Raw genomic sequence first — 72,089 nt, forward strand, 5'->3', positions numbered from 1 at the left:
TCATAGTGACCCAGAGATTATAGGAGACGTGTCATATGGACGGCACAGTGAAAGCCACACACAGAGACATAAGAAATATTTAATGGTGCCACTTGAAAGTACTTACTGGTACACAGAAAACAAGCCTCATAAATCTCTAAATGACAAAATAAAAAAAAGTTTTAGCTTTTTGAAAGGAGGGGAGCCAAGATTGAAATGGAGCATAGGGAGCAAGGGGTTAATGCTTTCCCAGCCTATATAAGGCTTCAAACTTAAGCTGTGGAAAAAGTGACAAGAGATGTACCAGCATCTGATGCCACCTGTGCAGGTGATATAACACCACCCATTACTACTTTCTGTATCTCCTCAGGTACTAACGGAAATTTCTGTATTGATAAAGAATCTATAAACGTCTCAGATGTGAAGGTGCCAAATATCGGTAAGAATACAACCTCTTAGACTTTGGATTCTTCATCATATTTTGCTCGGTATAAACATCATCTTGTTACTTGTCTCGGCAGATGAAATTTGCGCCTCTTTAATTGATGAAGATCTTCAAGAGTTCTACACAGCATCAAACACGACTGATGGTCTGTCCTGCGTCTCTCACTGTGATCCATCATCCATCAAATACGTGGACTGTAACGGAGGTCGATGTGTGATCGGAAGCCAAACCGGACTACAGTGCTAGTAAGTGTCTAGTAGATGTGATAAAGATGGTGTAGGATAGTACCGACCTGTACACTAGGGAGAAGACTCCAAAAATTTCTTTATAATGAAGAATCTCATCCTTCTCCTACTTTTGGACATTAGGGCATGACCTAATGTCATGAGATCATCACAGGTTCGTTAGCCTCCCAATATTAGCAAACTGTACCTCGTGCAGACATCTGAGCACATGAAATCACAGTATGCCTGCATAGACTTCTACTCCTCTCCATGCCTGCATGCAGGCTGCTGGGATTTCATGCAATCACATATATGCATGGTGTACGTTTGTTAATGTTAGGAGGCTAGAGGACCTGCGATGATGTCACCCTGGTCACTTGACATTACGGCTGTATGTTTATAAAGGATGGGGAGGAGCTGCTGTATTGAGCGTGAGGAGGCCACGCCCACCTTGACTTGCTTTACCTATCCCTGGATACCAGGTAAAGTTCTAGTTGAAGTAGAGATCTTCCTGTGTGTATTTGCTTATGATAATATATTTTGTCTTCATACATAATAGCCCTAGTGCTGATTCCTAAAATGTCTAATTTTGTCCCGATATAGTTGTTCGCAGACAGATCTCTACATCTATACTGGATCTTACTGCAAAGGGAGAATCCTAAAATCGGGATTATTCGGAGGCATCGGAGCAGCCATTGGAGTCCTCTGTATCATCTTTGTTGCCTCCGTGTTATACTTCTTATACAAAGGAAAGAAGGAGAAAAATTGGTGAGTTCTGTGATCTCTTTCACACTTGCTGTACTGCCCAAACTAATAGATATTGGGGCAAATTTACTTACCCGGTCCTGTCGCGATCCCCGATTCAGACAGTCCAACGAAGATGAAGTCCGGTGCGATTCACGTAGCTCGTGCGCCCGAGTTCCTGCATCCGTCGCATCCCCGCCGAGGTCCGCCCGAGTTCACCTTCTTCTTCCCGGTGCTTATTAGTGCGTGTCTTGCGACACAATTTAAAATGTTAAATCCTGCGCGTAGTCCTAGTCCGTCAGGTTGTCCGATGGCCACGCCCCCCAATTTGTGTTGCGTGCAAGCTGGCGCCGATGCGCCAAAATCCTTTTGCGTGCGCCAAAATCCCCTGTTAAATGCGGCGCAACACGGAAATAGTCAGGAAACCAAACGAAAATGCGCTCCGCGGACCCTTAGTAAATGAGCCCCATTATGTTGGACTTGCTTACGTCTGTGCCTTGCTTATAGTAAAAATAACTTTATTGAATTGAGAGGACGCTACATTTACTCTTTACTTGTGTGTGTTTCAACAAGTCCAGAACAATCTGTTTAACTTGACAAAAGGTCATCTCACATCTGTAAAGAAAAGTCTTATATCTTCCATAAACAGCGCCACACCTCTCCGCTGGTTACATGTGGTATTGCATCTTAACCTCACTTCCATTTACGGAACGGAGCTGCAAAACCAATGTCCACAAATTGACCATTGTTTATCCAAGATTGTAGAGAATCTTTTAAATATCTAGGAAGACGGGTATCAGTAAGAGTAACTGATCAAAGGGAATGAAATGTTAACATCTCCTAGAACAAAAGTCCAATGTTGGAATAATATTACCTTAGCCCGAGCTGACAAGAAAGGCTAAGTAAAAACTATAAAGCTGCCTGTATAACTGCCTATCCGATAGATGAGTCCATTTTATAAATTCTAGAGTCTATCAATAATGAATTGATTTGGGGGTGGAGCAAAGTTAAGATTAAAATTATACATCTATATGGAAAAATCAGTCAAAGGAGATGGGGTCGGTGTTATGGTGCAGTCGCGATCCAGCAGCGCGTTCTCCGACGCTGATTCGGGTTCTGCCGGGGTTCACTAAGGTCGTGCGCCCGATGTCCACTAGGTGTCGCTGCTGCACTGAAGTCCGCCGGAGTTCACCTCCTCTGTCTCGGTACATGTGAGTTCTATTCTTGCGACACAAATTCTTTTTAAATTCCGTGGTTTTTCCGAATCTGTCCGGTTTCTGCGTGATAGCCGGCGCCGATGTGCCACAATCCGATCGCGTGCGCCAAAAAATATGTTTGAATTGTTAGAGGTCGATATTCTCATGGAAGATACGGTAAGTTTAAGAGTTGGCCACTTTGTAAATTATTGTACAAGAGTTGAGTTACTGTTAAAAATACCTTAAAGGTTTGGTTTGTAAACCAAGCACACTGACATGCTGGTGTGTGCCCCTTCTGGCAAGATCTTAAGAAGCTTGAAGAAAAGTGGATCCTGCCAGAGTGGGTGAACACCAGCTTGTCAGTGTGTTGGGTTTACAATGCTTCATCCTGGGGGTAGATGTCCTTTAATATAACTTACTCAAATTGTAATAGTAAAATGTATAAAATGTTTTTTTACTGTGCTGAACTTTTTCTGGTGTATTGCTTTTTAAATAATAATAAAGATATTTAAATAGAAAAAAACCCAACAAATTGACCATTGTGGTAAAAATCCTTGTTTTATTATCCGTGTTTTGCCGTGTTATGGCTAAATTCACATTGTATTTCATAGTATTTTGAAATATTATCGAAAAATTAAAGTAATATTCCACCCACAAACCTGATTGCATAAAACAGTCATCAGAATTGTAATACTAAGCCTGCGCCTGCTATAGACTATGATTACATAAGTATAAGCCGTGTAGTATGAAGACTGAGATAGGTGATAGACAAGAGAGACAATATGTAGGTAGACGATAGGCAGATCCATAATACGTAGATGGATGATAGATAGGTAGATAGATAGATAGATAGATAGATAGATAGATAGATAGATAAATAGATGGGGAGTTTGGGGATTTTCACTTGTCTGACTGCTGATATTTCACATCTTTAGGGATATGTCTAATAAAGATGATAATAACACATGGTTTAACGATAACGATAATGAGAATGAATGGAGGTCCGGTCGTGGATTTAACAACTTGGCCTCAAAGGAAGAAGTCATAGAGGAAGGTGAGTATTGTATATGATATATCATCAGCACATTATAATATATAAATATATGTACAATACAATATGCGACATAATCCTATAAGGACCTCACTGCATGAAATCTATGATGGGTATAACGGACTATAGCCAGTGGCGGGCCTCAGTGCAAAGTCTGTGCCAGGCCCCCGACTATAATGTATGGTATATAGTACAAGTCTTCTCATATTGGAAAGTGACACTTTATGGGCCCCCTTAGCCTCTTGGGCCCGGTTCCGACATCACTCTCTGTACCCCCTCAAGTTATGGCCCTTACTATAGCTCTTTATATAGATGATTAGTCTGGGGGAATCCTATTTACTTATTTTCCACTACCAGTCTTGCCAAATTTCCCATATAATGGGGCAAAGTTTGGGCAAATTGACATTATAATCGTCTTTTTCAGTCATCTCGAGGTGGATTTGGGCAGTACCACTGACTGGGCTTGCAGAAGTATATAGGCTTGTGTTTGTAACATCTGTGTCAGTCATATCTCATTGTCTCTCTCCAAACTTCTTCAGGGCCATCTGAGGACAGTCAGATGGGAGGGCAGTCGGATAGACCAAAATTCAGGCCTCGTCTGGAAACAGTGGATACATCACTTAAGGTACTGGTTTCAATATTAATCTTTCACCTGAGCCTATTTATTACTAATTGTAGCAAGGTGCATTCTGACTATATCAAGCCAAGATTTCATTGTATGACCATGACTATTGCAGAGTGGCTTTCTGACACTACCCCTGAAGCCCTCCATACCTGAGGCACAATGTGGTAGCTTAAAACCTGAACATTATAGAGGAGACATATCTTACTTTGGCTCAACCACAACCCCACCCAACAGCACCCGCCGAAACTGTCAGGTGTGCATGGTTCGGCTCTATATGGTCCTGCATCGACCCCTCCCCACCAAACCATCATAGGGTGCAGAACAGTTTCCGTGCCGGAAATTGTGACCAAATCTCTTCTTGTACACCTGTTTTCAGACATACAATCCATGATAAATACCCTCCTATGTTTCCACAGTTTTACTTAAAGGAAAACTACCATTTACTTTACCAAAAAGTAAACTAAACATACTTACCTAATCCTCTCTTCATCCCGATCCCGGCAGTGTTCTTCTTTAATCTTGACTTGCTTGGATCGCCAGGAAAAAAGACACATAATTTGAAGGCCGGTGGTCAGGGACAAGCTGTCCGGTTCTCCGGGCTGCTAATTATTCACGCAGGAGGCGTAATTAGCAGCCTTGAGCACCAACATCTTTTCCCGTGCTGGACTGCTAATTATAAGTCTTTTTTCCAGGTGATCCCAGCTAGTCATGTTTAAAGAAGAACATCTCAGGGATCTGGATAAGGAGAAGCATAGCGGAGTATGTTTAGTTTGTCTTTTTGAAAGTTAATAGCTATTGACAATTTATTGGCAATAAATATTGACTGTTGTTGAATCAAGCTGCTCCGAAGACAAACCCATCTCTTCTTGGATTTCTTGTTGTTGGATTTCTACTCTAACAAATGCCTTGTGATATTTTTATATAGATTAAAATTCAGAGGCCTGAATTCTCTGCCGTGTGATACATATAATTACAAGAAGGAACTGACCACAGAGGGAGAAAAGTTCAAGAAACCAAAATTACACCTAGACACAAGGCCCGGGAAAGATGGGCTTGAACATGCCTTGAAAATTGATAAAGGTCAGCACAAAATGCAACATGCTGCAGAGCAGTGTCCTCAAGAAAATGGCCGTGCACACAAGCAAAGCCACCAATCATGTATTGGCACAATCGGTGCGAGTGCCGATTGCAGATGTTACCAATCAGGGTGAGTGTTCATGTTTAGCTGAAATTGGTCAAACCTGAACCTTACCGGGTCTGCTCATTCCTACTCATGACTTGTATAGAAAGAATGTGGATTTTCAAGATTCAAAAGCCTCCCATGTATCCAACTGTATTTTTGGTTGCACTTCCTGACACGCCATGGACAAGCTCCTTGAAGAATGGCCAATCCAACCAGAACTATCAACATTCAAAAGACTGTATCCCTCTCGCCCACCCAAATACGGAGGATGCTCTCATTCCTCGTGGTGAACCCTTTTGAGGACCACAGGGGTCAGATGTATTCAGAAATAAAAAGTAAACGTTCATCATTTTACTGGTCCCTTGCCTAAACTTTAATTACATTCTCAATGTATATCATGTTCTGGACATAAATGTGAAATATTAAATTATAATGTTATTCCTAATAAAATCGATTTCCTTTCGTTACGTTGAGTAGAACGTTAGAGATTGATTTACAGAGATTTGGCCAAAGGTCGATTTGTATCAGCAGTCTAGATGACCGGATTAACTAGACTTTACAACCTTTCAATCAAAAAGTAACACGTGATCATTTGTAGATACATAAAATGATAACAAATGGCAAAAAGAGAATTTCCTATAATGTTTTTTTTTGGGGGATGAAATAAAAAAATTACATTGCATATGAATGACTGTGACGGATCTCGTGAATTCTAAAGAAGCTTCTCCCTTTACGGGAGACACAGTACGATAGAGATGTTCAAGGTACTGGTCGTGTTTGTTAGAGAACCATAAACTAACGAAATCCACGTCGTAACTGAATTTCATGTTTCTATGTGTCACCAGGTGGGATGGGCTAGAAAACTCCGTCCTGGGTAATGGTGGGAACCACATCAGAAGTGAAAAAAAGAACTTTCATTTTTTTTCCCTTCCTGTTTCCCTGATTTATTACTTTCTCGGGATATAAAATTATATTACGCTTAATGTTATGAGCTGTTATCAAGTAGGTACCAAAGATCAGTGTTATATCAAGCCATGCCAAGCAAAAGTCCCTCAGTACACATCCTCTGGCTTCGGGATTACCGCACATGTAGGACTTAACGTTAGAGGCTAAGAAATAATAACTACAGACATGGAGAGAGCGGTTCTCTTCTTACTGGTTGTGCTTCCTGTTATGACAGAAGGTAAGGAACCTTTAGCATCGAAAGTACATGATCACCTAAATAATTACTACAGATGTGGGTTTTTTCATTTTTAGAAGTGTAGGGAATGAGTGGAAACCTCTTAAGTAACTTCCAGAAAATAAAATTTGAGGACAAGTCAACTATATCTGGTCAGTGGGAGTCCATCTATTGGGATCCCTATGATCGGATGATTCCAGCTTAGAGGTCCAGAAATTACTGTCCTTGTGAACTGTCTGGAAACCACCCGAGGGCAGCCAAAATCAGCTGATCTTGTTGGTAGGGGGGAGTGTCTAAGTTTTGATGATGACCAACAAAAAAACCCCCAAAAATATAAACAAATTTGTTTTCAACATATTTCAATATCAACTTTATCCATCCACCATCGAGCTGGATCTGCCGGCATTGGTGGGAATAAAAATTGTCCCCTTCACCGACAACATTGATTACTTCCAAAGCACAATGGGAGGGATACACTGTTGATAAGATGATGTCTCGAAAATATAATAGAAACATTTTTTTGAATTTGTATTAGACTGTATTATGTATTAGACGTTTTCGAACATGCAAAACAAAGGTTAGGTAGAAGAAAATCTATTAAAATTAGACTCGACCTATGAGTCCATCACTAGGGGAAACGTGCCAAGTTTAGACTTTTCCTGCTCGGTCTCCATTCTTGCAAATGAGAAGGATAATGGAACCACGAAGCTTGACTTTCGGTTGGGTCTCCAAGGGTAAGACTGTTTGTGAAAGTCACAATGTCAATTTATTGAAACAAAAAAACACTTAACTTAGGATATCATCATGAAGGTGATCGTTATGAAAGTGAGAAAGTCACTGTGAAGCCGTAGACACAAGAGTCTAAATATTCAAAAGCTCAAAAATAATTAAGGAATACTAAACTAAATTACTAAATTAAAGAAAACTAAACTTTCAGGACAATATGGGACATAATCATATCTGCTGGTTACATATTGGATAGTAAAACACTGAGGAAAATTGGCAATGGAGAACATCTTAGAGACATAAATAGATAAGACCTTTGTATCCAATCTCAGGTAGCTGCTGCCAAGGTCAATAAACGCATGGGAAATATCAAAGGAGGTAAAAAATGCAAATGCGCTAAATTCGGCAGTAGTAAGAGTACGGCCTCCTTCAGATGGCCTAAATGGGGGCGCGTGAGCTGGTTGCATGATTTATGATTAAATCACGGCCCTCATGGACTTCAATAGCTTCATCTAGTGACCCCAGTTTGAAGATTGTCTTATGCAACTTTAGATTCTGCTCCACAGATTATCATAGACCTTCATCTACACATTACACATCTGTAGACTTCTCATCGATATCCTTAACACAACTGACGATTCATCTTAAGTCATAGCTAGAGAAAACCCTACTCTCAAGATCGAGATCATCTTCAGACCTTGTAACCATAGGACCTTTATCTGTGATTTGTCTTCTCTGTAGACATCTCCATTACATCCTATCATGGCATAAGCCGACATCTGGGAACGGAGTCTAAGTGGCGCCTGGTTTTCATGAGAGCCCGCCGCAGAGTGGGATGGACTTGTTGTAGCAGGGTACCACCATGTCATTCCACAGGCCTGACTTTACCAGCGGGGGTGGCCAATTTGTGGTACAAAGTCGTGAGGCACAATCGTGGTTGGGGACAGGCAGGAGGTTGACACAGGCAGCAAGGGGATCAAAGTCAGGGACAAAGCAGGAGGTCAGGACAGTCAGCACTGAGTCAAAGTCAGGAACAGAACGGGGGTCATAACAAGAAATCAGCAGACAGGCACTAGGCAACAAAACAAGCTTTCTCTGAGGCATGAAGCACAAAGCTCTGGCAGGGAATGCTGGGAGAGGCCGGCTTTTATTCCATTCCTGGAAATGGCCAGCACCAATCAGCGGTGCGCTTAGCCCTTTAAATCTTCGAGTGCCGTCATTTGCGCCAGGCTGCGAGTAGCGGAGCAGGAATGTGGAGAGGTAAGGCAGCAGATCGGGAGGAGCTGGTGGCCGGGGAGGAGCACGGGTGTGCCCACGACCCGGGGCATGTACCCCTGACTAACCACTATGTTTATGATTTGTAATGCAATCACGCCAAGCTCCTCCCCACAGCTTTTGAATTGTGTTTCAAAACACAATCCAAACGCTGTATGTGAACCCTGCCTTAGCCGACTCACGAGATATCGTTTCGCGATACAAAGCCCGGTACTTTCAATAATACATTATAGCTGAAGCCCTTGCACACACATTGCATTGGGGCACAGCAGCCTCGCGCTCCACCGCTTGGCTTCATACTTTAATATTACACAATATAATCAGCAAATTTACTGTTGAAGTCAGGACAAAGTTTAGTGTCAAGCGTGAAATTACATAATTAATTGCTTTATTAGGATCCATAACATCGTAAAATCGACTAGAAACCAGGACAGCATAGACAAAAATACATTGTAACCCCTTATGGTCTGGCCTACACATGAAGCTAATTTGTCCATTTAGCTTTCTTTAGTGTTTTCAAGAATAATTTCAGCAACCAATGCGGGCTTGTTTTTTTTTTATCCTGAATTGTATTTTTCAGTTTTGTGAAAAATACATTGGTTTACTCTTTGGGCCACAGCCAGTTTTCTCCTCCCTGACCGAGCCGTGTTTTTAGATTCTGACATGAGTCACTTTGCAGTATGTGGTGACAGCTTGGGAACTCTTTAACATATCCAGCTGATTTTGAGATAGTTTTGTTTTTTTGTGACACATTTTATTTTCTGTTGGTTGAAAAATGGTTAATATGTTTTGCATTTATTCACGCAAATTTAAAATATCAGAATGTTCTGCTTTTCAGACATCTGTCCTACCACCCGAATAACTCTACAACTAGAATTTACGGAACGTCTATTCTATGTTACCACAATTTTTTAAACATTTTTTGTGTTCTAAGGCTAAGACTTATATACCGTATATACATGAGTATAAGCTGGGAAAACATATCGGGTCAGATTTACTTACCCGGTCCATTCGCGATCCAGCAGCGCGTTCTCTGCACAGGATTCGGGTCCGGCCGGGATTTATGAATGCAGTTCCTCCGCCGCTGTTGCGTTAAAAAGCATCTGAACGCGCCGGAATGCACCACCTCGGACCAGGTGAAGGTAAGCGCTTCCCAAGCGACACTTTTTTGGTTTTTAAATGCGGCGGTTTTTCCGAATACGTCAGGTTTTCGTTTGGCCACGCCCCCCGATTTCCGTCGCACGCACACCGGCGCCGAAGTGCCACAATCCGATCACGGATGCGCCACAATCCCGGGGCAATACAGGTACAATCGGCGTAAATCGGAAATATTCGGGTAACACGTCGGGGAAACGCGAATCGGGCCTTTAGTAAATGACCCCGATTGACGTTAGTATAAGCCTGGGGAGAGAAATGCAGCTGATATAATGTCCAGTAGAGTGCCCCCATTCAGGGCCGGTTCTAGACAAAGCGGGGCCCCAAAATAAAACTCAAAATAAATTTCATAACCAGTGACAGTCAGCAAGAGGCTCCCTTTAGTATGGTAAACAAACTGTAATATTGGAGAATTTTATAGGAGATAGATAGATGGTAGGGAGATTGATGGGCAGCACAGTGGCTCAGTGGTTAGCACTACAGCCTTGCAGCGCTGGTCAACATCTGCAAAGAGTTTGTATGTTCTCTCTGTGTTTGCGTGGGTTTCCTCCGGGACCTCCGGTTTCATCCAATACTCCCAAAAAATTACTGGTAGGTTGATTAGATTGTGAGCCCCATGGGGACAGGGACTGATTTGGCAAACTCTGTGCAGCGCTGCGTAATCTGTGTGCGCTATATAAATAAAGGAATTAAGAATTATTATTATGATAGAAGATAAATATGAAAGATGATAGAGATTTCTAGATGCAGAATATAAAGTAGATGATATGTACAGGAGATGGATATGAGAGATAAATACAGTAAGGGAGAAATAGAAGATTAATAGAGAAAAAGCGAGATATATACATAGTCAGATTAGAGATAGATAGCTATCATTGTCTGTTCCTTACACAATGGTAACCCAAATAAATAACTATATATCCATAAACCAAGCTAATGAGATAATAAAAGTCACGTATAGATGTCGCCATTGTATTATCCGCACAATAACAGAACCCTCCGCGCTTCATAAGAATGAGAGTGAGAACATCATAACATAGGTGTAAATAATGGAGGATGGTGGGAAATAAAAACTTTATTCCAGAACATGTGGGTGTTTTTGGTGTTAAATATAACTTTATGGACACGTTCTAGTCGCAGTGTTAATATGCAGTAAATTTTCGCAAAACAAAAAAAATGATCACGAAATAAAAAGCAATAAGAGAGAAAGTGTGTTCTTAGATAGTTCTGCATAGAGAAGGGTTAAATACATGAATATTAGTTGATATTATCCCTTCTCAAAAATGTAGTAAGATATAAAGTGAATATTTCCATTATCTGTGAGGTGCAGCAGCTCCTGTGTGCAGCAAATTCCCTGTAGCCTGATGGCTAAGAATCTGGAGGGGGGGGGACACTTCAGGGGGCTGTATATCTGGCTCTGTGACACATAAAACCTCATTTCTCATTTGCCCACTTTGCCTACCCATAGCGCCGGCCCTGCCCCCATAGATAAAATGTCCAGCAGAGTGCCCCATAAATATAATGTCCAGCAGAGTGCCCCCATAGATATAATGTCCAGCAGAGTGATTCATAAATATAATGTCCAGCAGAGTGCCCCTATAAATATAATGTTTAGCAGAGTGCCCCAATTAATATAATGTCCAGCAGGCTGCCCCATAGATATAACATCCAGCAGAGTGCTCTCATTAATATAATGTCCAGCAGAGTGCTCTCATTAATATAATGTCAAGCAGAGTGCCCCCATATATATAATATCCAGCAGAGTGCCTGCATAAATATATTGTCCAGCATAGTGCCCCCATAGATATAATGTACAGCAGAGTGCCCCCCATACATATAATGTCCAGCAGAGTGCCCCCATAATTATAATGTCCAGCAGAGTGCCCCGAGCACTTGGGGCTTATTTAGAGCAGATTTGTCTGGGTCATTTGGTACCATGTTGCATTTGGTGCTCCCTGGGTAACTTGAACACTAGAAACCGCAAACAACTGACTCCATTTTAGAAACTAAACCTTTCACAGGGTTTATCAAGGGATGTACTGAGTATTTTGACCCCACAGATGTATCACAGAATGGGGCCACACAAACGTAAATGCACATTTTTCCGCTAAAACTCAATTAAGCCCCAATTTTAATTAAATTCCAACCCCACAAAAAATTTTTTTTTTTAAAACTATTTATCCTGATTTGCGTAATCTGTGTGCGCTATATAAAGGAATTATTCTTCTTATTATTATCCTAAACCTGGAAATGCCCTATATGTTGATAAAAATTATTTTAGGGCCACAAAGAAGGGTTTGGAATGGGAAAAAGTGCCGTTATCTATTTTAGAGGGCAAATTTGTCTACAAACAGTAGTTAAAATAATTATTTGATACATCGTCTAAATGTTTCCACCCACAAGGAAAAACAATTTCCATCATTTTTGAGAATTTTAAAATCCATTGCATTAAAATACGAATTTCATACAGATCATTTTGGGATACTTCCCTCTTTTTATAAAATTTTTGTAAAGGGATTTGATGAAAAATCATAATTTTGGTTGCACCAATACAACAATTTGGAATTTAATACCAAAACTGCAAAAAACGTACCTCCCGCTTTATTCTTTGGTATGGTATCATCACGGAGTTACCAAATTAATAAACATTTTATTAGGCTTTAAGTTGCAAAATGGCGAAAATTTGGCAATTTGGGCTTTTGGGAGCCATTTTCCGTTGAGCAGGTCCCTGCTGGTAAAGTTGAATAGATCAGAATTTTTGCGATACCCAATATGTTTGTGTTTTGTTTTTGCAGTTTTGTAGACCAGTCCGGCAGATGCTTAGAAATCAGGCAGAATGACAGGCGAAGTCTAACAGAGACATGGCGGCGGCTAGACAATCCAATATAGTGGCGTGCATGCGCCGCTACAATGTGTATGCCTCTGCCAGAGCCATTTAATTAGTGAACCCCCACGATCGGTGCCATCATGGGTGTTAGCAGTGGGTGTTTACTGTAATGTGCCTATGAGCCCTCTCCACCCCACCCTGGCAGTGTGCCCTCGTAGTATGGCGTGCGTCAGGAAGTGGTAAAAGGTTGATTTCCGCACCAGCATCGGCAGGAATAAGTGAAGTGTCATGTGATGTGTGTACCACACTTAACTACTATTCTATTTTGCTGTAGATTTGCAGCTCGGAAATGCTGTAATACGTCATAGTCAGGACCGGACCCTGGTATCGTAGCATTGAAGTTTCTATCGTCCAGTCGTAGATATTTCACTGTGCAGGTCTAGTAATGGTTTGAATTCATTTTAAAGGCTATGATGAATGTGTCGATACCATGTACGTGGGTTTTTTTTTGTACTTTTACTTCTTTATTTGATTAACATGTGAAAATTTGTTGTTTGGAGACTGGAGACTGCTTGTTGAAGATACTAGAGTATTCTAAATCTGAACAAGACAGAAAAAGGTTGCCTAGTTGGCTAACTCACTTTTCAAGTCAAGAAAAATACATCCATAAATCGATAAGATACTAGAGTACATTTCCAGTGGAGGAACTACCACCATAACAGCTTTTGCTGTATAGATTGGATCCCTGCCTCCACTGAACATACACAGTGGGATAGCCAGTCTGTATATTAGCACTAGGGAAGGAGTGTGGCTCGCCAATTGAGGGTTAGGACTTCTGTTCACTGGGTTCCGGCATCTATTGCTACAAATCAGACAAAATTCCGGGCGACTTCCTCTTTTCACCCGATCCTTCACTTCTGCACGTTTGGTAGGAGACAGTGAGCTCAGAGACCAGACGCTTCGTCCACTCCAGTTTCCGATATCGGCAGGTTGCTCAGATGCAGTACAAGGGCTTTGAGGCACCAGAAGACTCAGCCTCACATGGTGTCTCCTTTTCCTAAATCCTTCCCCCATTCAACCGAAGCCCTCAGCTCCCACCAATTTTCTCCAGTCCATATACACCAAGAGCTCCATCTTTCTCCAGAAGCCCTATAAGAAGGATCCTGACCACGGTGATGACACCTGGGATTGAAAGAAAGACCTCCACTCCTTCCGTCTACGCAGGACTTAGGAGGATGGCTCCTTAAGATTGGGGAGGTTTATAAACAAGCTCTTATAAAAATCAAGCACTGGGTAAACACCTTGAACATCGGCAACAGCAAATCACTACTTCTGCCTATGATTCCTCCTACTGGAGGACTAGCTGTCCAATGTGGTGCCCATACCACAACATACAGCTATTGGGGGGCATCACAAAAAAGCTTTCTATGGGCCCTGATCAATTCTAGTTACACCCCTGTGCAATACTGATATATAACAGTATTTTATAACTCAGCCCATGCTCATACCTCCACTAATAATTACTATGATTACTATGATTGAATTCCCATAATGTACTACTACTATGGTTTCATTTTGAGGAAAGGGGCTTAACCCTTTTTGAGGGCATAAAAAAATAAAAATAAAATTAGATTTTGATGACTGCAATGTTTTTTCATGACATAAGCCTCGAGATATGAATAGTTTGTTCTCCATATTCTCTGTGTAGAAAAAACTGTAGACATCGTTTATGTACTTCTACAAACCAGTGTTACTAAAATTATTAGAGAGGTTCAAGTCCCATCCAGGTCAACATCGGCAAAGAGTTGTTCTTTCCATGTTTGACTGGGTTTCCTCCCAAAACATACTGGTAGGTTGATTAGATTGTGGGCCTCATGGCTCTGGAGGTGCTATATAAATAAAGAATTATTATTATTAAAGCCAGAGATAAGAATGGGGGATGAGGAAACATCTTATAAACACAACAAAACTAAAATAGTCAGGTAACAAAATACTCAGAAAAGAGAAGTCATCGACATGAAAAATAATAATCTTAATAAATAGATTATCAGCCGGTCTGGTTTTTAAAAAAATTCTATTTGGAATTAGTGGCATCATTAATATTTTCTACAGTAATTACTACAGACAAGTGACGTAACCAGAACTTCTTTACCATTACAGGATTGAATGTAGCTTCACAACGACAACGTTCAGCGGAAAGTAGGAAAGAAGGAAATACAACCAGACAACTGACTACAGGATCCAAACTATCTACAGTCACATCTTCAATATATGATATATCAGAGAGGGGAATATCTCTAGTATCAGAAGGATCACACACAGTAACAACTCTAGTATCTGATACATTCCCGATAGATACGGGATCAATTACATCAACGACAGTAACTTCTACAGTATCTGATCCATCACATACGGTTAGTTCTCCAGAATCTGATAGTTTAGAGACAGTAACATCTCCAATATCTGACAACTCAACAACAGTATCTGATGGATTAGAGACAGTAACCTCTCCGGTATCTGTTACATTAACCTCAGTAACTTCCCCGGTAGCTGATTCATTCCAGACAGAAACATCTCCAGCATCTGTTACATTAACTACAGTAAATTCTCCAGTATCTAATACATTACAGACAATAATTTCTCTGAGATCTGATACAACATCCCTGACTGTAACACCTGCAATATCTGACACATCAAAGACAGTAACTTCTCCAGTATTACATACATCAACCACATTAAATTCTCCAATATCTGATAAATTAACAACAGTAACTTTTCCGGTATCTGATACATCACAGACAATAACTTCTCAGGTAGTAAAAACATCAGTGACAGTAAAATCTCCAGTATCTGATACCTCACAGACAGTAACATCTCCAGTATCTGATACATCACGGACAGTAACTACTACAGTATCGGATACATCAATGACAGTAAAATCTCCAGTATCTCATACTTCCCAAACAAAAACTTCTCTGGTATCTGATCCATCACATGCAGTAACATCACCAATATCTGGTACATCACATACAATAACTTTTACAGTATCTGAGACATCCCAAACAGAAACCTCTCTTGTGCCTGATACATCAACCTCAGTAACATCTTCCGTATCTGATACAGCAATGACGGTAACATCTCCAGTATCTGATACAACAATGACGGTAACATCTCCAGTATCTGATACAACAATGACGGTAACATCTCCAGTATCTGATACAACAATGATGGTAACATCTCCAGTATCTGATACATCCCAGACAGAAACTTCTTCAGTATTAGATTCATCACAGACATTAACTTCTCCAGTATCTGATACTTCAACCTCAGTAACTTCCCTGGTAGATGATATATTACCAACAGTAACATCTCCAGCATCTGATTCATCTCAGACAGTCACTTCTCCAATATCTGATAGTTTAGAGACAGTAACATCTCTAGTATCTGAGACATCTCAGACAGAAACTTTTCCAGTATCTGATACATCACAGATAGTCACTTCTCCTGTATCTGATAGTTTGGAGACAGTAACATCTCTAGTATCTGATACATCACAGATATTAACTTCCCCAGTATCTGATACATCACAGACAGTCACTTCTCCTGTATCTGATAGTTTGGAGACAGTAACATCTCTAGTATCTGATACATCACATAGATTAACTTTGCCCAAATCTGATACATCACCGTCAGTACCATCTCCAGTATCTTATTCATCTAAGACAGTCACCTCTCCAGTATCTGATAATGTAGAGACAGTAACATCTCTATTATCTGATACATCAGAGACAATAACTTTTCCTGTATCTGATACATCCCTGGCAGATACATCTTCATCATCTGATACATCAACCTCAGTAACTTTTCCAGTACCTGTTACATCCCAGGCGGTAACTTATCCAATATATGATACATCACAAACAGTAACTTCTACAGTATCTGATACATCAACTTCAGTAACTTCCATGGTATCAGATAGATTAGAGACAGTAACTTCTCCAATAGATAAGACATCGCAAACAAAAACTGCTCCAGTGCCTGATACATCAACCTCAGTCACTACTCCAATATCTGGTACCTCACATGCAGTAACATCTGCAGTATCTGATTCATCTCAGAGGGTCACTTCTTCAATATCTGATAGTTTAGAGACATCAACATCTACAGTATCTGATAGTTTAGAGACAGTAACTTCTCCACTATCTTATACATCTCAAACAGAAACTTCTTCAGTATTAGATTCATCCCAGACAGTAAATTCTCCAGTATCTGACACTTCAACCTCAGTAACTTCCACGGTAGCTGATACATCACCGATAGTAACATCTCTAGTATCTGATACATCACTGATGGTCACTTCTCCTGTATCTGATAGTGTAGAGACAGTAACATCTCTAGTATCAGATACATCACTGATGGTCACTTCTCCTGTATCTGATAGTTTAGAGACAGTAACATCTCTAGTATCTGATACATCCCAGACAGAAACTGTTCCAGTATCTCATACATCACAGACATTAACTTCCTCAGAGAAAATGACATTATCTGATACATCACAAACAGATATATCTCCATTATCTGATACATCAACCTCCGTATCTTTTACATCTCAGACAGTAACTACTCCAATATATGATTCCTCGCAAAGAGAAACTTCTCCAGTGCCTGATGCATCAACCTCAGTATCTGATACATCTCAGAGAGTAACTTCTCCAATATCTGGTACCTCACATGCCGTAACATCTTCAGTATCTGATACATCAAGGACATTTCCGGTATCTGATAAATTAGAGACAATAACTTCTCTAGAATCTGATATATCCCAGACAGTAACATCTCCAGTATCTGATACATCTCAGACAGTAACTTCTTCAGTATTAGATTCATCACAGACAGCAACTTCTCTACTATCTGATATATCAACCACAGCAACATCTCTAGTATCTGATACTTCAACTACAATAACTTCCCCGGGAGCTGATATATCAATGACAGTAACATCTCTAGTATCTGATACATCACAGACAGTAACTTCTCCAGTATCAGATAGATTAGAGACAATAACATTTTTAGTATCTGATACATCAACCACAGTAACTTCCCCGATAGCTGATACATCACAGACAGTAACTTTGCCTGAATCTCATACATCACCATCAGTAACATCTCTACTATCTGATTCATCTCAGACGGTCACTTCTCCAGTATCTGAAAGTTTAGAGACAGGAACATCTCCAGTAACTGATAAATCCCAAACAAAAACTTCTGATGCATCACATGTGATAACATCACCAATTTCTGATACATCAGAGACAATAACTTTTACAGTATCTGAGATATCCAAAACAGAAACCTCTCCAGTGCCTAATACATCCCAGACAGTAACATCTCCAGTATCTGAAACATCAGAGGCAGTCACTTCTCTAGTATCTGATTCATTTCAGACAGTCACTTCTCCAGCATCTGATAGTTTAGAGACAGTAACTTCTCCAGTATCTGATACATCCAAGACACAAACATCTCCAGTATCTGAGACATCACAGACAGAAACTACTTCAGTATTAGATTCATCACAGACATTAACTTCTCTAGTATCTGATTCATCTCAAACAGTCACTTCTCCATTATCTGATAGTTTAGAGACAGTAACTTCGCAAGTATCTGATATATCTCAGACAGTAAAAACTCCAGTACCTGATAGTTTAGAGACAGTAAGTTCTCCAGTATCGGATATATCACAGACAATAACAACTCCAGTATCTAATAGTTTAGAGACAGTAACTTCTCCAGTATCTGATACATCTCAGACAGTAACATCTCCAGTATCTGATACATCACAGACAGTCCCTTCTCCAGCATCTGATAGTTTAGAGACAGTAACGTCTCCAGTCTCTGATACATCCCAGACAGTAACATCTCCAGTATCTGATACATCCCAGACAGTAACATCTCCAGTTTCTGATACATCACAGGAAGTCACTTCTCCAGTATCTGATAAATCCCAGACAGAAACGACTTCAGTATTAGATTCATCACAGACATTAACTTCTTTAGTATCTGATATATTAACCACAGTAACATCTCTAGTATCTGATACAGCACAGACAGTCACTTCTCTAGTATCTGAAAGTTTAGAGCCAGTAACTTCGCCAGCATCTGATTCATCTGAGGCGGTCAATTCTCCGGTATCTGATACATCCCAAACAGTAACATCTCCAATATCTGAGACATCACAGACAGAAACGTCTCTAGTATCTGAAGCATCCCAAACAGAAACTACTTCGGTATTAGATTCATCACAGACATTAAGTTCTCTAGTATCTGATATGTCAACTACTCTAACATCTCTAGTGTCTGATGCATCACAGACAGTCACTTCTCCAGTATATATTTCATCTCAGACAGTCACTTATCCAGTATCTGATAGTTTAGAGACAGTAATTTCTCCAGTATCTGATACATCACAGACAGTAACATCTCCAGTATCTGATAGTTTAGAGACAGTAACTCCTCCTGTATCTGATACATCACAGACAGTCAATTCTCCAGTATCTGTAAGTTTAGAGCCAGTAACTTCTCCAGCATCTGATTCATCTCAGACAGTCACTTCTCCAGTATCTTATAGTTTAGAGACAGTAACTTCTCCAGTATCTCTTACATACCGGACAGTCACTTCTCCAGTATCTGATAGTTTAGAGATATTAACTTCTCCATTATCAGATACATCCCAGACAGTAACATCTCCAGTATCTGATACATCCCAGACAGTAACATCTCCAGTTTCTGATACATCACAGGAAGTCACTTCTCCAGTATCTGATAAATCCCAGACAGAAACGACTTCAGTATTAGATTCATCACAGACATTAACTTCTTTAGTATCTGATATATTAACCACAGTAACATCTCTAGTATCTGATACAGCACAGACAGTCACTTCTCTAGTATCTGAAAGTTTAGAGCCAGTAACTTCGCCAGCATCTGATTCATCTGAGGCGGTCAATTCTCCGGTATCTGATACATCCCAAACAGTAACATCTCCAATATCTGAGACATCACAGACAGAAACGTCTCTAGTATCTGAAGCATCCCAAACAGAAACTACTTCGGTATTAGATTCATCACAGACATTAAGTTCTCTAGTATCTGATATGTCAACTACTCTAACATCTCTAGTGTCTGATGCATCACAGACAGTCACTTCTCCAGTATATATTTCATCTCAGACAGTCACTTATCCAGTATCTGATAGTTTAGAGACAGTAATTTCTCCAGTATCTGATACATCACAGACAGTAACATCTCCAGTATCTGATAGTTTAGAGACAGTAACTCCTCCTGTATCTGATACATCACAGACAGTCAATTCTCCAGTATCTGTAAGTTTAGAGCCAGTAACTTCTCCAGCATCTGATTCATCTCAGACAGTCACTTCTCCAGTATCTTATAGTTTAGAGACAGTAACTTCTCCAGTATCTCTTACATACCGGACAGTCACTTCTCCAGTATCTGATAGTTTAGAGATATTAACTTCTCCATTATCAGATACATCCCAGACAGTAACATCTCCAGGATCTGATAGTTTAGAAACTGTAACTTCTCATGTATCTGCTACATCCCAGGCAGTAACATCTCTAGTATCTGATAGTTTAGAGACATTCACATTTCCAGTATCTGATTCATCTCAGACAGTCACTTCTGCAGTATTTGACAGTTTAGAGACAGTATCTTCTCCAGTATCTGATACATCCCAGACAGTAATATCTCCGGTATCTGATACATCACCGACAGTCACTTCTCCAGTACCTGATAGTTTAGAAACAATAACTTCTCCATTATCTGATTCAGTTCACACAGTAACTTCTCCCACATCTGATACATCACAGACAGTAACATCTCCAGTATCTGAGACATCACAGACAGTCACTTCTCCAGTATCTGATACATCACAGACAGTAACTTCTCCAGTATCCAATAGTTTAGAGACAGTAACTTCTCCAGTATCTGATACATCCCAGACAGAAACTACTTCAGTATTAGAATCATCACAGACATTAACTTCTTTAGTATCTGATACATCAACCACAGTAACATCTCTAGTATCTGATACATCACAGACAGTAACTTCTCCAGTATCTGAAAGTTTAGAGCCAGTAACTTCTCCAGCATCTGATTCATCTCAGACAGTCACTTCTCCAGTATCTGAGACATCACAGACAGAAATTTCTTCAGTATCTGAGACATCACCGACAGTCACTTCTCCAGTATCTGATAGTTTAGAGACAGTAACTTCCCCAGTATCTCATACATCCCTGACATATACATCTCCAGTGTCTGAGACATCACAGACAGTCACTAATCCAGTATCCAATAGTTTAGAGACATTCACTTCTCCAGTATCTGAGACATCACAGACAGAAACTACTTCAGTATTAGAATCATCACAGACATTAACTACTTTAGTATCTCATATATCAACCACAGTAACATCTTCAGTATCTGATACATCACAGACAGTCACTTCTCCAATATCTGAAAGTTTAGAGCCAGTAACTTCTCCAGCATCTGATTCATCTCAGACAGTAACATCTCCAGTATCTGATAGTTTAGAGACAGTAAATTCTCCAGTATCTCATACGTACCGGACAGTCACTACTCCAGTATCTGATAGTTTAGAGATATTAACTTCTCCATTATCTGATACATCCCAGACAGTAACATCTCCAGGATCTGATAGTTTAGAAACTGTAACTTCTCCTGTATCTGCTGCATCCCAGACAGTAACATCTCTAGTATCTGATAGTTTAGAGACATTCACTTCTCCAGTATCTGATTCATCTCAGACAGTCACTTCTGCAGTATTTGACAGTTTAGAGACAGTAACTTCTCCAGTATCTGATACATCCCAGACAGTAATATCTCCGGTATCTGATACATCACCGACAGTCACTTCTCCAGTACCTGATAGTTTAGAAACAATAACTTCTCCAGTATCTGATTCAGTTCAGACAGTAACTTCTCCCACATCTGATACATCACAGACAGTAACCTCTCCAGTATCTGATACATCACAGACAGTAACTTCTCCAGTATCCAATAGTTTAGAGACAGTAACTTCTCCAGTATCTGATACATCCCAGACAGAAACTACTTCAGTATTAGAATCAACACAGACATTAACTTCTTTAGTATCTGATACATCAACCACAGTAACATCTCCAGCATCTGATTCATCTCAGACAGTCACTTCTCCAGTATTTGAGACATCACAGACAGAAACTTCTTCAGTATTAGATTCATCACAGACATTAACTTCTCTCGTATTTGATACATCTCAAACAGTCACTTCTCCATTATCTGATAGTTTAGAGACAGAAACTTCTTCAGTATCTGATACATCCCAGACAGTAACATTTCCAGTATCTGATAGTTTAAAGACAGTAACTTCTCCAGTATCTGATTCATCTCAGACAGTCACTTCTCCATTATCTGATAGTTTAGAGACAGAAACTTCTCCAGTATCTGATAAATCCCAGACAGTCACTTTTCCAGTACCTGATAGTTTAAAGACAGTAACTTCTACATTATCTGATTCACCTCAGACAATAACTTCTCCAGTATCTGATACATCCCAGACAGTAATATCTCCAGTATCTGACACATCACCGACAGTCACTTTTCCAGTACCTGATAGTTTAGAGACAGTAACTTCTCCAATATCTGATTCACCTCAGACAATAACTTCTCCAGTATCTGATACATCACAGACAGTAACATCTCTAGTATCTGATAGTTTAGAGACAGTAACATCTCCAGTATCTGATACATCAGAGATAGTCACTTCTCCAGTATTAGATACATCACAGACAGTCACTTCTACAGTATCTGTAAGTTTAGAGACAGTAACTTCTCCAGTATCTCATACATACCGGACAGTAACATCTCCAGTATCTGATAAATCACAGACAGTAACATCTCCAGAATCAGATAGTTTAGAGACAGTATCTGATACATCCCAGTCAGTATCATCTCCAAAATCTGATACGTCACCGACAGTCACTTCTCCAGTATCTGATAGTTTAGAGACAATCACTTCTCCAGTATCTGATACATCCCAGACAGTAATATCTCCAGTATCTGAGACATCACAGACAGAAACTACTTCAGTATTAGAATCATCACAGACATTAACTTCTTTAGTATCTGACATATCAACCACAGTAACATCTTTAGTATCTGATACATCACAGACAGAAACGACTTCAGTATTAGATTCCTCACAGACAGTCACTTCTCCAGTATCTGATAGTTTAGAGATATTCACTTCTCCAGTATCTGATTCATCTCAGACAGTCACTTCTGCAGTATTTGACAGTTTAGAGACAGTAACTTCTCCAGTATCTGATACATCCCAGACAGTAATATCTCCAGTATCTGATACATCACCGACAGTCACTTCTCCAGTACCTGATAGTTTAGAAACAATAACTTTTCCAGTATCCGATTCAGTTCAGACAGTAACTTCTCCCGCATCTGATACATCACAGACAGTAACATCTCCAGTATCTGATACATCCCAGACAGTCACTTTTCCAGTACCTGATAGTTTAGAGACAGTAACTTCTCCATTATCTGATTCACCTCAGACAGTAACATCTCCAGTATCTGATAGTTTAGAGACAGTAACATCTCCAGTATCTGATACATCACAGACAGTAACTTCTACAGTATCTGTAAGTTTAGAGACAGTAACTTCTCCAGTATCTCATACATACCGGACAGTAACATCTCCAGTATCTGATACATCACAGACAGTAACATCTCCAGAATCAGATAGTTTAGAGACAGTATCTGATACATCCCAGTCAGTGTCATCTCCAAAATCTGATACATCACCGACAGTCACTTCTCCAGTATCTGATAGTTTAGAGACAGTCACTTCCCCAGTATCCAATAGTTTAGAGACAATCACTTCTCCAGTATCTGTTACATCCCAGACAGTAATATCTCCAGTATCTGAGACATCACAGACAGAAACTACTTCAGTATTAGAATCATCACAGACATTAACTTCTTTAGTATCTGATATATCAACCACAGTAACATCTTTAGTATCTGATACATCACAGACAGAAACGACTTCAGTATTAGATTCATCACAGATATTCACTTCTCCAGTATCTGATTCATCTCAGACAGTCACTTCTGCAGTATTTGACAGTTTAGAGACAGTAATATCTCCAGTATCTGATACATCACCGACAGTCACTTCTCCAGTACCTGATAGTTTAGAAACAATAACTTTTCCAGTATCCGATTCAGTTCAGACAGTAACTTCTCCCACATCTGATACATCACAGGCAGTAACATCTCCAGTATCTGATACATCACAGACAGTCACTTCTCCAGTATCCGATAGTTTAGAAACAATAACTTCTCCAGTGTCTGATACATCCCAGACAGAAACATCTCCAGTGTCTGATACATCACAGGCAGTCACTTCTCCAGTATCTGAAAGTTTAGAGCCAGTAACTTCTCCAGCATCTGATTCATCTCAGACAGTCACTTCTCCAGTATCTGAGACATCACAGACAGAAATTTCTTCAGTATCTGATAGTTTAGAGACAGTAATTCCTCCTGTATCTGATACATCCCAGACAGTATCATCTCCAAAATCTGATACATCCCAGACAGTCACTTCTCCAGTATCTGATAGTTTAGAGACAGTAACGTCTCCAGTATCTCATACATACCGGACAGTAACATCTCCAGTATCTGTGACATCACAGACAGAAACGACTTCAGTATTAGATTCATCACAGACATCAACTTCTCTAGTAACTGATACATCACAGACAGTCACTTCTCCAGTACCTGATAGTTTAGAAACAATAACTTCTCCAGTATCTGATTTAGTTCATACAGTAACTTCTCCCACATCTGATACATCACAGACAGTAACATCTCCAGTATCTGATACATCACAGACAGTAACATCTCCAGTATCCAATAGTTTAGAGACATTCACTTCTCCAGTATCTGATACATCCCAGACAGAAACTACTTCAGCATTAGAATCATCACAGACATTAACTTCTTTAGTATCTGATACATCTCAGATAGTCACTTCTCCAGTATCTGAGACATCACAGACATTAACTTCTCTCGTATCTGATAGTTTAGAGACATTCACTTCTCCAGTATCTGATAGTTTAAAGACAGTCACTTCTCCAGTATCTGCTACATCTCAGACAGTAAGATCTCCAGTATCTGAAAGTTTAGAGACAGTAACTTCTCCAGTATCTTATTCATCTCAGACAGTCACTTCTCCTGTATTTGATAGTTTGGAGACAGTAACATCTCCAGTATCTGAAACATCCCAAACAGAAACTTATTCAGTATTAGATTCATCACGGACAGTAACTTCTCTAGTATCTGATAAATCAACCACAGTAACCACTCTAGTATCTGGTACAGTACAGACAGTAACTTCTCCAGTATCTGATTCATCTCAAACAGTAACATTTCCAGTATCTGATAGTTTAGTGACAGTCACTTCTCCAGTATCTGATAGTTTAGTGACAGTCACTTCTCCAGTATCTGATAGTTTAGTGACAGTCACTTCTCCAGTATCTGATTCATCTCAGATGTTCACTTCTCCAGTAACTGATAGTTTAGAGACAGTAACTTTTCCAGTATCTGATAAATTAGAGACAATAACTTCTCCAGTATTGGAAACCTCACATGTGGTAATTTCTCCAGTAACTGATACATCCCAGACAGTAACTTCTGTGGTATCTGCTTCATCACATGCAGTTACATCTCCAGTATCTGATACATCAAAGACGCTTACATCTCCAATAGCCAATGTATCACACACGCTAACATCTTTTGTTTCCAAAACTTTACAGACAGTAACATCTCCAGTCACTCAAACCCCTCCAAGGGTAACTTCCCCATTAATTAAAACATCTGAGAGTGTAACATCTCTAGAAACTAAAACATCTCAGAGAGTAACTTCTCCTGTACTTTACACTACACTTACAACAACTTCTACAACAACCCAACCATCAAGATCTTCTCCAACATCCAGTACAACGACTACAACCACCACCTCCACCACCACAAGACCTGCCATCCCTACCAAGGAATTACGTAAGTACTTGGAATTACTTGATTTTATGAAAATATAAATCCTTAAATTTATAGGTGAAATACGTTCACTTATATCTAAGGTTTTTGATCGAAGGCGCTCCTCCTCAACCATTTTGAAAGCCCCTAATTCTTATACCATATATTCTAGTCATTGGGGATTTGAGTCCTGATGACCTTAAAGGACATCGACCACCAGGACTTACATACTGGTGTGTGTCTCCTCTTGCGGGATCGACTCTTCTTTGAGCATACTTTACCCTGGTTTTTCCAAAAAAGCCTTTTTTAAACATATGGAAATGTGATTTTTACTGTTTATTTAATTTGATATCAGTTTTAGGGAAAGAGGGGGGTGATTAGAATTTTTAATATTTCATTAATTTTTTTTTTACAGTATTTTTTTTACTTTAACCCTCCATGGTCTGATTGCTCCTACCATATACTGCAATATACTGGCTCATTGTAACAAATCTTCAGAAACCAGACAGCCTTAGGTCTGATGAAGGCCCAAGGCTGTCATGGCAACTGATGCCTCCCCCCCCCTCCTACGACGTTCGGCGGAGCTGCATCCCCATTTTTTTTGTGCCGCCAGTGATCGGGTGTTAGCAATGGGTCTTTGCTGCAATATGCAGCAAATACCATCTCTGTATGAAGAGGGCTTAACCCGTGAGCCCTCTTCATACACCCTTCATAGCTCTCTGGTGGATATATCCAGCGCAGCGCCATTTTTTCTTAAAAAAAGGATCCCGCCAGCAGTGGCACACACCAGTGTGTCAGTGTTCTTAGTTTACATTCCTTCATCCTGGTGGTAGATGTCCTTTAAGTGTGGACATCACAAACAATTGAAGCCCTTATTGAACAATTTTAATGGAATATGATGACCCCTGGGACTACTGGTTGCCAAGTCATTACATTTAGCGTGATGACAGGACTTCTCATGTGATGGTACACAAGGAATTAAAATGACAGGATAACGATGTGTACCCCAGGAGTTTGAATTGTAAAGGCAACCTGATACTCGTTATTTAACATTGCCCAATGTTATTATGATTGTAAGTTAAATGCCAGATAATTAAAGGGAATCTTTCACCACATTTTTCACGAATACAGCTAGTGGTAGGTTCCATTATTAACTAACTGACACCCTTCTTCTAGCTAAAAATAGTTTTCCTGAGATCCCCATATAATCAACTTTATAATCTTGCTTGGTATCCAGGGATATCTAAGTTGAGTCAGATGGGGCGTGATCTCCTCAGACTGAATCCAGAACCTCCTCCCCATACCTTCTCAGCAATAATGTCATATGACCAGGGTGACATCATCTAAGCTTCCCTCCTAACATTAGCAAACTGTACACAATGCATATATCTCATGACACGAAATCACAGAATGCCTCTATGGACTTCTAATCCTCCCCATCTTCCATTCAGACCTACTGTGATTTCACGTGATCACATATATGCATGATGTACAGTTTGGAGGGAGGCTTAAGGACCTTAGATGATGTCACCCTAGTCACATGATATTATTTGTGAATGCCGAGAAGGGATGGGGAGGAGCTGCTGGATTCAGCATGAGGAGGACATGCCCCGTCTTACTCACTCTAGATATCCCTGAATACCAGGCAAGATTGAAAAGTTGATTATTTTGAGATCTTAGGGAAACAATATTTATCTGCAATAAGGGTTTCAGACTATGGGAACCTGTCACTAGCTGTAATTGGTTGGTTAAAGGGTTTGTGCCAGGACAGCAAGGTATGACCAATTGACAGAACATCATCAGTTGCATCTGTATCAGCTTCTCATCCTGAGTTTGGGATCCTGTCTCACTTAGAACATGCTCTTTCCATTGAAACAGGACCACTGTTCAGATTCCATGGAGGGAGCACAGTGCCCTTCCAGACATTGGGGGTCATTTACTAAGGGCCCGATTTGCATTTTCCCGACGTGTTACCCGATTTTCCCTGTATTGCCCCGGGATTTTGGCGCACGCGATCGGTTTGTGGCGCATTGGCGCTGGCATGCACGCGACGGAAATCGGGGGGCGTGGCAGAACGAAAACCCGACGGATTCGGAAAAACCGCCGCATTTTTAAAAAAAAAGTGTCGCGGAGCTTGCACTTACCTTCACTAGGAATAGGCCGGTGTACTTGAGTGCGTTCCGATGCTCTTCAGCGCAGCAGTGCCACCTGGTGGACGTCGGAGGAACTGCCTTAATGAATCCCGGCCGGACCCGAATCCACCGCAGAGAACGCGCCGCTGGATCGCGAATGGACCGGGTAAGTAAATCTGCCCCATTGACTCTTCTTATCAATGGAGGTCTTACTGCTAAGATTGAGTTGAACAGTTGAACTTTTCCCCAATGGATGGAGCAGTAGGTTAAAGTTTTGATTCATTTATCTTAGTTGAAAAGATGGAGCCAGTCAAGTACAGCAGCACAAGAGACCAACAAAGCTACAACACACCTAAGAGGCCGACCAGTGCAGTCCTAAAAACAAGGGCTGGCTTGGCTTGCAGGAACATGTAGAGTTTTGTATGTCTATTTTATTGGAAGTGTAAAAGATCATTGTCTAGGGCTCAAACAGCCCTTATCAGTTGTAAGGTGACTTTCAAACTAACTCCTTTAGCCAAAAATGGCTACCGGTACCGGGATGAGAGCAGACACTAAGACACACCAGTCTCTTAGAAAATGCACTCACAATGTTTATTAGCATAGGGGTGTGAAAAGGTGATAAAATACTGCAATGCTATAATGCTATAGGTCAGCTTGAATATACCAAAACCTCCCTTTTAAAACATTAAATGGGTAAATGAGACAGCTGAGCTTAGTCACACAGTGACTCGGGTGAGGAGAAGACACGCCCCTGTGACGCTGTGCTACATTTTTTCACAGTGATTTTAGCAAGATCTGAGATGTAGCTGATCTGTAAATTTATGGCCTTTCTGTTTTGTAGTACAATGTCAGAACGGCGGAGCATATGATGGGATAAAATGCATTTGCACAGAATTTTTCTACGGTCCTTTGTGTGAATACGTCATTGAACGATTTCCACCTGGTAAGTAGAAACCTTCTTAAGACTAACATTTCTCTCTTTCATTCATATTAAGAAACTCTAAATTAGAGAGCAACATTTTTGAGTAATGGGGACAAGCAATTTCTTTAAGTCTATGTCAAACCTCTACAGTCAGGAATAACAAGTTTCTAGATAGTTTTAATTAAAAATTTGATGCGTCTTCTTAAAATCACTGCAGGCTACAGAGAAATTGGTCAGAGAAGCAGCCTGAGGAGGCTGCCCACCATTGTGCTTGGTCTGTGGAAACAGGACCGAATCCCATGGATGGAGCACAGTCTAGTGGACGGGAGTCCTTACATCATCCTGAAATATGATGTACCGTCGCGTTTACAGCCGCTCTCTGTGACTCAGGGAACGTCATAGGCTCGGTCTATTACCCACCATATACAGGAGCCATTGTATGCTGCTGCTGTGGCAGTTGGAAGCTGAGCTGTGATTGGCTGCTGTTCTGCCGCAGGTCATTAATATGAGCTCTGAGATGTGATTGGTTACTACAGGCAATGACTATAAGACGCTTTTGTGTCAGGTAAGATGGATAGAGATGCAGAGATAGGGGGAGATTTATCAGAAATGTCTGAGGTAAAACTGTTCCAGTTGCCCATGGAAACCAATCAGAGATCAGCTGTAATTTTATAACCAGCTGTGGGAAAATTAAAGGTGAGCTCTGATTGGTTGCCATGGGTTACTGGAGCAGTTCTGCTCTCAGACAGTTCTGATAAATCTGCCCAGTCAGTCACTGATAAAGACAGTCATAGACACTCAAAGAGACAGTCAGAGACAGGAACGGTCAATGAAAGAGACAGACAGAGACAGTTACTTAAAGACACTTTCCACCTTCATAAATGTATAACTTTTTTTATTTTCCCTGTGCAGAGCTGTGTGATGGTTTTTTTTCTGCATAACAAATTGCTCTTCATAGTGATGGCATTTAATATTCCATGGGAAAAAAAATTCCAAATGCAGTGAAATTGGTTAAAATACACATTAGCCCTGTTTTCTTGTGCGCTTGGATTATACGGAATGCACTCTGCACTTCAAATGACAGGTCTACTTTATTCTTCAGGTCAGTTCAAACACGGGGATAACAAATTTATACAGGTTTTATAATGTTTTCATACATTGACAAAAATTAAAACCTTGTGTACAAAAAAATTATTTTGCCAACTTGTGGCGCAAATAACTTTTTCATACTTTAGTCTACGGAGCTGTGGGTGGTGTCATTTTGTGCACCTTTTGATTATGTTTTCAATGCTTCTATTTTTAGGGCTGTACAACCTTTTGATCACTTGTTATTGAATTTTTTATATTTTTCAAAATGGCATTGAGTGCTATTTTCCGTTACAGGGGGGTTAAAGGCAGTGAAAAAACGTTATTATATTTTGATAGATTGGGCATTTTCGCATGCGGCGATAGCTAATGTGTTTGCTGTTAATTTATATTTAAATTAGTACTAGAGAAGGGGGTGATTTGAATTTTTAGTTTTTTTTAAATATATATATATATATACATATTTATATTTTTTTAAATTTTTTTTTTACTTTTTTTTTTTACTTTTTTTTAACATTTTTCAGACCCGTTAGGGTACTTTAACCCTAGGTTGTCTGATTGATCCTATGATGAACGTTGGGCAGACGTAAGCAATAGAATGGTATAGGAAGCTCAAGACTCTGAGACGTTTGTGCAAAAATAATTAAAAAATTAATCAAACTAAAATGACAAATACATCATCCTCTAAGATAAATCAAACAAGCCCAAAGCCAGGAAAAAAAAGAAACAAAAAACATAAGCACAAATTTCCTGCCTAAAGATAAATGACCCCCATTATGTTGTAGCGATTTTATGGGAAATTTTTACCAAATTGGCACCAGGTTTCGGTTGATCACATGTTTCTCTACCACTTTTTTTCTGCAGTCGAAGCAGTTGACACATTTGTTGAAGTTGAAGTCAAATTTGAGCAAGAATATTCTGAAGAGCTGAACGACACCAACTCCGAAACATTTAAGGAATTTGAGGAGAATTTTAAAATAAAGGTGAGATTAGAATTTTTCCTCCTACCAGTTATATCTAGGACATTTGCCCTTGTAGTCCCTACACCCTGTTGAGCAGGTTCCAGGAATTTTTACATCCATCACTCTTAGTCATAGCCGGGGCTCTCATGTGTAGATGGGTGAATTATGGCTCAGCTTTAGAGCTTGTGTTATGGCTTGAAGAGTAGACATCCCATTCTAAAGATTAACCCGACTCACGTTACTGTCCTAGTGCAAAGGACTATGTACAATGTCACCATTTTGCACTCTACGTGATGATCATACACTACTAATGAATATCACTGTCACGTATTATTATCAAAACCAACACACAGGAATAGAGGACTGGTCTACGGTAACACCCCCCCCCCCCCCATATAGATTGTGAGCCCTCACGGGAAGGGTCCTCCTACTACTAGATGTCTAACCATCACTGTAGTTCTATATTTTGTACTTGCACCTGTTTTTGTCTTAATGTAATGTATGTGACCCCCTACTGATTGTGCAGAACAGTGGAATTAATGCTGCTCTATAAATAATAATAATCATCATAATAATAATAATAATAATAATAATAATAAATGCACATACTTGGAAATGTACAAAAATATGTAGCGCTCTAGTGGATGGTAGATGGTGCAATATGGAGCCTAAGAGTCAAAATTCCAAAAATTCTTAACCTTTTGCTTGTTTCTGTAAAACTACCCACCCTGCATTCATCTTAACTATGATGGGGATATATATATATATATATATATATATATATATATATATATATACAGTGTTAGATATCTGTAGGCGATCAGTATTCCGGGATTACATGTCTAACTTGTCTACATTCTCTGTACAGATGAATTCTGTCTATCAAAATGTCACAGGCTTCAAGGAAGTGATAATTCTGTCGATTCGGTAAGTGACTACTGAGGAACTATTGGCCGTGTCTGCATCCTATAAGTCATGCACAACAATCACATAGAATACACATAGGGGCAAATTTACTTGCCCGGTCCTGTCGCGATCCCCAATCCGGACGAAGATGAAGTCCGGCGCGATTCACGTACCTTGTGCACCCGATTTCCTGCATATGTCGCTTCCCTGCTGAAGTCTGCCGGAGTTCACCTTCTTCCCGGTGCTTGTAAGTGTGTGTCTTGTGACACAATTTGAATTTTAAATCCTGCGCGTAGTCCGAATCTGTCGGGTTGTCTGACGGCCACGCCCCGATTTGCGTCGCATGAAAGTCGGCGCGATTGCACCAAAATCAAATTGCGTGCACCAAACACCCTGATAAATGCAGCGTAAATCGGAAAATGCCGGGAAACCTGACGAAAATGCGGTGTGCGGACCCTTAGTAAATGAGCCCCATAAAGTATTTGGGAAATACCATTAAATTATAAAAATATATAGCGGGAGATTTATCAGGGTTGGTGCAAGCCTTGCAATAGGCACACATCCAGGAATACAGCCAGGAATTGCTCCTATTACCCCACTAATGCCACTTCCATGCCAAATTGGCATGTAGGGGGCTTGAACGAGGCAAGTCTGAGGGATTAGTTGGATCACACAGGGGGGCATTTATTATGGGCTTCTAAATGGAAAACTGTGGCTGTTGTATTTTCCTATCTGCGCCTATTGCACCTGAATTTATTTATTGTCGGCACCATAATATTGATGTTTTCCAACCCTCTTGACTTTTTCTACTATTGGGCGCACAATTTTTGCACCACTTGTGAATCCGACAATTTTCTGGCGCTTCTATTTTTCTGAAACCTTTTTTGGAGCTTTTTGTGGCACAAAAAGGGCCTAGCTAAAAGCAGGTCTAGGGAGTTTGAAACCTTTTAGTCCATGCGCCAATTTATTAAACCCTTGTGCCACAAAATTACATCGCACTGAAAAATATAGCATGGATCCAGTGCCACCCTACAAGTAACCCTGCACTCGGTATATCCTGCACCCATTCAGGTGCAATTCTACACTGGCAGGACTTAGCATAGAACTGCTCTGCCGGAGCATCGCAGCTGCCCATTGGGACTCATCAAGAGGCTCCAATGGACATATTTATGGGAGTGGTCAACCCACTTATTCCAGCATGGTGGCACCATCGAGAAAATGAACTTTAATGCAATATGCAAATTAGTGATGTATAAAGTTACAGAGATGTAAACTCTCCCTCCTTATGAGGACCCCTCTCTGTCCACAGGATAGATGCTAGTGACGTCCCTGGACCTTCTGCTAAAAGATTCCAATTAAACGTTTCCTTTAAGTGGGGTTTGCACATCTGCTCCATTGAAACTCCCTAACCCCTTCATAAAACAGTAGCATAGTTCATAACTGATGGTCGTAAAAGTTTTTTTTTTTTAATCTCTGTTATGGGGACAAAAAGAAACCCCAAACCAGTCTGTTTATAAATGATCAAATATTTTTGTGTTATAGAAAAGGCAGCATTATTGTAGACCACAAAGTGATTGTCGAAGTGAAAGTCATGGAAGATGTAAATGTGACTGCAGAGTATGAGAAGATCTTTGAAGAAGTTCAGACAAAGCTCGAGGATAAGTTAGAGGAGGAGAAGAATTGCACTGGTAAGATTCGTGATAAAGCTATTGAGACGACTATCTTATGTTTTAAAGAGGCTGCTCCCCAAAAGTAACTAATCTCCAATCCATAGGTGGGGAAGGTTTGAGATCATCTAGGATCATCTAGGAGATCCCCATTAGTAGTGTTACGTCCATAACTTATGTCAAACCTTCCCTTTGAGGTTAAAGTGATAAGTACCATGCCCCTTAGGTTCTGGCCAATCCCCCTCCTTCCCCTTTTCTTGCAATATTATCCTAATGGAGTTATTGTTGTATCTGACATTAAATTCAAGTATAAATTTAATACAAATGTAATCCTGTGTGCAGTGATGAAATCTGTGCAGATCCATCCTTATTTCTTCGATTAGTTTGTAAGTGTTTATGTAATCATTTCAGTCAAGTATAAATTTAATCTTTTGCGATATGATGAAGATGATGGAGTCTGTAGCAGACCCATCCTTATTTTTCACAGGATTGTACATTGTCAATGCAGAAAACATTTCCAGGAGTGGGGATTGAACCCATGCAGATATACATCCATATGATCTTATGGCTGCTGCCGATGAACGGGGTGTTCCCCCAGTGATGTTTTTGCCTAATATGGAAAGTGACATCACCAAGTCCTCCCTCCTGCCAAGTGACTTATGTGCTCGGCAGTGCTGTGGGGAGAGATGCATTACGCTGCATCTGGTCCCCAAAGCCGTCCATTGCCTCCGCTGAGCACATATGTTGCAGGATGGAAAGACATAGCTAGACGTCCAGGATGTTTAGTGGCCAGACAGAGAAAACAACTATGCCCCTGCCTGCCACTACTTGTCAATGTATACGCTAAGCTTATACAAATAGTGTGATGTGAATCCAGCCTTACAGCACAGGCTGGAGCCTTTTGATAAATCCAGCAAGTGCTGGGGATGGGGTGAACATCTTCTTTTGTTCATTTAGGACCAGTATTTAATAAATGTCCCCTACTTAGCAAAAATTTTCAAGAATAAAATGACAATAGTCCTCCACAAATCATTCACAACACCCTCTAAACTCTTTTATTACAGACCCCCTGTGCATGTCCAGTGTAGATGTCAAACCAGGACCAACCATTAGCTTAGAAGGTAAGTGAATGGAAACACTAGTCCTATCTATGACTTTTATTTTTGTAATTTAGATGTTTTCTATTCCAAGCTTCAAAGTTAATGACCCCTGCTGTTTTCTAACCTTTTTGTCTGACAATTTTATGTTTTTATGTGTGCACTGTACTTTTGTATATAAAATTTTTAAATCTTAAAAAGTCTTTGCTCGTAAACTTAAAGAACCTGAGTTGCTGAAGAGATAGCATTACCATGATTCATTATTAGTAAATGTATAGAGAATTGTGTCATTTTTAATCTGTAAATTGGGTTTCCAAATTGTTGAGGGAATTATGTAGTCAGGCACCTATTTGCCCTATTAATATTAATTATTAATTTAAAGAAAGTTGTTAGCAGAGAGAAAATTAAGTGAATGCCAGAGGTAGGACAGTAAAGTCAAGACGTGCGTTATTGCATAGGTGGGTAGAACTTTATATGCTAAATCTGCAGTGGTCAGACCGGGTTACTGCAGATCTGTCTTATGAACTGTCTAGAAATCCAAACAGAACCATGTCAGATGAGGTGGTATTTTTACCAATATAGCAACAATAATGGATCTTCCTCTCCTATCCATTCTTAAATGGAAACCCTCTGTGGTCAAGGTAACCATAAAAGAGTTATTTCCCTTCTCTGTCTCCTGGGACCAATATTATGATGGTCTTCGAGTCCTCCGCACTTCCAGGACCCACTTCAGTCTTTCAGTAACGCTGGAACCAGGAACAATTTTTTGGCTTTGGTTACCTGTGCCACAGCACCCATGTTTTTTTTTCCGAGATTCCTGAAAAAAAACTCTTTATTTTTAACATATAAATTCTTCCCTGGACGTAAATTTTTGTAACATAATACAAGAAACCTAACAAAATACTGTTCATTATTAATACTTTAAAATTATAGAAAAGGGTGAAATACACGTAACCAGTTTGGTCAGAAGATTAAAAGTTGATTTCCATTACAGCGAATTGTGAAATGCAAATTTCCTTCTGCCCTTTTAGAGTTCTGCATCGCAACTGTCCCGGAAGGGTTCACTGCCTACTACACTCCACTGGTAAATGCAGAAGGACTGACCTGTGTCTCCTTCTGCGAAAATGAATCTCCCAAATATGTCAACTGCAACACTGGAAGATGTACCATACGTAAAAATCAAGGGCCACACTGCTTGTAGGTATTTTGAAGTCTTCTAAGGATCTGCAAGATTTTTAGGGTTTTATATCTCTGTGGGATCTCCCATGGTCTTTCCCTTTAATTTTTATTTTGTGTAATGGTTCCTAAGTGGATCACAACTTGTAAAAGTAAGAAAAAAGTCTACTCCCCTGCCATACCAAGGCGTACAGGAAAAAAATTTTTTGTGGTAGTCACACACATTAGGTTAATGTTAGATTTTGGCGAGACTGGATGACCAACTAGCGTGTATAGGGTAATCTGACTTTTCTCTCTTGGCAGATGTTGGATTCTAACATGCCACTAGAGGTGTCTGGTAGAAACTTTATTCCCTCTGCTAATTTATAGCTCATGGATGATCAAAGTAGATAATTGTGCATATATGGTGTCATCGGGAGGGGTTCAACTAACTGTGTATGCTCAGTTTAAGTTGAATAACCCTTGATCATCTTTCTAAATAAAAACTTATTATCTCATTAATTACTTTGGTTGCTCTACTCCTGTGCAAGTGACCATAAAATCATATTATGTGACACTTATAAGCCCCAGGCCTGGCCAGTTATACTCCAAAATTGACCCAATCACTGACCTTTATATCAAAATACACAAGTCCCACCCATTTTGATGGTTAGGAAGCAAACTAAGACCATATAGTGTATATAATACTTTAAACAGTATGCATCTGTGATTGGCTTACACGCAGCAATTCATTAATGTGTCGCTGGCTCCTGCTTTCAGCTAGTTTAAACTGTGTGCCACAATATGGTCCACCCCCTTTTTGGTGCATGGTCTATTTTGCACCCAACCACGCCCTTTTCCATAGACCATCCTTCATGTGATGGAAGGCGGTTTTTGGCACAAATTAAGCCAGATGTTTGGCAAAAGTGGCCACCCCTCACTGTAAATAGAGGTGTATTCTACCACATTTCATGAAAACCTTATCTTTTCCCTCTCCACAGGTGCCCGGAGACCAGTCAGTACATATATACATCTTCAAACTGTGCCGGACGAATCTCCAAATCAGCGGTCTATGGAGGGATTGGCACAGCCATTGTAATCTTAGCTATAATTGTGATCACTGTTGGTGTCTTGCTCTTCAGAAAGGACTGGAAGAAGGCAGAAAGGTAAGTGGGCATCTTATCTCATATTTACACTGATACTCTGTACATCACACCAATGAGTTACAAGATGAAAACTTTGCCAAATAGTGATGGTCAAATTGACCCTATTATGCTATTGGGTCTTTCCCCCTCACCACAGCTTAGTGTCTTCTCATGACCTTTGGCCATGTTTTCTACCCATGCAGTCTCACATGGGACAGGTGTCATGAAAAGGTTCTTCTACTCATAGGAAAATGGTCAGAGGTCAATGCAGACTGTATGATCAGCTTCTATGGTGTGAACTACCATATTTACCCTTCAACCCCCTGATACTGATAACCTATTTTTGTTTTGCAAACCCAGCGATGATTATGATAGAAGCATACTGCAAAGTGAATATCAGACCGGAAACCGATACGGTCTCTGCAATGTATTGGAGACTTCGAAAGAAGAAGGTAAGTCCAACCATAATATTAACAGTATTTCAACATTTTAGATGTTCCCTTTAGTCTACACCTTGGGGTCACCTTGTTATGAAAGGGGCAAACCCACACATTGTTATCCTATGGGTAGGGCATTGATTCATAGTATCCCTTTCTCTGTCTCACAGTGTCACCTTATGGGACAAGGGAAGGTTCATGGCATCTAATCTTATCTTTTATTTTTTTACAGAATTTTATAGATACACTGTTCCTAAAATCATCAATTTTACTACAACTCTCGAAAACATAGACCCAAGCCTGAATGTAAGTTTATCAATTTTTTTGGGACCGTCATCTTATAGACCTTCACACGAAAGGGGGTTTCCAAATCGATGTAAGAACTGAAATACTGGAAATTGTAAAAAAAAAAACACCTCCACCTCAATTCTAGTCATGGTGGCCCAATACAGCTGCCCTTTTACTATAGTAATGGGACATGCAAGTAAATTGACGTTGCAACCAATCACTGGCCTCAATCTAGCACTGCTGAGACCAGTGACAAGCTGCAGAGATCATGTGATCGGGAACTAAGAATTCTCCTTACGGACACTTTGCCAAATAAGGCAACCTTGCAGGTATACAGAGACTTACATCCATTGATGCTTTACTGTGGGATTCTGGGAGATTTGCAAAACATTTTCCATGATTTATCACCACTTGTACACCTAAATACCTGTGTACAAGCCGTGATTTAGTGACAATTCTTGGCGTAGACCTGGGAATTGCGACTACGCCACACTCTTCGCTGGTTGGGCGGGGAAGGAGGTGGTGCTGGGCCGTGCAGTGGGCTGACAGTGGGAGGGTATGCAACTAGATATAACCTGTGCTAGGTTCGGACATAGGCTATAGCACAGTTCTACACCGGCTTGGCATACCCCCCTCCCCATAGCCTTATATGGTAAATATAAGTTACTCAAGTTGTCGGTTGCTCAGTAATAAATTCCAATTTCTATATTTTCTAATGCAGGTGACAACTAAGAGACCAGAAGTCATACACACATCAGGTGTGGCATCTTACACATCTCATGACACGTAACTGATCGCACTGCATGGGTCAAAGGCATAGTCCAGTGAGTGGGGTGAGACCTCCATCAAGTGAGAAGATGAGGACGTCCTCCAACACTTCTCAGCGGAACAGTGGTCATATCAATGGAAAGGAATAGAAGCAAATGAAACCTTTGTCTAGATGCCTCCCCCGTCCTCTTATTGTTTTTTAGATCATTTCATTGGATGGGATTTTTATAACGTGCTTAACTGTAAAATGACTTTTTAAGAAATCCACAATGATAATGTACAGCATGTATGATGTGGACCTATTGCATGACCACTCTCAGGAGAAATTACTTGTCCTGTCCATGGTCCTCCTGTGCCTGAGGTCCCGTTATTAAAGTTAGAAATGGCAGGTTTTATTCTTATGGAAATAATAATTTATAATATAACTATTGTAAATAAACTCTCTTCATTATTTGTATTTTTCTCAAATTTTTCTGTCTAATTTTGTATAATCGCTGAGAATGTGGGGTCGGTGGTTTCCTAATGTGACGAGGTGGACTAAGGGCACCTGTGGTCCATACATGGAGGATCACGTTCTGTGACTGCCGCAGGTTCTAGCAGTTGGACCCCCACTGAACAGATACACTTGTCTTCCATAAAGAATTTGAGGGGCATTTATAATAAGTCCATACAATAGTTTTCGGGTCTCAGCTACCTGTTGGCAGAGGTTTTGGTCCTGTAATTATATTCTGCACTTCTGGATGTTTACGACTGGCAAAATGGAAAATAGTTCCACGTACAGTATTTCACAGATGCCAGGGGAGGACTGCGGTGACATTGCAACTTTATATGCAACTTTTTAAAAAGTTGCATTCATAAATCCAGTATTGGAATATCCAAAAGATTGATGCAACTGTTGGTTATTGCTTCTAAGTCGACGTATCGAAAAAAAACCCGTTTTGTACGCTGTTTCCTTGCCTTGTTTGTGGCAATGATTCAACTTTCTAGCGTTTTATGGGAAACTTTTGGCAGCAATGGAACGTTGGCTGCTTGGCCAACGCTACTGTAGATACCAACCTCAAATCTTCCCCCCTTCTTCATGGACTAGTATGCTATTATGATCATCACAAATCTAAACTTTGCCCCCGGTAAGCAATGAGTGATTTACAACGTTTGTTATTGTCTGGATAAGTTTAGTGTCATATGTCCTCCTGTTACATGTTTGTGCGTCACAGGATTCATGACTTTTCTTGAAGTCATATTAAAAAAGGTCAAGTAGATAAGAGAACATGAAAGAACGTGCTGATACCGGGAGCAGTGTATGATGAAGGCGGTTGAGTTTATGCAGTTAACTCTTGTTGTAAATTAGGATTTTGGTAAGAAAATTGATACACAGTAATATCAGTGGGTTATAAAACCATTCAAAGCCCTTGAACTTTTTCTCAAGGTCACAGGCACAAACTTAAAAGACTTTTATTTCAATGTTACGTGAAGGAGCAAGAGAAAGTATCCAGCATTTGTGTAGGGTAACAAAAATTATACATGTTTTTGCAAATTTCTGCAAATTAATAAAAACTGAGGCATGTGACATCCATATGTACTCGGACCCCCGAGTCAGTACTTGTGGGACCACTTTTAGCTGCAAAGACAAGCGGCTTTTGGAGGATTGTGAAGATTCTCAATAGGATTTCAGTGTAGACTGTGACTTGACACATGAATAGTCTTTGATGTAGACCCTTCCATTGTCGCTGTGGCTGTATGTTTAAAGTCGTCGTCCTTTGGAGAGGTGAAACTTTGAGATTGATCTATATTCAGCTCCATCCATCTTCCCTTCAGCTCTGAGCAGCTTCTCAGTTGCTCCTGAGGCTTGGCCTCCACACAGATTGTGCTTGCCCCACAAAGTGGGGATGTTACGTTTAGGGTATTGTGCAGTGTTGGATCCCCTGCACATATAGGATTTGGCATTTTACATTAGTTTTTCTGTGTCCCCTCCAAATTTCAAACAGGACTTCATATGCAGTAGCATAACACAACACCAATGTGCTCCAATAAGAACTTTGGAACTGGGCCCTATATACGTAAACCCGTGCTGCCACCTTTGTCCCACACATTACAATCGAGAAGACACATATAAACTATACAGACTAATACACACAGGACTATACTCATATAAGCAGCAGCCTCCACCTCAATTATATGTCCAGCAGGAGCCTATCCTCAATAAAATGTACAGCAACTACCCCCATATAGATAAAATATCCAGCAGCCTCTACTTATTAATTAAATGTCCAGCAGCCTCCCCTCATTAATAAATTGTTCAGCAGCCTCCCCTCACTAATAAAATGTCCAGCAGTCATCCCTCAATAAAATGTCTAGCAGCAGCTGAACAAAATGTGCAGTAGCCACCCCTTATTAATAAACAGCCTCCCCTTAATTTAATATTCACTCTAAATGAATCGCCAGTCACATGGCCCCTTATAGTATAAAAAAAGAAATAAATAAATTCAGTACTTACAACGCACACCCTGGCGTCCTCTTCTCCCCACAGCTTCCTGTACAGAAGTGGAGGCAGAGACATGTCTGTGCGCTCTGCCTGTGCATAATGTATGATGTTATCAGGCAGCGTCACAAATGTATCATACAGTGTGTGGGGATTCTGGCAATCAATGGTGTGTGTCTTAAACACATAAAATTTATTATTTTCCCCTGTCATGGACCCACAGTCTGCCGTTGGGCAGACTGTGGGCCCCTTCATCCCTGGTTGCGGTCCACAGTCATTGCACCTCTGTATGGCTTTCAGTAATGCCTTTCTTCTTGCCACTCTTCTATAAAGGGTAGATTTGTGGAGGACATGATTAATAGTTGCCCTGTTGCCCAATTCTTCCATCTGAGCTGAAGATCTCTGCAGCTCCTCCATAGTTACCTTGTGCCTCTTGACTGCTTCTTCTAGCCTGGGTTGTCATTGAATGGTTCAGTGATTAAGGAGATGTTCCACGTTATCTATCCCAGCAATACAACTGTACGACAATACGACTTTATCCATGAGTTGTCTGGAATATTTTTTGATTTTCATGATGCTGATTGTTCAGTAATGTTCTCTAACCACGCTCTGAGGCCTTCAAAAAATAGCCCTAGTTATACGAAGAATAAATTCACTCTATTCACTTATTGGGGGTCATTTACTAAGGGCCCGATTCGCGTTTTCCTGACGTGTTACCCGAATATTTCCGATTTGCGCCGATTGTACCTGAATTGCCCCGGGATTTTGGCGCACGCGATCGGATTATGGCGCATCGGCGCAGGCATGCACGCGACGGAAATCGGGGGGCGTGGCTGAATGAAAACCCGACGGATTCGGAAAAACCGCCGCATTTAAGAAAAAAAATGTGTCGCGAAAATTACACTTACCTTCACCAGGTATAGGCCGGTGAATTTCAGGGCATTCCAGCGCGCCTCCGGGGAACTTCAGCGCAGCAGCGCCACCTGGTGGACGGCGGAGGAACTACCTTAGTGAATCCCGGCCGGACCCGAATCCACCGCAGAGAACGCGCCGCTGGATCGCGAACGGATCGGGTAAGTAAATCTGCCCCATTATGTGACTTCCGAGGTCCCAGTGATGTTTATTTTTTATAACATTTAAAACAATATTATTGCAGATGAGTATATGTGGCCCATATCATGATAAAATATCAGCTTCTGAATAGTCATTTTGGTCTGTTACATAGTAACTTGATGGCTAAGATCTTTTACACTAGGCTATATAGGTAAACTACACAACCTATGCACTTTATCTTTCCACGTCACTTCTATCTATTGACGTCTTTTACACTGTGACTGTTAATTGTCATAATACGTTTTTTTATGGTAGTTTATTTGTGTTTTCACTGCTTATATGTTATTTTTGCTCTTTCTACATGTCAAAACATCCATTACAAGGTCTAGTAGCAGAGACTTCCTTAGTGTCACTGCTCTTACAGTCAAAAATCCTGGGGTGCAACCACTCATCCTTGAGGCTAAAGATGTCCCTCGTTTTGGCCCCAGGACTAGGTATAAAGAAATCATTGGAAAGTTTTAGGTATCCTAGTAGGCTCGTTGAGATTTAAAGATTGACGAAAAAGGAGAGAAAAATTCCTTCCAGACTTTGAAGGGCAATCAGTATAAATCCTTGTAAGGACAGTCCTTCTCAAGAATGTAGACCCCAAAATGATTGATATATTCTCCTTTAAAGGAAACCTACCACTGCGAGCAGACCACCTGGTAGGCTATTTAATACTGATGCCGGCACATACTTTAGTTAGGCACGGCGATCGTTAGTTTAGATAAAAAAATGTTTTACTTACATATGAAAATATTCCTCCGGTGCTACCCCTACGTCATCTTCGGAAGGGAGATGCCTTCCGATCTTTAATTATTCACGCCTCCTTCATTGTAGCCGTTTCCTTCGGGTGCCGAGAGCCGTGACGTCACCAAGCTCTCGGCACCTATCGCGCATGCGCAGATACTAACTCTCACACAGCCGGACAGTGATAGGTGCCGAGAGCTTGGTGACGTCACGGCTCTCGGCACCGGAAGGAAACGGCTACAATGAAGGAGGCGTGAATAATTAAAGATCGGAAGGCATCTCCCTTCCGAAGATGACGTAGGGGTAGCACCGGAGGAATATTTTCATATGTAAGTAAAACATTTTTTTATCTAAACTAACGATCGCCGTGCCTAACTAAAGTATGTGCCGGCATCAGTATTAAATAGCCTACCAGGTGGTCTGCTCGCATGATTTTATCATGCGAGCAGTGGTAGGTTTCCTTTAAGATAGAGGCACCCAAACCAAATAAGGATTTGTAATAATTATCAGTCATTTATAGCTCATTCTCAGACTGGGTCATCAGTCACCAGTGGAGTGACAAAGGGGTCAGTATTGGGCCCACTTTTTCAAAATATTTTTATTGATAACCTCATTGAGCATGGGTGGCATATACAAGGCCATGGGGGTCATTTGTCTCATCTCTGTTTGTTTTGGCTTGTTTTTGCCTTTTTTCCGTCTGCTACTTTGGTTATTTATCAATCTGACTTTTTTCCTATCTCTCTTTGGGACATTTGAAACAATGTTGCACAAATGTCTCAAGTCAAATCTTTCCATTTTCTAAGTTTTCCTTCAGTATGGTTTTGTCTGAATTTTTTTGTGCCAAAAAAATGTTGCAAATTTAGGACAATTTGAAATTAAAAATGTAATTTGCAACATTTAGCACATGTGGAATAGAAGATAAATGTGTCTTACTGACAACAAATGTCCCCAAAAAGACGCAAAAATTGCAATGGTGCCCAAAAAAGTCTAAAAAAAGCTTCAAATAAGAAAAATAAAGATAAACGACCCCCCATGTGTTGTCTGGCAGGACCCTGGCTCCCTTTTCTGCACCAGTCGGAATCTCCTTGATACTCTCCTTTCTCTGTTCCCCCAAAGCAGCAGCCATAGTCTTCTTTGCACCACTGTACCTGCCGGTTCTGAAGCCAATCCACGTAATGTGATGATATCATCACATATCCCGGCTGCAGGGGCGGTGCATACAGGGGTGCAAAGAAGAAAATGGCTGCTGCTTTGGGGAAGTGGAGAAAGGTGAGTAAATGTTTGTTTGTTTATAAAGAAAGGTGGGACACAAACCGACCTCAGGGAGGGACTGCTGTGGGCACTGGCAGAGGCAGTAGCCTGCTGGGGGCTGCTGAAGTTGGTAATTATGGCTGTTGGTTTGGGGAATTCTGGCAACTGGAGGGGCATTGTGGCTGGTGGGTGGGACACTCTGACTATTGGTTGCAATGGGGGCACATACAGGCTGTGCTAGTGTCTCAAGTTACTTTTATTTAACATTGGGGCACATTTACTAGGGAAAGTGCAGTGTGTACTATGTGCAGTCTCCTGTGTATAGTGCAGGGGGCACCAGATTCAGGATTTCTGGCACACGTTCTTCATGAATCTGGCGCCCTCTGCACTGCCCCGACAGACTGCAGCACTTTTTTTTTCTCTGCACCTTTAACATGGAGCATTTGACACAATTATGTTGGACTTTGCATGTTAAATCTGTTGCATGGTCCAACTGAGCACCGGAACGCCCCCTAATTTTTTTGCCCCATGAACACCAGTGCAGCCGCGCCACAAAAGTTTTGCGTCTGACTCAATAGCAGCTTAGGTCCTTTTTAAATAACTGTTCAAGCAGTTTACACTAGAAATCATGTGCAAAGTTCTTCAAAAAATTGCACAAAGCCCTGAGTAAATGTGCCCCGAGATGTTCAGTTTTTTGGTTGCCCTCCAATGACTGATTGTAATGGTAATGCTGTATAAATGGGACAAATAAACAGATCCAGTAATAAAATTACATTCTGCTCCTTCAAGGCAATCATAAGGCCGTTGTGGCTCCTGGTGAAACTCAGTTTGTATATCATAGAAAGCTCCCAGGTGGCCACCCAAAACGGACCTATGGCTTCCTTCCAAAGTTTTATTAATATTCATACTCCCCTCCTATCGGCCATTCTTTCTTTTTTTTCATGTTGCTCTTATATGTAAAGTTGATGCAATCACTATGAACAAGTATCATTAATTGTTGCCAACCATCACGCTGCAACAGAGCAACATTATGGACCACCACAGACAATTACAATCCAGAATTACCAGATTCCACAACTGCTTTGTCCCAAAACCATCAAACTGTTTAATCATGCACTGGGCACCAGTACCGTATATACTCGAGTATAAGCCGACCCGAGTATAAGCCGAGGCCCCTAATTTTACCACAAAATACTGGGAAAACCTATTGACTCGAGTGTGGGAAATGCATTGGTCACAGCCTCCCCAGTATATAGCCAGCCAGCCCCTGCCCCAGTGTATATAGCCAGCCAGCCCCTGCCCCAGTGTATATAGCCTGCCAGCCCCTGCCCCAGTGTATATAGCCTGCCAGCCCCTGCCCCAGTGTATATAGCCTGCCAGACCCTGCCCCAGTGTATATAGCCTGCCAGGCCCTGCCCCAGTGTATATAGCCTGCCAGCCCCTGCCCCAGTGTATATAGCCTGCCAGACCCTTCCCCAGTGTATATAGCCTGCCAGACCCTGCCCCAGTGTATATAGCCTGCCAGACCCTGCCCCAGTGTATATAGCCTGCCAGCCCCTGCCCCAGTGTATATAGCCTGCCAGCCCCTGCCCCAGTGTATATAGCCAGCCAGCCCCTGCCCCAGTGTATATAGCCAGCCAGCCCCTGCCCCAGTGTATATAGCCAGCCAGCCCCTGCCCCAGTGTATATAGCCTGCCAGCCCCTGCCCCAGTGTATATAGCCTGCCAGACCCTGCCCCAGTGTATATAGCCAGCCAGCCCCTGCCCCAGTGTATATAGCCTGCCAGCATCTGCCCCAGTGTATATAGCCTGCCAGGCCCTGCCCCAGTGTATATAGCCTGCCAGGCCCTGCCCCAGTGTATATAGCCTGCCAGCCCCTGCCCCAGTGTATATAGCCAGCCAGCCCCTGCCCCAGTGTATATAGCCAGCCAGCCCCTGCCCCAGTGTATATAGCCTGCCAGCCCCTGCCCCAGTGTATATAGCCTGCCAGACCCTGCCCCAGTGTATATAGCCTGCCAGACCCTGCCCCAGTGTATATAGCCTGCCAGCCCCTGCCCCAGTGTATATAGCCAGCCAGCCCCTGCCCCAGTGTATATAGCCTGCCAGCCCCTGCCCCAGTTTATATAGCCTGCCAGCCCCTGCCCCAGTGTATACAGCCTGCAGCCCCTGCCGGACAGATCGTACAGAAGATATACAGGGGTCGCCGGAAAGGTGAGTTTAGATATATTTATTTTTTTGACTCGAGTATAAGCCGAGCTTGGGTTTTTCAGCACATTTTTTGTGCTGAAAAACTAGGCTTATACACAAGTATATAAGGTAAGTAGGGCACTCTAGAAACAACCCCCCCATCCTCCAGTAGATTATGTCTCATGCCCGTGTTATTGTTTTCTTCTTTCCTGTGATAAAATTTCTCCTATTAAACAGTTTTTTTCTCCTCTACTTTTTTTCTGTTTTCCATATGTATTGTCATTTTCTTGCCTAGATCAAATCAATTGGTACAAATCAATTTCCATCCAGGAGTCAAGAAAGGCGTATAGTATCATAATAATTTTATGTATTTTGGACCAACACTTGGCCTCAACAGCAATGTTTGAGGCCAGAAGTGATATCGAAAGGACATCTGTGTCTAAAACTTGGCTATCAAAATATTTCAGAAGTTTCCTACTTTTCTCCTAGTTCATGGATCCAAACACGATTCCAAACCCAATTGCTATAGAGATCAGCAATCTCCTTTTGATCCAAATGATTCTCCTGCAATAATACTGTTGACTTTTTACTACCTAAGATTTCTTTCACTGAACCTTAACCAGTGGGCTCAGACCATCAAACGGACTGCCCAAAAATCACCTTGCATATACCTTATATACTCGAGTATAAGCCTAGTTTTTCAGCACAAAAAATGTGCTGAAAAAACCAAACTCGGCTTATACTCGAGTCAAAAAAATAAATATATCTAAACTTCCCTTTCCGGTGACCCCTGTATATCTTCTGTGCGATCTGTCCGGCAGCGGCGGCAGGCTATATACACTGGGGCAGGGTCTGGCAGGCTATATACACTGGGGCAGTAGCTGCTGGCTATATACACTGGGGAAGGGTCTGGCAGGCTATATACACTGGGGCAGGGTCTGGCAGGCTATATACACTGGGGCAGGGGCTGGCAGGCTATATACACTGGGGCAGGGTCTGGCAGGCTATATACACTGGGGCAGGGGCTGGCTGGCTATATACACTGGGGCAGGGTCTGGCTGGCTATATACACTGGGGCAGGGGCTGGCTGGCTATATACACTGGGGCAGGGGCTGGCTGGCTATATACACTGGGACAGGGGCTGGCTGGCTATATACTGGGGAGGCTGTGACCAATGCATTTCCCACCCTCGGCTTATAATCGAGTCAATAGGTTTTCTCAGTATTTTGTGGTAAAATTAGGGGCCTCGGCTTATACTCGGGTCGGCTTATACTCGAGTATATACGGTATATATATTTTTACAACAAATAAAAAAAAAGTCACTTTGGGTGGTGCATAACTCTGAATAGACTAAGTAAGGGTCGGTTGCACTCATCCACGCCTGTTGGCAGGATTGCAAGGAAAATGGAGACGTGGGGCTCACTCAGATGGTTGTTTTTGACATCAGTATGAAATTCATATTTTTTTCATATACCATAGTATACTGGCCAATTATTTTTTGGTCTTTTTGTTCTTGTTATTGTTGTTGATTGTTCGTATGTTTGCTATTAAAAAATGAAAAAAACGATTATTTTCGCATGACCATATGAATATATCTCATTTTACTACTTATCTAAAAGATACCATGTACTCCGATTCTTGTTGTGCCCCCTGACCTTATATCCCTCGAACCCCATTTAATATATAGTTATTAAATTCAATTCATCAATTCAACCCCTTAACTCCACATCATACAACCTTTTATAAAACTGTAGGAAGGAAGGTGGACAGTAGGCTTGGAGGCGAAAGAGACACCCTAATGTGTTTCCATTTTCATCTATTATTTGCAGAATAGTCTAGAATCCCAGAATTTAATTTTAATTCCAACTTTTAGGCATTATTGTTAGGATTCAGTGTCTGTGGACCCTCTGGACCACTGCGGGAGATGGTACTAGTCGACACATGGGACCGGAGTCTAAGTGGCACCTGGTCTTCACCAGAGCCCGCCGTAAAGTGGGATGGTCTTGCTGTGGTGGGGTTCCACCAGGTCGTTTCACAGGTGCAACTAGTCCGCGGTGGCTGCCAATGCAGGAGACAGTCTGTACCCAGGGTGACAGCGGGAGAACAGCACAAGAAGGCACACTAGGACTCACGTCAGGAACACAGGAGCTGGCACACGGATCAGGAACACAGGAACAGCACCACGGGAACACAGGAGGAGGAACTGGAATGGAGGATACACGGGGACGCTTGGATACACAGGAGGGCTTTCTCTTCAGAGGAATAGCTTGAAGATCCGGATGGGAATGATGCGAGCTGCCAGATTAAATGCAGATCCGGGAGTGGCCAATGGCAATCATCTGTGTGCTGGCCCTTTAAATCTTGAAGTACCATTGTGCGCCCCCTAGGGAGCACTGCGGAGAGGGTCAGGGGTGTACGTGACACTTTTTTAAAATCATTATAGCTAAGAATCTATACAATCAGAAGTCTAGTTTTTTATAAGATCCCTCTCCCACCCTTTGCCCATTTTCCAATGGGATCTTATTTAATTCCTATTATGTAAAGATTATTTCTTCTTAGGTGGTTTTCCATTTATAATTTTTGCTCCCGTCATTCCATTTTCTTTATGTAAAGTTCCGACACTTTGAGGCGACAGGTACTTTTATTTTTTACATTGGGAAACTTTTTTTCTGTGACCATTGGGTCCATTGAAAGAGCCATTTATATTGTTGAGTTTAAAATTTTTGTTTTATTTGATCCTTTATTTTCTGTAAAGAATGTAAAAAAGGGGAGGCTTTCTCTCGTCTCCACTAGCCACCTCCCGTCTGCCCGTCTCTTATCCAGGCAGCTGAGGAGCATGTCCCGGGAGAAGTTCATATACAGTTTGGATTTTTGTGAAAAGATTCTTTTTTCATTTTCCCGAATTTTATACTTGGGAGTCCCGTAGGTGATTTCCAGGTAGGTCTGTATAATACGAACCTTTGTTCATGTTTTATAGTTGTTTCAGTGTAAAGATTATGAGTGGTCAATTGTTGGCCGTAGAATATAAAAGCAATAAAGGATTCTAAGTCATGGAATATAACAATAGTAAAAATAGATAAAACTGAACTTGCTACAAAGACAGATTGTTACAAAGAAAGATAAAGCAATCTAGTGATAATAACGAAAATGTACAATAAATCCGCTCACGCCTTCAGTCGTTGCTATTTATTACTGTACTGTGTATCTCTGGTCTCCATAGATACAAAGTGTCAAAAAAACTCTCCACATATAAGATACGATCCTGCTCGGCTTTGTCATTTTATCTATGCGACTAGTGCTGATATCGACTACTGAATGAACTGCGATTTACAAACTTAATGCAGACATGGCACTGGTGACCTCCCTGGTATTCGTGTTTACGCTTCTAACAGGTAAGAAAAAATGTAAAAATTTGCTAATTTTCGGAACCTTTTCAATTTTTTTCTTTATCGTGTTTTCAAAAATTTTTGCCAAATTTTACTTTTGACTTACAAGTTGATTTTTTTTTTAAATTAATAATTAATGAAGGAAGTTGAACCAGTAGAGAATTTTTAATCTTTCTAATTACAACTGGAGAAACTACAAACTGAGCATTGGTTTAAGTTTAGTAAATAATGTTACATTATGCTAAATCTTTACCAGATTTTGTAAAATGTTGTGAAAGTTTTGGAGCAGAAACTTGTTCTTTAATTCCCATGGAATCTTTTATTTACATTTATTAGAAGCCAAACTATGAAAAGAGTTACGGAAAAGCTGATATTATTGTGCCGTTGTGGAGGGATAGTTAGGGGATTGGGAAAGTGTTAGGCTGTGAAGGGTAAGAGGCTGAAAAGTGGAAAATTGTATTAAAATAAATAAATGCTCGAGTATAAGCCTAGTTTTTCAGCACAAAAAAATGTGCTGAAAACCCTAACTCGGCTTATACTTGAGTAAAAAAAATATAGGTTATACCAATTTTTTGTTGTAAAATTAGTGGCCTCGGCTTATACTTGGGTCTGTTTATACTCGAGTATATACGGTAAATGTTTAAGTCAAGCCTCGACCCAACTCCCCCCTCCAATTGTGTCCCAAAAACAAACATATTTTTTTTTACAAAGGATTTAAACTTTATTTTAATATAATTTAAAAATAAATAAAACCTAAAGAAATGTGGCATCAATTGTATGGACGCATTAAATAAAGGTGTTAAGTCATTTGTTCTACATTGCAAAAGCTGTCAAGACTTAATTTTATCCAAGCTTCCGAATACATTGAGTGGAATATAAAATGGTGCCCCTATGTGGTATAAGCCCTCATTTGTCTGTGTTAATGGAAAACTGTTATTGATATCCAGCAAAAAGTGCTTTTCCAGCAGATACCCCTCTCATTCGAGGATGTCCCCTTTGGAAAAGTCAAGGTTGAATACATTGAAATCCAAATTTATTCACATTAGAATATATTACTGTAGAAATCTATGTACTAAAGACAGAGATTCAACAAGAGATAAGAGAACTTTGTACAGTGATCAATCGATTTAGCAAAATCAATGGGGATAATCAATGAATAATAATCTGATTAGATGCAACAGTCACTCTGGTGTTTCGCACTCCCCTGTGTTTCGCACTCCCCTTCCAGTAGATATCACCATAAACCGAGATGTGCTCTGTGTAGGGAAGGATGAATAAATGCTGGCAGTGATGGAAGAAAGAAAACAGAAAGGAAATGATCAATGATTGAAAAGACTCTTTTCTTTATTAAAGTATATTACATGGTTTGTACATTCTGTCGCACTACCTATATATGTGATGTGATATTTAAGTAATAAAATATGTAATAAAAAACTTGTTTCTTGTGTCCACAGCTGTGAGTGAATTCTCAACTGCAACTAAGGAAATTGAAATAATTGGCAGTTCTGATACTGATATATTTGCAGTATTGGAAAATTTAGCAGAGGAGGGGTCTGAAGACTCGAAAATGGCTCTAATTGCCGAATCTGGATTATCAACCATATTAGAAGGGTCTGGAGACACAACGACACCAAACTCTGCAACCCGAATATACACAATGCCTGAAGGATCTGGAGAAACCGAAACACCTCCAACTGATAACTTAACAACGAAAGGGTCGGGAGATACTGAAACAACTCCAACTTTTTTGACTGAAATCTCCACACCTGAGGGGTCTGGAGAAACTACACCAAACTTTGCAACTGGAACAATAACCACACCAGAAGAATCTGGAGATACAGAAACAACTCCAACTGTTGTACCTGAAATTTCAACAACTGAAGGGTCTGGAGACATTGAAACTACACCAACCTCAGTAACTGGAACAATAACACCACCAGAAGAATCTGGAGACTCAGCAACAACTCCAACTGTAGCACCGGAAATCTCAACAACTAAAGGGTCTGGAGACATTGAAACTACACCAACCTCAGTAACTGGAACAATAACACCACCAGAAGAATCTGGAGACTCAGCAACAACTCCAACTGTACTACCTGAAATCTCAACAACTAAAGGGTCTGGAGACATTTTAACTATGTCTATGTCTGTAACATTTACAACACCAGAAGCATCTGAAGATACAGTATCAACACCAACAGGTGTTACTGATTTATCAACGCCTGACGGATCAAGAGACACAACGCCTGAAGGATCTGGTGACACTGAAACAGCTACAACCTCCGTACCTAAAATCTCAACCCCTGAGAGTTCTGGATACACTGAAACAACTCCAACTGTAGCACCGGAAATCTTAACAACTAAAGGGTCTGGAGACATTTTAACTACGTCTATGTCTTCAACATTTACAACACCAGAAGCATCTGAAGATACAGTATCAACACCAACAGGTGTTACTGATTTATCAACGCCTGACGGATCAAGAGACACAACGCCTGAAGGATCTGGTGATGCTGAATCAACTCCAACCTTCGTAACTGAAATCTCAACCCCTGAGAGTCCTGGTGACTTTGCAACTACGGCAACCTCTTTAACTGGAATATTCACCACACCTGTAGGATCTGGAGACACTGAAACGTCTCCAACTGTAGTAACTGAAATCTCAACAACTGAAGGTTCTGGAGGCATTGAAATTACACCAACCTCTGCAACTGGAATATCAACAACACCTGAAGAATCTGGAGACATAGAAACATCTTCAACTAAAATACCTGAAATCTCAACACCAGATAGGTCTGAAGCAACTCTAACCTCTGCTACGGGAATATTCACAGAACCTGAAGGATCAGGAGTCACTGAAATAACACCAACTGTTAAGCCAACACCTGGAGAAATTGATACAACACCAACCTCTGTAACTGAAACATTAACAACATATGGAGGATCAGGAGACTTGAAAACATCTGCAACTGTTGAACCTGGAGACATTGAAACGTCACCAACCATCTCAACATCTGACAGGCCTGGAGACACTGAATCAACTCCAACTGTCATTCCAGATGTATCCACTCCACAGGGGTCTGGTGACTATGAAACTACACCAACAACTGCACACGTCATATTTACCACATCTGGGGGATCTGGTGACACTGAAACAACTCCAACTGCTGTATCGGAACCATCAACAAAAGAAGAAGGGTCTGGAGCAATAGCAACTACACAGAACTATGCAACTGGAATGATCACAACACCTGAAGGTTCTAGAAACACTGAAACAACTCCAAATGCTGTACCTGAAATCTCAACACTTGAGGAGACTTCAACAGTGGTTACAGGAATAATCACTGAAGGTTCTGGAGATACTGAAATACCTCCCACTGCTGTCACTAAAATTTCAACACCTGAGGAGTCTGGAAAGATTGAAACTACCTTAACCTCAGCAACTGGAGTATTCACCACACCTGTAGGATCTAGAGACACTGAAACAGCTCCAACTGCTGTATCTGAACCAGTAACAAAAGAAGAAGGGTCTGGAGCAATATCAACTACACCAAACAAAGCAACTGTAATGTTCACTACACCTGAAGGTTCTAGAAACACTGAAATATCTCCCACTGCTGTCACTGAAATTTCAACACCTGAGGTGTCTGGAAAGATTGAAACTACCTTAACCTCAGCAACTGGAATATTCACCACCCCTGTAGGATCTGAAGACACTGAAACAACTCCAACCGTTGTATCGGAACTATCAACAAAAGAAGAAGGGTCCGGAGCAATAGCAACTACACAAAACTATGCAACTGGAATGATCACAACACCTGAAGGTTCTAGAAACACTGAAACAAGTCCAACTGTTGTATCTAAAATCTCAACATCTGAAGGGCCTGGAGACATTGAGACTTCATCAACCTCTGTATCTGGAACATTAGCAACACCTGAGGTATCTAGAGACAAGGATACATTTCCAACTATTGTACCTGAAGTCTCAACATCTGAAGAACCTGGGGACACTGAAACAACTCCAACAACTGAAGGTCCTGGACAAACTGAAACATCTCCGTCTCGTGTGCCTGAAATCTCAATCACAACTGCTATATCCAAACTGTCAACCGCAGTAGAAGGGACTGGAGACATAAAAACTACAATAAAATCTGTAACTGGAATATTCACAACACCTGACGGTCCTGAAAAATCCGAAACAACTTCAACTGTTCTGCCTGAAATCTCAACCCCTGAGGGGTCTGGTGACATTGTATCTAGTCCAACCTCTGCAACTGGAATATTCACAAAACCAGAGCCAGCCTCTACGAGACAACCATCAGGTAACTTAGTCTTATACTCTTAATGGTTCTTTATGATTCTAGGCTCAACAAGTAAAGTAATTCAAATGCATTGAGGCATATTAATAGCCAAATACCAGATGCATCAAACTGCATACGTCATGATATGAACATTTAACCTCTTAAAAGCCATCGATTGTGTTGACCAAGGCTGCTTTAGAATTGTACAAAGGGATAGGTCAAAGAGGTTTTGACTATATTTTAAAGAAATTAGAATAATATACATTTTTTAGATTCTGCGAGTCTGTGTTTGGAATATCATGTCAGGAGGTCAATATGTAACTGTTATTGACACGTGAAATTTTGGCTGTGAAAGTAATAGGTAGATTTTTCTTTTAAAAAAATCACCAAACCTACTGTTAATCTCTCAAAATAGGTCAATCTTCAGCAGACTGCTTGTAAAACCATTAATTCTTCTAAATGGGTGTGTATAAACACTGATAGGTATCTGATTTATAAAACAAAAACAAAAGAATCTGAAGAGTAACCATCCGGTTAACTTTATCCATACACAATATAGTTACTGTAATAGTATAAATGCTAAATAAAGAAAGTGGTTGTATACACTCTAGGGCACCACAGTGGCTAGATATAGTCTAGGACTCCTCAGTGCTCAAATGCAGTCAAGGACACATCAATGATCGGATGCAATGGTTGGATGCAGTCTAGGACAACTCAGTGGTCAGCTACAGTCTAAGCCAACTTAGTGGATAAAGTCTAGGAAACCTCAATGGTTGGATGCAGTCTGGGGCATATCGATTGTCGAATGCAGTCCAGGACACCTCAATGGTCGGATGTAGTCTAGGACATGTCGCTAGTCAGCCACAGTCTAGGACACCTGAGTAGGAATATATAGTCAAGGAAACCTCAATAGTCTGATTAAGTCTAGGACACATCAATGGTCGAATGTAGCCTAGGACACATCAATGGCCGAGTGCAGTCTAGAGGATCTAAGTGTTCAGCAACAATCTAGGACACCTCAGTAAATGGATACAGTCTAGGAATCTTCAATGGTCAGATGCAGTTTAGGATACTTCAGTGGGAAGATATAATATATAAGGCTAGGACACATGGTCGACCATGGGCAATGGTCGGATGAAGTCTATGACACATAAATGGATGAAATGTTTCTGCCCATAAGGTGAAGAATTGACTAAAAGCTAATAAGACAGAGACTGACCTGTACCATAAATCTTTTGCTCCCTATGTAGCCAGGTTAATTCTGCTAGTAGTTCAGGAGTTCAGTAGTTCTTATCTTCCTAAAAGAAGATAAGAAACTCATCCAAGCACTAGACAAAGTATGTGGATCTGTCCCCTCTGTCGCTCTATAGAGGTTTAGTATATCCTGTAGATGTATCTGTGTTGTTAAAAATTCATAAACATCTTAAATTTCTCACCCAGCAACCGGCACTGATGGCGACACATCTGCTCCTACAGAAACAGCAACTACGGAGAACGGGGCAGAGACCTCAGCTCCATCTACAGCGATCACCACTACAACGAAACCTATAATATTACCCCCTCCAAAACCAGATCCACCCACAGGATCAACTCCAGGTAAGTTTGTGGTCTTCTGTGCTTTCACAAAATAGTTCTTGTACTACAGTAAGGAGAGCACAGTCTGTTCTGTATCTACTGCATTAGTCCATAGAATTATGGCGCAGTCATAGAGCGAAAGGGCAATGACTAGAGATGAGCGAGTATACTGCTGGGTGGAGTATTAGCATACTCGGACCGGCTCGTTACTCAGACAAGTATTTCCCCTGCTCGCGATCGAGCATTAAATTAAGTGAAGAACAGTGTTTTTATTGTTTAATAAAATATTCCAGATGTTTCCTGATGTTTTGCTTGTAAGAACACATTGAAATAACACTATTCTTCACATTGCAGGTGTGTGCGCGTGTCTCCCGATAGGTTCGGAGATGTTCGGAACATCTGGAATGTGAAGAATATTGTTCTTTCAATGTGTTCTGCACTTAAATGCTCCTGTGTTCACTGTTTTTAATGTTTTTATTCTTTTCTTCACATTGCAGGTGTTCGTGCGTGTCTTCCGATAGGTTCGGAGATACGCGCGCACATCTGCAAAGTGAAGAATAGTGTTCTATCAATGTGTTCTAACAAGCAAAACATCAGGAAACATCTGAAATATTTTTTTCGCACTGTTCTTTTACTGTTCTGTTTTAGCAAAAAAATGCTCGGGTCTCCCATTGACTTCAATGGGGCTCGTTATTCGGTACGAGCACTCGAGCATCTGGAAAAGTTTGTCTCGAATAACGAGCGCTCGAGCATTTTAGTGCTCGCTCATCTCTAGCAATGACCTTTCATTGCTACATCAATAAAAATAAGTTAGACGGATAGATATGCCTCTCATACTGGTATAAAATGGTGGTGCAATCCTGTATCATTCCTCAGCTATTCATTGTGGGGTGAACAGCGACTTTTTATAATTTATTTGGCATTAATGTACCAAAATGTCCTCGCTATAAACCGGTCAGGGAAGACACTATTCTCCAGGAGTACAGAGACTTACAGGCTATGCACACTCCTCTGGGAATTCTGGGCAACAGGCAAATGTGTTTTCCAGGGTGCGTTGAGGGGTTGGCCACCTTAGTTCATGTGGTTGTCCTGTGTAAGTGGGGGGGGGGGGGGGCAGGATATTAGGTAATTCACCAATATTCATCTATTAATAGTTCTGCTCCACTCTCTTGAAATGTAAAAAAAAGCCTCCTGGCTCAAAAATAACTTTTAGCCCCATCACGGTCCATAAAATGGCTACAGATGAAGGGTCATGAGGTCCCAATTGTCCATGATCAATCTCTCTTCCAGGATGAAGGATTGTACACCCAGCACACTGACATACTGGTGTGCGCCCCCTCTGGCAGGTTCCCTTTTAGATCCTGTAACAGAGATTGGTCATGGAAAGTTACAAGACTAGGAGCTTTGGCAGAGACTCCCAGCTGTCATAGCAACTTATTCAAGATGGTGGTGTTCACCATTCTGGATGTGATACAATAAACCATATAGGGGCTTACCGAAGATTTCCGCCACATTAAACAGGGGATTTTGGCACACACGAGTACACGAATCACACCAGACTTCATCTTCGTCGGACCGTCCGGATCGGGGATCGCGACAGGACCGGGTAAGTAAATATGCCCCACCATGTTTCTGTTGATTCTACAATAGAAAAAACCACGGAATAGCAAGACCCTAATATAAGTGACCTCCGACAACACTTTAATTTCAGAAAGGCTCCTTATAAAATAATAAGCTTTTTAATTTTAGTACGTATTTTTATAGAAGGTTCAATGGGCCACATGTATCACTAGTTTTTTCTGTTGTTTTTGCGCCTTTTCAATCAGGCACACCGTTTTTGCGCCATTTTTGCGACTAAACGCCAAACTAGCCATGCAGCAAAAATAAGCAGCTTTCCCTCATCTATCTTACCAATCCAGATGTTTTGCTGCGCCTAATGATATTCATCACTTGCAACGTTTTCATTTAGGCGCAAAAACGGGCGCAAAAACACTCCAGCACGAAGGTGGCGTTATCTGAGAAGAAAGCACTGAGCCCCTTTGCAGAACAGCTCATTTCTAGCAGCAAAGCTCATCCAGACACTGGAACATATAATAGATACATTACATACACTGCAGACACTGGAACAGATAATAGATACATTAGATACACTGCAGACACTAGAACAGTGATAGAGCCTGAGTGCCAAAACTTCAACCAAAAGCCACTTATTTATTGCAAAGTGCCAGCATAGCAATTTAAGCAGTAATTTATTTCTCCTTGTTCTTTGACAACTTTCAATCGTTCAGACTCCTAAAGACACCAACACAGTTGAAAGGAGTCGATGGCCTGGGTGCCCACAATGAGGGCTCAGAGTGCTGCCTCTGGCACCAGTGCCATAGGTTCGCCACCACTGCACTAGAACATATCATACAGATCATTGGATGCTCTGCAGACAGGAGCTGCAGACTCTATTTACAGTTCATCACCTTCTATTTACAAAACATTCTGCAGAATCCTGAGCTCAAAGCAAGAGAGAAGAGAACGTTACAGAATGTTGCAGATAGTACTGACAAGTGTCCCCCATGTAATTCTGCACAGTATCACCAGTGTGTCTGAGGGGGATACTGTGCAGATATACAGGGGGGCAGCAGGAGACCAGCACTGGGGGATCTCCTCCAGGAGAAGCCACTGCTGAGGAGGTCACTGGGTGCAGGGCGTCACACACCTGGGTGCTGCTGAGGAGGTCACTGGGTGCTGGGTGTCACACACCTGGGTGCTGCTGTGAGTGTTATCTTCATTCTGGGCTGTGGGAGAAGCAGAGAGGAGCTTGTAGCAGGATCACATGTAACTGCCTGAATCTAACATTGCGCCTAAACTGCGCCAAAATTGTGCCTAAACTGTGTTAAAGTAAAGTGATTAATAAGAGGCAGAAAATTACAGTTGGTGATAATTCTGGCAAAACAGTGCGCCAGAATTTAGGCGCAAAATACTACCCTTAGGCGCACAAAAGTGATAAATGTGGCCCAATATGTGGTGTTGTGTATATATGGTTATTGATTGTTTCACTTATTTATTGATGCACATTTTATGTGTTTATGTCCTGGTTCATTCCATATGTTATATCTCGGCTTTTTCATGCTGTTAATGTCGTGTAAAGAATTTTAATTCTTTAGTATTGTTAGAGCCAGTAATCATCCAACTATTCTTATTTATTAGTTTTCTTTCTACAGGTAATTGCCAAAATGGAGGAACCAATGTTGATAATAGATGTATCTGTACACCTATGTTCCATGGGCCACTTTGTGAAACCACTCAAGACAGAATTGAACCGGGTAAGAAAAGACTTTTATTGGTTCCAGGTGACATTTAGTTATTTCGGTCTACAAGTGACACTTGACTGTTGCGTCACATTCTAGGAGGATCTATACACTTTATGGTTATTGACCACTTCTGATACTATAAAACAATGGAATATTCTGGATAGCTCGCTGGTAACTTCGAGTCATCCGATACACTCTACTTGGCCAACGTTGTTAGTAACCCTTTCTAGCTAAACTCTCCATTACTTACATTCAAATCATTATTTGCCGTATGGAGCCGCCAATGTTAGTTTAGAGCCATTCTCCAGGGCCATATTTAGTGTTGATGCCACCTTGGGCACAGTGATTACTGCCCGCTATTGGAGCCGTCTACCTAATGCCTTTGTCCATTCACTTTAGAAAATTGCTGGCCAAATATTTGTTAATATCTTTATAGAATAAAGCTTACTATATGAAAAGTCATCGGCTGCAGCAAGTGTGTCGGCCATCTCTGCCCCACTACCTGCGCCCCCATTTACACCTCTCCAGAGGAGCAGCAGAGGACAGCAGCTTATTGCATTTGTCTGGAGCCCCTCCCCTACCACTCTGTCCAGACTGCTGAGCTGCTGCCAACAATTAACAGCAAGACACAGACCAGGGAGGGGAGCAGGACCTATGCAGCTATTAAGAACACTTATAAATACACAGGGAAGACACACAAGGATGTCATCAAGAGGGACCATAATTACAGGATCCAGACCCCTTTTTCAGTGTAGAAATGGCCAGGCTTGTGACCAGATTTACAGTGTTCCCCCCAAATAAAAGCCCTGATGGTTACTGTCTGGAGTCAGGGGGGTAGATGTGCCTGGCACCCACTTTATCAACACTTAACATCCCTCTCCTGCCTGCGGTGGGGGGGGGGGGGTCATGGGGGTTTTCTGGTCTGCAAGTATTTTTAGTTTCTGTGTCAGCCAGTGACATCATAAGGGAGTGGGAAGCTCCTTATTTTACATTTCTGACTTCGGCTAGTGTCATCTATAACATGTTGGCAGCCAGGGTGGAGAGGAACAGGGAGGAGACCACACAAGCTTGTGATGGCTCCCATCTGACTTGGCAGCCAACATATTATAGATGGAAGTTTTGAGGGCTTCACTATTACTTCATAAGGTTCCCTTAAAACATGTAATCCAAACCTGAAATCACAAGATTGGTGGGAACACCCACTGTGTGATTTAACAGGTGGGGATTTTAAATGTGTTTCATCTACACCAGTGATGGCGAACCTTTTAGAGACCGAGTGCCCAAACTACAACCAAGACCCACAAAGTGCCAACACAGAAATTTCATTTGTGATTTATACTCCCTGCTCCATCACAGCTTTCATTCATATCAGCGCCCTGAGGGCACCAATAAAGCAGAAAATAGAAGAAATTTGGATGATCATTGTACCTTCCCTCCAGGGTCCCATAAACAGGAAGAGTTGTCAGGGCCGCAGCAGGAGTTACAATCATTGATAATCCAGATCCGTCCACACCTTCCCACTCTTCCAGTAGTCCCAGGTAGCGGTGTCACTTTAAAATAGCTCTGTGCACAGCAAGTCCTGGGCTGTCTGGGACTGCAGGAAGATACCTGAGGGCTCTGAGTACCACCTCTTGCACACGTGCCATAGGTTCGCCACCACTGGTTTGCACTTTGGTATTAGATCGCGATTACGACGCATCTGGGTGAAACTTGTTGATCTTTACTTGCTGTATAGAACTAACACTACAATGAAGAAGACCTATACTTAAAATTTCTCCTGTGCAATTCAAGTTCCACTTCTACCTATGTGCACATAGATGTCTTGTCGATGACTAGGGCCTCTATGTATTGTGAACCTCATACAGATCAATCTTACCTTACCTCTCGTCTTGGCTTGACTTATTTACATGATAATTGGCTTTTCAAAATAACATTGTGTCCTGTAGGAATTGTGAAGGACGTCTGTATATTTTCATGCTGTGATGTTGCCACCCACTTGACGTTTAGGTACTTCCTCAAAAGGTGATCAGATGTGAATTATTGAATGCCAATTTTGTAGTTGTATAGTTGAATAGATAAAACAGCAAAGGTTAGTGTATGTAATGTATAATATGTACATTGGATAGTCTGGTCATGTGCTTATCATCAAAAAGAGACGTATGACTGCAGCAGCTTTCAAGAGCACCTGGTACATGTACACATCAGGTATATATGGTCAAATGTGGATGACAATGGGAGGACGAGGAGTCACGTCCTGGAGAAATTATCTTTAGGTTTTTGACTTCTAACTTCCACATCTTCATCTTATTCTCTCCCGCAGAGGTCGTGGACACATCTGTGAAAGTGGAGATGAGGATTACAAATATTGAATATAAAGAAAACCTGAATGACACAGAATCGGTAGAATATCGTAAATTAAAGGAGGAGCTTAAAGAGACCGTAAGAGAGAAGAAAGACTAAACCTGAGATCCCTCGTCACCTCCATCCCAGCAGAAGATATAAACTCTGCTCTTTGTTTCCGCAGATGAAAGACGTCTATTCAGGACTGGAAGGGTTCAAAGACGTAGAGATTGTGTCGATTTCCTTCGTGTAGGAGCCAATTTTTAATCTTAAGTATCAAAACTCATTAATTGTAAAATTGATTTTATAATTTTACCTCCTCGACTGTCACTATAAATGACTGATGTAGGCTGCGTTCACACGTGGCGTTTACATTGCGTTTTGAAACCCAACGCCACGCCTGAGGAGTAGAGATTTGCCTAATTACATTATAATAAGTTAATTTTGTATCAATACAACATTGACACATTGCACACATAAAGAACCATCTATTCATTATTTATCTGTTACTCTGGCAGAAACGGGATCATGGTAGTGGAGCACAATGTGATCGTGGAAACAAATGTCCAAGACGTTTTATCCGAACAGTACAAGGAAATCCAGGGCTTGGTCAAGCGTGAATTGGAGACGTCGGAACTGATAAACTGCGAAGGAAACAGTAAGTGCAGCAAGATCTTTACCACCATTTTTATATCTCATTAAAGAAAATCTAGGTTTCTTTGCCCTATCTTCTATGCTGTAATGAACACAATGACATTTTTATGGATTCCTAAATAAAGAAAAAGTTTTTTTATCTTCCAACTGGGATGTACTCCAGCATAGGTCATAGACCTTTTTAAAGAAAATCTACCATGAAAATTCATGCCGATCAAGCCGGGACACTTACTCATAGATCCAGGCACCGGGTCTGTGGTAGTCTTCTTACCGACATGCGCCATAATAGTACAACGCAGGTCGGGCGTGGGTTCATGGAGAGGGCTTCATATTGCAGCAAAGACTTACCGGCAACACCGGGGATCGGTGCTAGCACCTTCAAAAAGATGGCGGGCGGCACATGGTCAGATCGATCAGACAACCTAGGGTTAAAGTACCCTAAGGAAACTGAAAAATAGTAAAAATAAAAAATAAAAAAAAAAGTTTTAAAAACAAATTATAATAAAAAAACATAAAAATTCAAATCAGCCCCCCCTTTCCCTAGAACTCATATAAATATAAATAAACAGTAAAATTAATAAACAGATTAAGTATTGCCACGTCTGCAAATGCCCGATCTATCAAAATATAATAAAGTTTTTTCACTGCGAAAACTGAAAATAGCGCCCAAAGTCGAAATTATAAAAAAAAAAAACAATTTAAAAGTAATCAAAAGATTGTACAGTCCTAAAAACAGAAGCATTGAAAACGTGATCAAAAGTTGTACAAAATGACCCACAGCTCCGCACACTGAAAAATTTTGAAAATGTATGAAAATATTATAAAACCTATACAAATTTGTTATCTCTGTGATCGTACCTACCCACAGAATAAAGCAGACCTGTCATTTGGGGCGCACATTTTTTTTTCATCATTTTCACTGCATTTGGAATTTTTTTCCAGCTTCCCAGTACACGGCAGGGAATAATAAATACAATCACTATGACGTGCAATTTGTTACGCAAAGAGCATCACGCGGTTATAGATTTTTGAAGGTGGGGAGTGAAAAGTGAAATTAAAAAACAAAAAAGGCCCAGATCATTAAGGGGTTAATTGAAATATAAGTAGCAAAAAAAAATCACACGACTGTACGGTGTAGTATGTTAATGGAATGCAGGTGTTTTATAGATATATAAGTTGATTTGAATAAATATAGATATTCTAAGTTGGGTGAAGGCCTGAAAAGTGTTTTTTAACTAACTTATAGCGGAAATACTCTTTAACTTCTTGAACATTTACTAAAATATTCACTAGTCATGGAAAAGTGTCGAAAAGGTTTACATGGGTCCCACTTAGGGATCTGGTTCAGCATTTTTTTTTTTTAAATGCCTCTTATCCAATTACTCTACTATTTGCTACTTAGGGATTTTTTATTTTTAGCTGCACAATCCAGATGATTGATGCCATAATATTTTCTATATGCCAAAACCTTGGGGTAAATGCAAAACTTTTACGTTCCTGCTATTAGTAGGAGTAGTAGAATGGTATGGGATTAAATCCACATTACCGTATTTTCCGGACTATAAGGCGCACATAAAAGCCTAGGATTTCCTTAGAAATCCAAAGTGCGCCTTATAGTCCGGTGCGCCCTATGTATGGAGGAGGGCAGCGGACCCTACTTACATAGGTCCCCGCTACCGGAGACTGGAGACAGCAGATCTCCAGCGGGAACTGCAGACCACGTGGCACGAACAACTTCTGCCGCGTCGGTCTGCAGTTCCCGCTGGAGATCTGCTGTCTCCGGTAGCGTGGATCTATGTAAGTAGGGTCCGCTGCCCTCCTCCACCTGAATGGACCCCCTTCCCCGGAGACCGCTCACCTCTTGCCGCTCTCACCTCCGCTCCGTTTTCTGCCACGCCCCCGGACCTCTGCCACGCCCCCGGCCACCCTGCGCCTTATAGTCCGGTGTACCTTATATATAGAATTTTTCCATATATAAGGCGTTTTCTACTAATGCGCCTTATAGTCCGGTGCGCCTAATGGCCCGGAAAATACGGTAATTAATATATGTACTTTAAAAAAAAAAAAACCCTTAACGACCTGGCCCTTTTTTCATTTTTGCGTTTTCATTTTTTTGCTCCCCACCTTCAAAATCAATTTTTTTATTGAGGGAGCTGTATGAGGGATTATTTTTTGTGTAACAAATTGCACTTCATAGTAACTGTATGTAATATTCCATGCCGTGTACTGGGAAGCGGGATAAAAAATTCCAAATGCAGGGAAATTGGTGAAGAAAAGCATTTGCACCATTTTCTTGTGGGCTTGGATTTTACGGATTTTACTCTGCGCCCCAAAAGACAGGTCTACTTTATTCTTTGGGTTGGTGCGATCACGGGGATAACAAATGTATACAGGTTTTATAATGTTTTCATACATTTACAAAACTTGTACAAAAACAAAATTCTTAATTTTGCCATCTTTAACTTTTTGATTCTTAGGTGTTCAGATGTTTTTGTGATGTCATTTTTTGTGATGACGTCTTCAATGCTTCTATTTTTAGGATGGCATGGCCTATTAATTAATTAACTTTTTATTGTTTTTTTTTTCTATTTTTCTAAATGGCAAAAAAGTAGCATTTTCGACTTTGGGCGCTATTTTTGGTTACGGGGTTAAACGTCGGGAAAAACGTTATTTTGATAGATTGGACATTTTGGGATGTGGTTATGCCTAAAATGTTTATGATTTATACTGTTTATTTATATTGATATCAGTTCTAGGGAAAGGGGGGTGATTATAATTTTTAGGTTTTTATCTTTTTTTTTTTTACGTTTTTTAATTATTTTTTGGACTATTTTTCAGACCCCCTAGGGTATTTTAACTCTTGGTTGTCTGACTACTACATACTTCGTACTACAGTATGGCAGTGTATTGGGATTTTACACATTAGGGGTCATTTACTAAGGGCCCGAATCGCATTTCTCCGTCGGGTTACCCGAATTTGACAGTTTTTCGCAGATTTTCCCTGAATTGCCCCGGATTTATGGCGCATGTGATCGGATTGTGGCGCATCGCCGCAGGCATGCACGCGACGGAAATGGGGGGCGTGGCCGTAAGAAAACCCGACGGATTTGGAAAAACCGCCGTATTTTTTTTTTTAAAGTGTCGCTTGACACGCGCTTACCTGCACCCACGATAGCTTGGTGAACTTCAGTGAACTCCGACAGACTTCAATGCAGGAGCTACACCTAGTGGACATCGGGCGCACTACCTTAGTGAATTGCCAGAAAACCCGAATCCTCCACATAGAACACGCCGCTGGATCGCGAATGGACCGGGTAAGTAAATCTGCCCCATTATCTACCACAATGTGCAAATCACACACTGTAATAAATGAGTTAAAATCAGACAGCCTTGGGTCTTTGTATGACCCAAGGCTATCATGGTAACCAATTGCTGACTATGACTTCACAGGGGGGGGTAATTGAATCCAAGATAGCGGCTCCCAAGCACTGCCAGAATTTAAATACCTCCGACAGCCCGTAAGCCCTCTGCAAAGAGCCGCAGCCAACATGTGACATACAAATACATCACCCGTCAGATAAGGGCTTAATTGCCTGAAGTCACTCCAATGTGGAGCCTGGATGATTTATGATACAGAATTATAAATAAACTTAAAGAAAGCTGTGTAATTTTCATCCACGTGGAGCGCCCCTAGTGGTAGCTGCAGCCAGTTGAAAATGTATGGTGACTTTAGGACAATGTGATGGAAAGCAAAGGGATTGCAGCACCAATGACAATTACAATGTGAAGCTACAGATACTGGTGTCCAATGCCCCCTGTCTAGTCCAACGTAGACTACATTCTCTCTGTACTTAACTTCACAGATTCTACCCAAAAATTCTGTATTGATGAAGAATCTATAAAGGTCTCAGAGGTGGAGGCACCAGATATTGGTAAGAATACAACCCCTTAGACTTTGGGTTCTTTGTCTTCTGCTTGATATAAACACGTTCTTGTTACTTGTCTCGGCAGATGCAATTTGTGACACTGTGATTGATGAAGAAGTTCAAGAGTTTTACTCAACATCAATCACCGCTGATGGTCTGTCCTGCATTTCTCACTGCGATCCATCATCCCCCAAACGCCTAAACTGTAATCAAGGTCGATGTGTGATTGCAAAAAAAATAGGAGCGAAATGCTAGTGAGTGACAGCTATATTCCGATGTAGAATTATTCAAAACTGTTAATAGTGTAAGAATAAGACTCATCGGTCAAAGTGGTCTTCAAAAAAAGTTCTACTTTAGGTCAATAAGCAAGTAAGTTTTCCAGGATGGGATAAGGAAAGCCACGCCTCTTTTTGTACTTTGAAAGGCAGCTCGCTTACCATCAAGCATGACCTTCGGGAAGCCTAATGACATGATGTGGGAGTAAAACCAAACCAGTCTATCTATTCCAGAAGGAACAGATTCCCAACTGTAGACAGAGATGTTTCCACATGGGAACAGTGTAGGGAAATGGTTTAGTTGAGTAAAAGGCTTTTGATTAGGGCCAGGGAGACTTTACTAATTAAGGCCACCTAGTCAAAAGCCTCTCGCTCAGCCTATCAAATGGTTTAGCTTTGATCCCGAATGATGTTATTAGGCTTCCTGAAAGTCATGCTTGATGTCAATGGAGCTGCCTTACAAGGTATCTAAAATAGGTATGGTTTTCTTATCCCATTCTATTTTCCCAGAATCCCCTAGTGGAGCATTAATGGTTATAAGTCTCCACACACCTACAAGGCAGCGTTAATTGGCTTTGTAAAAGGAACTGTTACTTCCCGACCCAAGTCAAGAACCTCTCACTCAGGCTAACCAGTTCCCTATGCTGTACTGTACTGAATTGAGGACCCTTGTACATATGGTTACCACATAAAGGATATGTCTGTGTGAGTGGATTATCTGAAAAGCCAAAAAAGCCTACATTTTCCCTTTTGCATACAAGCTAATCATTCTTAATCTGATCTGTAAAGTATAATTACAATCCTTATGATAAGGATGTAGGAAATAGACACAATCACAACCTAAATGCCCCTACGGCCCAAAAATAATCCAATTATTAATTAATTTCCATTTGGGCCATCCAGGCTCCTATCTCAGTAATGAGTCATTCTGTAGACACTGCAGCGTTTGTTCAAGCACTAGGAGCTGCTTACTTTAGTAACGTCTCCTAGTGCCAAAAATTTGGGTGACAGGTCCTCTTTAAATAGTTTGATATTCTGATAAATAAATACAATAGTTACTAAAAAACAAACAATAACAATACAACCACAATAAAAATAATATAATACGTTCAGATATAAGATGAGATAAAAGTTTCTTTTATCCACTACATAATGACCAATGCAACAACTATAACAAAATCATTACATACAAGCCCCAGCATAGATACACCACACAATACATACAATAAAACAGGTCCCCAACCAAAAAACTGTTTAACGATCTGAGTGTCTTACACCCTGCTTGTACTATATCATGGTATGGTGACAAACCAATGGTATAGGTGTCAGAGATATCACTCAGAGCCATGGAATTTATTTTCTTGCTTCCCAGTACATGGCATGTCAAAATAATCATTGTCACTGTGAGGTACAATGATGATCTGAACTTTACCTCCTTCATTCAACTGGTGTCCTCTGGACCTGGATACGACTGAAAGCTGTAGCAGAGCAGGGGGCAATGAGTAACTTCTCACATTAACATGTTGGCACTATGTGATAAATAAGTGTAGTTTAGTTTAGTTGTAGTTTGGGCACATGGTCTCTAAAAAGTTCCCGATCACTGTTGTAGTGGATGGTGAGAAATGGAGCCTGCAAGTCAAAAGATGAAAACATTGCTGCCCTTTTTCTGGTCAATGTTAGTCATAAGAGGCCATAATGGACTTAAGCCCCAGTGATAAGAGGAAGTCAACCAATCAAGTACCTGGGCTCGGTGAAGGAAGAAGTACTAATGCTGCCTTCTGCACCATGCGCATAGAACTCACCAGGGCACATTTATAATATGCTGGCGCTAAGTGTGCCAACGTAGGATGTTCCCACTGTCCCCTCCACATTTATTAGGTGGCTCCAGTCTACAGACTTCTGAGCTGTGCTGCATGGGGGGGGGGGGTTGTTCCGGCCTGGCATAAATTTTGCCATACTCTGTGCCTGAATGGGCTAGGCCAGTGATGGCTAACCTATGGCACTGGTGCCAGAGGTGGCACTCGGAGCCCTTTCTATGGGCACTCAGGCCATCACCAGAGATGACTCCAGGTATCTTCCTGCAGTCCCAGACAGCCCAGGACTTGCTGTGCACAGAGATATTTTAAAGTGACAGCTGTACCTGGGACTATTTTCTGCTTTATTGGTGTTTGTGCTGGTATCAATGAAAACTGTGACAGAGAAGGAGTATAAATCACAAATTACATTTCTGTGCTGGCACTTTGCGATAAATAAGCGGGTCTTTGTTGTAGTTTGGGCCTCTAAAAGGTTTGCCATCACTGGTCTAGGCTATAGCTTGCGCAGAGAGAGGTAGTAATGGCCTCTGGTGGCCCGATGAGCCACCGGCTGCACCCCCTTCACACCCCTCCACGCCCACTTGCTGCATGGCCAGGTATTGCGCCTATTGCAGGGCTTGTACACCAGTACTTAGGCGTACAAGGACCAATAATTGAGCCCCACTAAGTGTTGTGTATACAGCAATCAGAGAGACAAGGGTAGTAACAGACTATCACTGCCTTATCCATAGGGAGCTGTAACTTCTAGTTCTACAATTACAATAAAAATCAGGGTCATTCAGAATATCCATGTAATATCCGGGATAAGGTGGCCACAATAATGAAAGTGTATGCGCTGTATGACTGCACGGATGATTGTATATGCAATAGAATATCAATGATTGCTTCATGTAAATGTGGTAAGTCATGTGCCGACTCACTGTCTACATCATCACCGGTTACTGGTTATGGGCAGAACATGCTCAAGCCTAAAAGGACCCATAGAACTGAGGTGTGGAAGAAGTCACATGTCTCTGCTCAAAAATCTCAGCACGAGCTTATGATGCTACCCATAGTTCAAGATTATTTTACAATGTTGTACTTTGTCCTATTATAGTTGTTCACAGACAGATCTCTACATCTACACCGGAGCTAATTGCAAAGGGGGAATCCTGAAATCGGGATTATACGGAGGCGTCGGAGCAGCCATTGGAGTCCTCTGTGTTATTGTTGCCTCCGTGTTGTACTTCATATATGGAGGGAAGAAGGACACAAGTTGGTGAGTTCTTCTACTGAGATTCTATATTATTAATAATTACCGTATTGTCTATAACAGAAATGGTGAACTTTTTAGGGACCGAATGCCCAAACTACAAACCAAAACCCAATTATTATTTGCAAATTGCCAACACGTAATAAGGCAGTAACTTATCGCTCCCAGCTCTGTCACAGCTTTCAATTGTATTGTTGTCCAGAGGACACCAATACAATAAAGATAAGGAGGAGAAATCTGTAATACAATGAAGTTGTTGATGTGACTGGAGGACCTAATGGCGCTTTAAACTCTTCCGTGACCCTCTGAGACATATGTTAGAGTATGATGTGACCTTATGTCTGTAAATACTGAAGGAGCCTATGGATTTTACTTGGGTGACTGATTCTATTTTCCATCTACAGGGACAGGAATATTTTAGATAACAAGGAGGAATGGTGCGAAGATGATGAAAGCGAATGGAGCGCTGATCGCGGATTTACCAACCTGGGTGCACAGGAAGGAGGTACAGAGGAATGTATGTACAATATCACATGATCTATGTAACCTTATATCTGCACGTGAAATCTAGGAGGTGACTATCGATATAATGGACTGCAGTGTATTATATAGATGTTCAGTCTGCAGAAAAGCTGGATCAGAAGACCACTGGATCTAATCCATCTGTAAAAAAATAAGTAACTAGAAAAAAGTTCTTATCAGGAATGACATTTTTAGCTGGTGACAAGTTCTAATAGCCTCTGTTGTGCTCTTTTCAAATTGTCAGCATTCTGAATCATTGCAGTACTTTATATTAGTTTAATTCATATTACTTGGCTCCCTGCCAGCAGCATGTGGCAAGTCCCTGGGGGAGGGGCAGCCTGTGTGTGCCTGTGTCATAGTCTCCTCTCCTCCACAGGCATCCAGGGCCCTCCTTCTCTCCCCACTTCTTGCATTGAGCAAGCAGGGCGTGTGGGGGATGGTGTGGAGGAGAGGAAGAATGTATAAGGAGACACAGTTACACACAGGTTGCAGTTGCCCCTCCCCAAGGACTGTGAGGGAGCCAGGTAATGTAAAGAAAACGTATCTAAAGTACTGAAATGATTCAGAATGCTGACAAAGGCATTTTTAAAATCAGCTTAGCATGGACAATTGGAATCTGCCACAGGGTAAAAATGACATTCCTGGTGACAGCCCCCCCCCCTCCTTATGACCTTATAGGGGAGGGGGGACAATCCAGCAACAGTCTGGCAGCTTTAACAATTCCATTGGTGTGGGTATTTGCTGCATAATGCAGTAAACACTGTATGGAGAGGGCTCAGATTTTAAAAATTGTTCCGAAATGGCCAAATTTGTATTTTTTTTATAATTGAATGCAAAACAGGGACAGGAAAGCCCAGCGCTGGTCCACTCCGTTGCCATGCCCACTCCCCAGCCGGCCACTCCCCCTTCATGCCCTTCAATGCCTTCCTGGTGTGGAGGAAATGGAAAGGGGTAAATAATTGCACTGTTTCTTTCCTCACTTCTTCAGGGTCACCTGCGGGCAGTCTATCCGATAAACCAAAATTCAAACCTAATCTGGAAACAGTGGACACAACATTTGAGGTATTGGTTTATTCTTAATTTTATCCGAACCTGTTCATTACTTACCATATAAGTGAGGTGCAGTGTAGCTAAACCTGGGCCAAGACTCTTAGGCTATATACACACATTGTGGATTGTCATGCATAAAAATCTGCAGAAAATCTGCACCAAGAATGCATGTTTTTTATGGGCGTTTTTGAAGCAGATTTGTGATATTTGTACTGTGCTTTTGTTGAGGATTTATAAGCATTTTTTCCACGTTTTTTAGCTGACCTCAATTCTTGAAAAAATCATGACACAAATCAAGGAGCAGAGCAGTTATTGTGTATTGTTGGTGATCTGGAACAGGGGGGTTTCAGGTTATGTGTGGGACAGTCTGACACATTTTGGTAGAGAGTTCCAGAGTATGGGGGAAGCACAAGAGAATTCCTGAAGACTGTTGTGTGAAGAGCAGAGGGTAACAGAGAGAAACTGAAGGTCCTTTGAGGAACAGAGATAACCTGTGGGATGGTATTGGCTGATTAAGTCAGAGATATGTGAAGGGGACAGGTCATGTTTGGCTTTGTAAGTCATGGTTAGTATTTTAAACTAAATTCGCTGTGCAATGGGAAAACAGTGGAGAGACTGGCAGAGAGGAGAAGCCAGGAGACAGATGGATGAGCCGGGCAGCAGAGAGGAGAGGCACAGGAGAAGCCAGGAGACAGATGGATGACCTGGGCAGCAGAGAGGAGAGGCAGAGGAGAAGCCAGGAGACAGATGGATGACCTGGGCAGCAGAGAGGAGAGGCAAAGGAGAAGCAGAGGAGACAGAGGGATGAGCCGGGCAGCAGAGAGGAGAGGCAGAGGAGAAGCCAGGAGACAGAGGGCTGACCTGGGCAGCAGAGAGGAGAGGCATAGGAGAAGCAGAGGAGACAGATGGATGAGCCGGGCAGCAGAGAGAAGAGGCGGAGGAGAGGAGACAGAGGGATGAGCCGGGCAGCAGAGAGGAGAGGCAGAGGAGAAGCCAGGAGACAGATGGATGACCTGGGCAGCAGAGAGGAGAGGCAGAGGAGAAGCAGAGGAGACAGATGGATGAGCCGGGCAGCAGAGAGAAGAGGCGGAGGAGAGGAGACAGAGGGATGACCCGGCCAGTAGAGAGGAGAGGCAGAGGAGAAGCCAGGAGACAGAGGGATGACCCGGCCAGCAGAGAGGAGAGGCAGAGGAGAAGCCAGGAGACAGAGGGATGAGCCGGGCAGCAGAGAGAAGAGGCGGAGGAGAAGCCAGGAGACAGAGGGATGAGCCGGGCAGCAGAGAGAAGAGGCGGAGGAGAAGTGAGGAGACAGAGGGATGAGCCGGGCAGGAGAGAGGAGAAGCCAGGAGACAGTGGGATGAGCCTGGCAGCAGAGAGGAGAGGCGGAGGAGAAGCGAGGAGACAGAGGGATGAGCCGGGCAGCAGAGAGGAGAGGCAGAGGAGAAGCGAGGAGACAGAGGGATGAGCCGGGCAGGAGAGAGGAGAAGCCAGGAGACAGTGGGATGAGCCTGGCAGCAGAGAGGAGAGGCAGAGGAGAAGCCAGGAGACAGAGGGATGAGCCGGGCAGGAGAGAGGACAGGCGGAGGAGAAGTGAGGAGACAGAGGGATTAGCCAGGCAGCAGATTAAA

General features: G+C 41.4%; 2 protein-coding genes and 1 long non-coding RNA gene across 5 annotated transcripts; all 3 read left to right on the forward strand.

The window, feature by feature from the left end:
* Nucleotides 1–6,513: 6,513 nt before the first annotated feature.
* LOC140128570 (uncharacterized) lies at nt 6,514–17,459 on the forward strand. The gene is made up of 3 exons (XM_072150268.1): nt 6,514–6,630; nt 14,771–17,332; nt 17,437–17,459. Exons 1-3 carry the CDS (start codon nt 6,579–6,581, stop codon nt 17,457–17,459), a joined length of 2,637 nt encoding a protein of 878 aa, XP_072006369.1. The 5' UTR covers nt 6,514–6,578.
* Nucleotide 17,460: 1 nt separating this feature from the next.
* On the forward strand, nt 17,461–38,690 carry LOC140128265 (uncharacterized). Of its 3 annotated transcripts, XM_072149840.1 has the most exons (11): nt 17,461–25,765; nt 28,715–28,816; nt 30,746–30,864; nt 31,712–31,770; nt 33,292–33,437; nt 34,481–34,537; nt 35,545–35,710; nt 36,670–36,834; nt 37,174–37,265; nt 37,483–37,556; nt 38,260–38,690. In XM_072149840.1, exons 1-11 carry the CDS (start codon nt 17,599–17,601, stop codon nt 38,326–38,328), a joined length of 9,216 nt encoding a protein of 3,071 aa, XP_072005941.1. In that variant the 5' UTR covers nt 17,461–17,598; the 3' UTR covers nt 38,329–38,690. The 3 variants fall into 3 exon arrangements, 2 of the variants coding, with proteins under 2 accessions (XP_072005941.1, XP_072005942.1); XM_072149841.1 differs by lacking the exon at nt 28,715–28,816; XR_011855129.1 differs by lacking the exons at nt 35,545–35,710; nt 37,483–37,556; nt 38,260–38,690.
* A 26,963-nt stretch (nt 38,691–65,653) lies between these two features.
* On the forward strand, nt 65,654–69,388 carry LOC140128266 (uncharacterized). The gene is made up of 3 exons (XR_011855130.1): nt 65,654–65,802; nt 68,734–68,895; nt 69,294–69,388. It is a non-coding gene; the product is annotated as an uncharacterized lncRNA (long non-coding RNA).
* Nucleotides 69,389–72,089: the final 2,701 nt, after the last annotated feature.

The sequence above is a fragment of the Engystomops pustulosus genome, chromosome 4 (assembly GCF_040894005.1).
Source record: "Engystomops pustulosus chromosome 4, aEngPut4.maternal, whole genome shotgun sequence".
Lineage (NCBI taxonomy): Eukaryota > Metazoa > Chordata > Amphibia > Anura > Leptodactylidae > Engystomops > Engystomops pustulosus.

Coding starts and splice junctions, on each gene's coding strand:
- LOC140128570 (XM_072150268.1), top strand. CDS start 6,579: ATGGAGAGAGCGGTTCTCTTCTTACTGGTTGTGCTTCCTGTTATGACA. Junction 6,631..14,770: donor GCTTCCTGTTATGACAGAAG/GTAAGGAACCTT, acceptor TTACCATTACAG/GATTGAATGTAGCTTCACAA. Junction 17,333..17,436: donor AGTAACTTCTCCAATATCTG/GTACCTCACATG, acceptor GATATATCCCAG/ACAGTAACATCTCCAGTATC.
- LOC140128265 (XM_072149840.1), top strand. CDS start 17,599: ATGACAGTAACATCTCTAGTATCTGATACATCACAGACAGTAACTTCT. Junction 25,766..28,714: donor CATCCCTACCAAGGAATTAC/GTAAGTACTTGG, acceptor TCTGTTTTGTAG/TACAATGTCAGAACGGCGGA. Junction 30,865..31,711: donor AGGAGAATTTTAAAATAAAG/GTGAGATTAGAA, acceptor TTCTCTGTACAG/ATGAATTCTGTCTATCAAAA.